The sequence below is a fragment of the Zingiber officinale genome, chromosome 9B, assembly GCF_018446385.1.
Source record: "Zingiber officinale cultivar Zhangliang chromosome 9B, Zo_v1.1, whole genome shotgun sequence".
In the NCBI taxonomy this organism is placed as follows: domain Eukaryota; kingdom Viridiplantae; phylum Streptophyta; class Magnoliopsida; order Zingiberales; family Zingiberaceae; genus Zingiber; species Zingiber officinale.
The window spans coordinates 106,040,863-106,112,951 of NC_056003.1; the positions used below are offsets into that span (position 1 = coordinate 106,040,863).

General features: G+C 36.2%; 2 protein-coding genes across 3 annotated transcripts; one reads left to right on the forward strand and one right to left on the reverse strand.

Moving 5' to 3' along the window:
• Positions 1–26,065: 26,065 nt before the first annotated feature.
• On the forward strand, positions 26,066–29,541 carry LOC122025559 (glucan endo-1,3-beta-glucosidase 14-like). The gene is made up of 3 exons (XM_042584384.1): positions 26,066–26,249; positions 27,821–28,845; positions 29,013–29,541. Exons 1-3 carry the CDS (start codon positions 26,198–26,200, stop codon positions 29,067–29,069), a joined length of 1,134 nt encoding a protein of 377 aa, XP_042440318.1. The 5' UTR covers positions 26,066–26,197; the 3' UTR covers positions 29,070–29,541.
• A 2,666-nt stretch (positions 29,542–32,207) lies between these two features.
• LOC122025558 (uncharacterized protein At5g03900, chloroplastic-like) lies at positions 32,208–55,169 on the reverse strand. 2 transcript variants are annotated; one of them, XM_042584382.1, is made up of 13 exons: positions 54,655–55,167; positions 43,984–44,091; positions 43,773–43,879; positions 43,549–43,632; positions 40,725–40,794; positions 40,571–40,636; positions 40,110–40,199; positions 39,690–39,755; positions 35,213–35,355; positions 34,311–34,397; positions 34,165–34,228; positions 32,692–32,835; positions 32,208–32,577 (listed from the first exon to the last, which is right to left on the reverse strand). In XM_042584382.1, the coding sequence occupies exons 1-13, from the start codon at positions 55,084–55,086 to the stop codon at positions 32,434–32,436; spliced, it is 1,605 nt and encodes a 534-aa protein (XP_042440316.1). In that variant the 5' UTR covers positions 55,087–55,167; the 3' UTR covers positions 32,208–32,433. The 2 variants fall into 2 exon arrangements, with proteins under 2 accessions (XP_042440316.1, XP_042440317.1); XM_042584383.1 differs by lacking the exon at positions 32,208–32,577 and adding an exon at positions 34,002–34,076 and having other exon boundaries at positions 32,706–32,835; positions 54,655–55,169.
• Positions 55,170–72,089: the final 16,920 nt, after the last annotated feature.

Sequence of the window (72,089 nt, forward strand, 5' to 3'; positions counted from 1 at the left end):
TAGTGAAATCCGGCAATGTAGAAAGAAAGGGATAAGAATCACCGACTGCTAGGGCACGAGTTGAAGGAAATCCAGAGAAAAGGAGGGAAGAAGGATCAGGAATGTCGCTTACCCTCGAAGCCCTAAGGCATCTTCCACGCCAGCGATTGATCCAATGGCATCGGCTATCGGCTAGAGGAGACACGACGCTGTGTCTGCGACCCGGAGAGGAAGAGCGCCGGCCGGATCTGAGATCAATAGGTGTCGATGCCGACGGAGAAGGATCGTCGGAGCAGGAGCCTTGCTCCCGTCACCGTTGCCCGTCCGCGAGAGAGAACAGAGAAGGCAAAGAGGGGAGATCGGGGATGAGAGGAGGAAGGCTCGGGTTTGGGGGGAAACGGTGCTTTGGGAAGGGATAAGTATAAGTAAAGGAAAAGAATTTATAATTAAAAACTTTTCCTCACTTAAACGGGTATCCCAAACAGGCTTTATCCGCACCCGCCGATTGATCTCCTCAAAACCCTCCGTTCGAGCTCCGAAAAATTCCCAGAAAATTTCTAAAAATTCCGGAAAAATTCTATAAGGATATTTTCCAAATAACCCTATTAATTAAATTTTCCGAGATCTCACACCGCACATCATGTTATCTACAATATAAATAAATTGAATAACTACACTTAGCATATAAATGTAGACATTTGACCAATGTGATTCTTTATTTCAAAATAAAATATTTACAAAAGGCTAAGCTTTTAGTATACACTCTAACAGACCTCAACTGTCGATTAGCTTGAGGGGTCCGATCAGCCAAGAAGCTTGTCAGAGTAGATCATTCTTCAGGATGGAGTAATATAAAAAGAACATCAGATGGCGCACAACTGACCAAGCGAGTACTAGGTCGACCGGAGCTCATGTCTAGTCAGGTTAGAGACAATCGGTCGAACCAAACTACCACGAGGAAGAGCAGCTGAGATCGACTAGGCGGGGAGTCCCAGCCGAGCGGCTACCTCGCTCGGTTAAACAGTGGGGCCCTTTTCATATCTCATAATATCCCTCTGGGAGGTAATGTCGCTGACAACAGGGCATGGTCAACGAGTAAATCATACGACGAAAGCTTCTACGGTCATGTCAAGGATTTGCATGCCTTATTAAGGTATGGTGTTAGAGACACTTTTCTGACATATCCTTTCATAAAACAGTTGGAAAAACATGCTCGCGCCTTGAGGAGCATGCATGTCTCCTACTGTACCGCTATATAAAGGGGGGTCCATGTACCTACGGAGGTATGCGCTATTCATTATTCATGCTTGTGCTTTCACTGTTGCTCCGTCATCTCTACTATTTTGGTGACTGACTTGAGCATTGGAGGTCCAACTTCGGAGACCCTTTCCCTGGCCCGGCACTAACATTCTATGTGTTGCAGATCAGAACAGAGTCTTCAAAAGGTCAACAGAGGAGCCACATCCCTAGCTAGCCTTCTTTATGATTTTTGGACAGGATCATATCCATTACAAACAAAAAGTAAACATAACAAAATGCAACACATCAAATACATCTTAAACAAGTAAAAAAAAATCAACCATCTATATCGATCTCATCACCAACACCGCCTTCATCAGTAAATAAGACTGACTCCTATTTAGGTTCTTCAAGAGATAAATTGGCAATTTCAAGGATAGCAGCACCCTCCATGTCCATGGAATCAAATCCATCTGCTCTAACATCCCACATCTTACTTTCTACATCATTATAATGTGAACTCCTCCTATATAAAAGAGGGAGATTATAGTGAATATATGCCAAATCTTCTGCTCTTTGTGGTGCTATCTTGTTCCTCTTCAATGAGTGTATGAAATATAGGTTTTCCAATTTCTCTTACAACAAGAAGAAGATGGATGTCCAAGTAGATTTAAAGCAAAACTTTGAAGATTTGATGCAGAAGCACCATGGATAACCCGCCACTTAGTTGAAAACATCAAACCTTGATCACGCATTGAATCATTATTCGAAAAATCATCAATGGCAACTGAAAAAGAGGTAAACTCCTTAATAACACTTCTTCGTTCGGATGAATTGGACTAATATCTTTCAATGCACTTTTTTCCTGTCCCTTAAAACTTCGATGCCTATATGAGGAGGAAGACGATTGGGAGATTCTTGGAGCCACTCATGGCTATAATACCTATATAAAAATATTGATAGTTTAACATCATTCATGAACTAATATTTCTAATTTGCTAAAACTTAGAAAGTTAAAAAATTTTAGAGCTTTACCTTGGATTCAAAGAATGTGCCAAACAATGTAGAGGTGTATTGGTTTTATTCCATCACTCCATCAGAATATTATGAACAACCTCATAAAACTTTGAATTTCCACTATGAGGCCCCTTTGAGATAGCAACTCTCATTTTCTCTATCATTTCATCCCACGACTCATAGACTAAATGAAGACAAGGTTGATTAGTGTTTGCTTTCCTTAGCATCTCATAAATTAGACTTGTGAAAGCAAGTATATAATCAATCTTTTTCCAAAATTGATCATCCAATATCTTGTACTTCACTACTCTGGCCTTCACAATATCATCCTCCTTGTACAAATTTCATCTTTCACTAATCACCAAGTTTTCAAGATATTTCTTGATTTGTCTGAACCTTTTAAGCATAATAATCGTGAAAGCAAATCGAGTATCCATAAGTGATAGCTGTTGGTGTTAAGAAGGTGAAAGGGTGCATCTTCCCCTTCACCTTCCAACCCTTTATATTCCTCCATTAATAGAGGTAGAGGAAGATGAAGAGTCATCTTCCTCTATATAATAGGCGTCCAAGGCAATTGGTGAAGGTGGAAAAAAATGAGATGAACACAAGAGAGAAAGGAAGAGGGGACTTGCTATGTGCGAGTTTTTTGGGCAAAGTCAAAGAGAATGGGTTCGTCCCATATGAAAGGTCTCTGTGCAAGGTTCGTCCATATGCACAAAATTGAAAGAGGCATGAAGAACATTCAAGATTGGTTTGTCCAATCTCGCAAGAGGGATTTGGTTTGTGAACCATGAAGAATTTTCCGAATCTGTGATCATTCTTCCATCAGCAAGTCTTACCGGCGCCGATTGTAGATCTGCGGGAGATCGCTGTAAGTGTTTATAGTTTCGTGTTTGCTGTTTTTCATGCTTAGAACTGTCATCCATGGTATTAGAGTGATGCTTAAGCATGAATCACTTCTCTTCGTTGAAATGAAAATCTCTTTGTCACCGTCGCTAGGCAAGATCGCGACTGGGTTACGATCTGTTGTAGTTGTCGAGCCCTGAGAAGTTGCTGGCTATCGGCTTCCGTGGCCGGAGAGTGCCGGCGACTACGTCGGGAGGCTGACAATCGAAGGTAACGACAATCGCGTTCGTCGCGGCAGAAGAGGAGAGTGTCGCGATCGTGACAGAGAAGAGAAGAAGCTATGCAATCGATTAAACTAACGAAGCACAGTGAATCTGTGTAATCGATTCAAATAGTTTTTTTTAATCAATTGAGATAATCGATTAAACGAAGATGAACAATATTAATTACTGTTCATCCGTCAACACTATTTGAAAATGATTATTTTAATCGATTAAGATTTCATGCATGAACAATATATTATGTTAATCATGCGTGAACCGATTGCTCACTATTTAATCAATTGAAATTGATTAATCAAAGTTCGATTAATTGAAAATTGAACTATACCAACTTGATCCCAAATCTAGTTCAAATCATTGGTTGGTTTAACCAGACCAGTTTAATTCAATAATACAAAACTCAAATCATTCGTTGGTTTAACCAGTTTAGTTTATTATTGAATTAATTGGGATGATTTTGATTACATAAGTTGGTTTAACCAAAATGATTAGATTTGTTCTAATGGGTCAGACTTAATCCAATAAGCATTAGATTGATCAAATGGATATGAGTTTAATCAATAAGTTTGAAATTGACTTAAATGGGCTTAGATTAATAGAATATAGGTAAGAAATCCCAATCCAGTTAGATTAGTTCTAATGAGGACATTGGACAGAGCTCAGGATCTGGATTCCCAATCAGCCGATCAAATGGATTAGTCAATTTAGACTCCTGTAAATCAAGAAGATTTGTTTTTCTTGATTAATAATGTTGGTTCCATTCCTATATAGATTAAATAAAGCCGGTTTTGTACTGGTTAGTTAGTTTTGCACTAATTTATTTAATTTCAATTTAAAGTTGGCACGGATGATTACCAATCCTGGAAACTCGAATAAGAAGAGTTTCCAATCCTAGATAATTACAGGATCTGGGCGTTGATTCATTCACTGCCGAAGAATCCTAAGGTGGTAACACACTAGATATGGAGGCTCTTCGAAGGGAGAACCTTATATGCACAATGGTGTATGGAGCTACTTCACCATGAGTTCCTAGAGGAAGATCCTGAAGAATTTGAGAAGGATCTAGAGGAGGATCCTGAAGAATCTAAAGAGGATTCTGAAGAAATTTCAATGATAGATGAAATTGAAAATCTTGAAATTGTTCTATCTGAGATTGCCTCAAATGAGTCGAGATTGAAGGGGATTATGTTGGCCACTGCACTAGTGTCTGTCCTAGTAAGAGTGGTGTCTGCCTATCTCATTTGTAAGAGTTCTGTTATTGTTACTATCATTATGTATGAACAGTATTAGTCCATTTAGTTCATGTCTGTTTGTTATATGTTAACATATGCGACATCTTTATATAGATGATATGCTCATTCATATGTTGATTACTTCATGATACATGAAAAATGATTAGTTCATTTTATTAAATGATTAATTCATTTAATTAAAGAAATCATGATAGAGCGATGATTAGTTCATTTGTTGGGATGTATGTAATAGTATTGATCAATGTTGATTTGATTGGACCATACAAATGATGAGTGGAGACGTAGTTATCACTTGATTTTGTAAACCAATTCAAATTAATATTGAGTCAATCATAAATTGCATGTATGTGAATTGCACTGAATACTAAATAATATGTTTATTTATGTAAGATCATGACAAATAAGAACATCATAACTTATATCAGGATAACTACAAAATCTGGCAACTCAAGATATAATATGTTCTTGAGGAAAAAGAAGTTCTTGATGTTGGATCGAGAAGCGCTAGAGGGGCGGTGAATAGCGCTCGTGGCTATTTCGTTCGATTTCGTAATCGCAAAGAGTTCGAGTTAAAGCAACAGAATAGAAAGAAATAACAACAAACACAGAAAGACAACAAGGGTTTACTTGGTTCGGAGCCTAGGGCGACTCCTACTCCAAGGCCTGCGATCGTTGATCGCTTTCGGTGGACAACAACTATAATGGTGCAAAACGGTTACAAGTGTGTATTACAATAAGTGCAAACAAAAAGTTATACCGATAACACAAATTAGGAATCTCAAAGCTCAGGGTCGTCGGTGACTTGTAACAACACTTCAGAGCGTCTCTTGAGCAGCGAACAATGGTTGGATCACTTCTATCTTGTTGTCTTAAGGCTGTTGTTCGAGTCCCCTTATATAGCCCGCTTGAGGCACCTAAAACCCCATTCAAGGCACCTCCAAGTTGCCGAGTCAGCCGCGTGGATCAGCGCTAAAATCTTCTCATCTTATCTTGCTTGAGGCGCCTCCATGGTCACCCCAAGGCACCTCCAAGCCCAAGGCACCTCCAAGCCCTGGTCCGAGGCGCCTCCAGCTCCTCTTCGCAGCCAACTTCTGCTTTGCACCCGAGGCGCCTCCAAGCTCCATGGAGGTGTCTCGGACACTGTTCATTCGAGGTGTGACTTGCTCTTTTGTTCCTGCAAAATGTGTTAGTCCCAAACACATACCCTGCAAAACAAAGTTAGCACATAATAGTCATAAATAAAATTTTGACAGTCTCCGGACTGTCCGGGTCTGACTTCAGATTTCCTACTGGAAACCCTAGGTCGACCCGACGCCTACTGTTCCCTCTACCGGGGAACGCGTCCTCACCTACTCCACTCAGGAGAGTTACCTTTTGCCAGTTCGATCCTCCAGACCCACTAAACCTTTGCTCAGCGTCCGATGCTTCCGGTCTTCATGCTGGACGTCCGGTCCTCGACCCATCCAGACTTCTATCTGGTTCGCGACATTAGGATTTTAACGTAGGGTTACCACCCCTAGGTTTTTTGCCCGAAGCTCCAACCCGCCAAGGCTTTCCGCATAGGGTTACCACCCCCTATGGCCCAGTGTTACTGCCCCCTAGGGTTTTCCCTTTGCCTAACCGCAGCTAGGACTTTTGACTTTCCTGCAATGCTCATTCAAGATATCAGATAACAAAATACTTTAACTTTGAACCCTTTAACATAATCAAAACATAGGTTCGATCATTGATGCTTCCTTATTTTAAAAGATTTTAGAATTCTTTGAAAAATTATTTAAAAATCTGTTAAAAATCTTTGAAAAATTATTTTAAAAAACTTTTAAAAATCTTTGAGAAATTATTTTAAAATCTTTTAAAAATCTTTGAAAAATTATTTAAAAATCTTTGAAAATTTATTTTAAAATCTTTGAAATTTTTTTTAAAAATCTTTGAAAATATTTTTTAAAAATCTTTGAAAAATTATTTAAATCTTTTTAAAATCTTTGAAAAATTATTTTAAAATCTTTTAAAAATCTTTGAAAAATTATTTTAAAAAAACTTTTAAAAATCTTTGAAAAATTATTTAAAAAATCTTTGAAAAATTATTTGAAAAATTCTTTAAAAATCATTTTCAAAAATATTTGAAAAATTCTTTAAAAAATCCTTTTCAAAATTATTTAGAAAATACTTTAAAAATTATTTCAAAATCATTTGAAAAATTATTTAAAACTACTTTAAAAATTATTTCAAATTCTTCTAAAAAACTTTCAAAAGAATTTAGCATAGTATTTCTCAAAACAATTATTTAAAGAAGCTAAGTTTTTGTTGACAGTACTAAGGTTTTTCAAAACACTTTCAAAATTAACTAAGTGTTTTTCAAACATTTTTTTCAAATTTAGCTACTCTTCAGGGGAGCTAAAAATTACATGAAAAATAGAATCCTTCTCCCTAAGTAATTTCTTTTTTATTTATGTCAAAGGGGGAGAGAGATCAAAGTTAAGTAAGGAGGGAATATAAGGAATTTTTCTTTTCTTATCTCATTTATTCCTTTGCTTTAAATTCCTAATATTACTGCTATATTTTCTTAACTTTGAACTATATTGCTATAATCAAAATATAGGTTCGATTATTGATGCTTCCTGCACCAACACTTGAGACTATAAAACAGGTTATGAAAGACCTATAGATCTCACTACACAGAACAGATGAGATCTCAATGCCTATAGGGCATGGAAAAGGAAGGACTCCATTGCTAAGGGAATATTGATTAGTTCAATGATGGATGACCTGGTATTTGAGTATGAGTCATTACCATCGGCTCATGCTGTCTGGATAGACCTTAGAGAAAAGTACAGTGGAGGAAAATTGAGCAAGCTTTGAAAGCTAACGATTAAGTTTGACAGCTACATTAAGCATCCGAATCTTTCAATGGTTCAACACCTCAGGGAGATGTCGAACATAATTCAGGAGCTTAAAACTGCTGGTCATGAGTTGACCGATGAACAACAAGTTCAAGTAGTTATTCGTTTCCTTCCAGATTCTTGAGAGTCCATGAAGCAAATCCTAACTCACAATGAGAGTATTAAGAGTTTCATTGACATCTCACGCTATGTAGAATTGGAGGTGGAGAGAGTTGAATCCGCAAGGATTTTTGGACTAGCCTATATGGCTATTGGTTCTGTTGGATCATTAGGATTCAAGAAAAAGAAATGGTTCAAGAAGGGGAAGGGAAAGAAGAAAGAAGTTACTGCTGTGGGACAAGACCCAATCAAGAAGAAAGGAAAGAAGACCAGATTGAAGCAATGCAAGTGTGTCTTCTTTTCTTGAGCATTGTGTTGCTAGTCCAGTGTTGTTAGCTGATTCTTATCCTTTGTGGATTATAGATTCAAAAGCAATCAACCATGTAGCTCGGGAGTGAGTTACATTTGTGGAGTACCATCGGGTACCAACTAGCAACAAATGGATATATGTAGGAAATAATACAAGAATTGAAGTCAAAGGAATTGACACTTGCAAGCTCAACCTACGTGGTGGGCGTACCCTGTTTCTATATGATGTCTTGTATACTCCTGACATTCGACGGAATCTGGTTTCCATCATTTGTCTTCTTGATTTAGGTTATTGTGTAAATTTTTATAGCCGTTGTGTGGAACTTCGAATTAACTTTGTGTTAATTGGGCATGGTTATGTAACAAATAGTTTTATGGTTCTTGATGTATAACCGAATAATAATGGTTATTTTTCAAACATTGCTCTTACTAGTAATGCTGATATTAATGATGAAATTTGGCTTGCTAGACTAGGACATATAAGACAAGAATGAATGAATAGATTAGCTAAGGAGGGCTTTTTAGGCACTCGTGCTAAGATAAACTTGTCTATATGTGAGCATTGTCTTGCTGGAAAGGCAACTAGGAAATCATTTGGTAAGGCTATTTGGGTTGAATCATCATTGTAATTAATTCATTCAGATATTTGTGGTCCAATGAATATGAAGGCTAGAAATAGAAGTTCTTATTTCATTACATTTATTGATGACTTCACACGTTTTAGTCATGAGTATTTGATTTCTCACAAATCTGAAGCATTAGATTGCTTTATTCGTTACTTGAACAAAGTTGAGAATCAATTGAAAAGTAAGGTTAGAACCTTGCGCACTAACCATGGAGGTGAATATTTGTCTGATCAGTTTAAGACAATATATAATGAGAAAGGGATTATTAGACAGCTAACTATCCCTGGAACTCCATAGCAAAATGGGGTTGCTGAAAGAAGAAATAAGACTCTTCTTGAAATGGTTAGGTCTATAATGGCGCATGCTAATTTGCCAATCTCCTATTGGGGAGATGCATTATTAGTTGCGACCTATATACTTAACAAAGTGCCTTCAAAGTCAGTTCCATCTACCCCACATGAACGTTGGATAGGCAGAAAGCCGGATTTGTGTAATCTGAGACCTTGGGGGTCAGCTGCCTACATTCATGATAAGACTCATGAACATGGAAAATTATGACCCAAAGGTAAGAAGTGTATCTTTATAAGGTATTCTGAGACTTCCAAAGGTTATGTTTTTTTATTGGTGAGTGACAAGATGGAATTATCTCTGAAATAGAGTCAAGAGATGCTACTTTTCTTGAAACTGAGTTCCAACACGAGGTGAAGTTGATAAGATAATTCCTTTATATAAGATAGAGGAAGAAGATAATGTTCCTTTATCAACAGATCAGGAGATGCTTGAATCTAGTCAACCGAGTGGGAGTAATTTGCCATTAAATGAGTCAGTTTCTCAATAGTCTAACATTCGAATAAGTAGTCGTCGGATTATTCCTCGAAGAAGGTTTGATATTGAGAATGAGGCATTGATGATTCTCCTAGTTGATGATGAGGAACCTCGAATAGTTGAGGAAGCTTTGAGAAGCTCAGTAAGAGAAAAATGGAAAATTAAATGGATGAGGAAATGAAGTCAATGAGAAAGAATCAAGTTTGGAATTTAGTCGATCTTCCTCTGGGCCGAAGGGCTATTGGGAATAAGTGAATTCTCAAAATAAAGAGGAAAGAAGATGGATCGATTAATCGATACAAAGCTCAATCAGTTGCAAAAGGATATACCCAAATGGAGGGTATTGACTTTGAAGAGACATTCTCCCCAATTGTGAAGTTTATGTCAATACGTGTCATCCTAGCTATAGTAGCACAATTTGACATGAAATTACATCAGATGGATGTAAAAATAACTTTCCTTATTGGTAATCTTGACGAAGAATTCTATATGGTACAACCAGAAGGTTATGTTGCTGAAGGCCAAGAGAAAAGAGTATGTAGACTTGAGAAGTCTATATATGGGCTAAAGCAAGCATCAAGACAATGGAACATAAGATTTAATGAAGTCATTTTATCTTATAGTTTCGAAATGATCAATGAGCATCATTGTGTTTACCTAAGAAAGGAAAAAAAGAAAGTTTGTCATTTTACTATTATATGTTGATGATATGCTAATAGCTGGAAGCGACATATAGTATGTGATAGAAGTCAAATCCTAGATTTCATCATAATTTGACATAATAGACATTGGAGAATAAGAGTACATCTTAGGAGTGAAGATCATTAGAGATTGTTCAAAAATGCTTTTGGGTTTGTCTCAAGAAGTCTATATCACTAAGATGCTATAACACTTCAATATGTCAAGTTACAATATCGAACACACACCTATAGCAAGAGGTACTATTTTGAGCAAAAGTATATATCCCAAGACTCCTGAGGAAATAGCCGAAATGAAGAAAAAATCATATGTCAGTGTTATTGGTAGTTTAATGTACTCTATGTTGTGTACTCATCCTGATATAAGTTATGGTGTTGACTTAGTTAGTCGTTTCCAGTTAAACCTAGGATCGAGACACTGGAAAGTGATGAAGAGGATAATTAAATACCTCAAAAGGATAACAGATTATGTATCTATTTTTCAAGAATATAAGATGAGTCTGAGTGACTACACAAATACAGATTGGGCAGGAGACCTTGATGACAGAAAATCCACATCAGGCTATACCTTCTTGCTAAATGGTGGCGCCATCTCATGGAATAGCAAGAAGTAGGCTTATGTAGCCTTGTCAACATTGAAAGCTGTGTGGTTTGCGCACCAGTTGTGCAACAATCTGTCTAGTTGAAAAAGGTTCCTAAAGTATTTGAAAATTACTAAGGACAATGGGAGTCCTGTTACAGTGTACTGTAATGGTCAAGTTGAGGATCCCAAATATCACAGTAAAGGCAAACATATAGAATTAAATATAATTTTGTAAGGGATATTGTGGACAAGAAAATGATAATTCTTGAGTATATCCCTACACGTACTATGCTTGCAGATCCTTATACTAAGCTATTGACTAAAGAGTCATTTCAAAGAATGGGAAGTCTTTGTGACTTCATAAAATGTAACACGTTGCAAAATGTCATGATCTATTCAGTGTATAAGTTGTTACATTTTGGATTAAAGTCTCGATGAGCATGTTGGCAGGTTGAGATTGGTCCACTCACATGGACAATCATCTCTATTTGTTGAGTATAAATAGAGAAAAGACCGTTACTTATGAGACAGCTTATGTAGTTGTGAATAGAGACATACCTATAAGTTAAGGTCGCCTTAATAATTGTGTCAAGATGAGATCATTTATGTAATGATCGAAGTAAATGAACCCACCATTTACTAAACCTGTTAAAAGCCAAATTGGAATTCATATGTTGAATTTAGGATTAAACATTAGGTATGTCTAGATCGAAATCTGTACGATGTTAAAATTTGATAACAACATGCGCTCTTTTTAGTAAAGAGAATAACATTGTAGCATGTATGCTATGGCGACAAGAAGGGTAGTAGGAGAATGGATGTCTGTTTCTCTACTATGTGAGACCTTTGAGATTATAAGTTAATCTCAGATTTTGCCCTTAGTGACTATTTAGCTGTTTACTTGAAGTTTTAATCAGTGTCTGCTACTTTAGCATGTATCCTATGACTATGGATGATTCGGTCTATGGAACAGAACTAGGAAAGCGACTGATTGAAATGAATAAATTCTAGCTAAAAATGAAGATTAAATAGACTTACATCTTTTGATGTTATTCACTGGTCGATCCATTTCTGTTATGTATAGAAATGAATGTGAATATTGAATATGAAACATGCTCTTGACATAATGGTCATTGTAAGGGATTAGAGATGTTCATATTGATGTAAATAAAGATTATTTAATCTGGGTAAAAAGCAAGACATGGAAATCTCTAAGATAATGACTATGTGTCACTGGGAGATTGGATGTTTTCTGGATAACGGATATATTCCGCCAGGAGAGAGGCTATGTGCCACTACGAGAATGTCTCTAATTCATTTGAAAGAACGGCTAAGTAAAGTGTAACAACTTTATTAGCAGTGATCGCTCAGAGAGCAGCTATGTAAGGTGTAACAATCTCCTTAGCAATAAATGCTCAGTGTGCTTGCTGTCGCACGAACCATTTTCCCTAAAGTATGAATTGAATGTTCTTATTTAGTCTTTATAACTAATTAGTATTTTTCTCTAGCCTTCATATAGTTTATGTGACTTATTTGGTCTTTATGACCAATTAATGTTTGACTTTAGCCCTGTGACATGATCATCTTGTAGTCTATGTGGCTGACATGATTTATGTGACCAGATAACCTTTATGAATTGACTTAGACGAGTGGGAGATGTTGGTGTTAAGAAGGTGAAAGGGTGCATCTTCCCCTTCACCTTCCAACCCTTTATAGTCCTCCATTAATGGAGGTAGAGGAAGATGAAGAGTCATCTTCCTCTATATAATAGGCGTCCAAGGCAATTGGTGAAGGTGGAAAAAAATGAGATGAACACAAGAGAGAAAGGAAGAAGGGGCTTTCTATGTGCGGGGTTTTTGGGCAAAGTCAAAGAGAATGGGTTCGCCCCATATGAAAGGTCTCTGTGCAAGGTTCATTCATATGCACAAGATTGAAAGAGGCTTGAAGAACATTCAAGATTGGTTTGTCCAATCTCGCAAGAGGGATTTAGTTTGTGAACCATGAAGAGCTTTCCGAATCTGTGATCGTTCTTCCATCAGCAAGTCTTACCAGCGCCAATTGCAGATCTGCAGGAGATCGCTGTAAGTGTTTACAGTTTTCGTGTTTGCTATTTTCCATGCTTAGAACTGTCATCAATAGCATCTTCAAGTTTGAGTTATCGTTGAGCATCAATAATCTCATATTGTGATTCATGATAAAATTCTTGATCAATGATGCATTATTTGCTACTTTTGCTATCCACTTGTACTCATCAAAGGCTTCTTTGTTTTATAGAGAGTCAGTCGGTGCACAAATATTCTTCAAAGCAAGATTCAATGTGTGCACAATACAAGGAGTCCAAAATATGTGTGGGTACTTTGTCTCAACGAGTAACCCAACAACTTTGCAAATAGGAGTATTATCGGTGACCACTTGGACAACATTATGATGCCCCACTTCATTTATAGTATTAATGAGCAACTTAGAGATGAAAGCTTTATCCTTGTACTCACCTTCATAATTTATCGCCTTCAAAAACATAGGACCACTTTCACACACGACCATGATATTAATTAACGGTCTTCTTTGCCATCTGACCACCCATCACTACAAATACTAACTTTCTTTTATTCCAAGCAACTTTTGTTGGCTCCAAAAGCTTTCTAATATGAGTTTTTTCTTTTTAAAGAAGTAAAATTCTCAATAAATTGTATCCAGGTGGAAGATAACCCATAATTGTTCGTTGAGTAGCCAAACTAAAAGCACGAACATAATGAGGATTCCTAGTAATATTGAAAGATAATCACCTCGTGTAAAACAACCTCGCAATTTCAGAGTGGATCTCATCTCTGGCATTCAAGTTAAAAGCTTTTTCAAGACGGCCAAGTGGTCATTCCTCTTCTTTTTTGGATCATCATTTTTCAAAATACCACTAAAACAAAATGAGGATTTTGAAGCCATATTTGATGATCCAGATGACGAAGGCAACAGAACTTCTTTATGTTTACATTCTTCTTTCTCAATTCTGCATCATCAATAAACTGTTACATACGCTTCATTTGATCCATTGTAACAGTCATACAATCAGCAATCTAGCACCTTTTTATTTTAACAGGTGTGCTTTCATTCTTGAATATGATCTTTTGCACACTTTACTACATATATTGCATGAACAAGCGACATTTCCCCCTCCAACTACCTTTTCTACCTTAGTTACAAATTTTCACAAAGGAGAATAATCATCAACATCCTCTTATGCACTCTCATTTTGAAAACTTTCCATAGCAAATAGGCTGAAAATAACAATTAAGAAGCAGTGAAGGGGGGCCTATTGTTAAACTTACCAGAAACTTATCAAAAGCAAAAACAAATTTGTGATCTCAAAAGAAAAACAAAAAAGTAAACTTACTGGAAAGAGGGAAGTGACCGGAGGAGGGTGATGGTGGGTTGCTAAGTAGTGGCAGGCTAGCGGTGACAGAGATAGGCAGAGAGCCTAGGTGAGAGGTGACAAGCCCAGGCGACAGCGGCAAGCAGCGTTTAGTCATGTCGCGATGAAGAAAGTTTGCTTAAGGTTTAGGGAGCAGGGAGTAATTTAGGGATTTTTTCATTTTAATAAGTAGTCCTCAGAATTTTATTTTTTTTAATTTTACCCTCAAAATTTTTAATTTTTTTACAATTAAGCCCAAATGTGTCTGGAAATATATTCCATTTGTGTCCTAGCCATATATGACGATCAAACTTTTAAAAAATCAATGACACATTTTTTGCAGTGTCCGACATGCATATTTGTGTGTCGTGTCCATGTCCGTGTCCAACACTTACAGAAAAAATATTTTTTGGAGTATCCATGCTACACTGCATATCCCCTTTTCCAAGCACTTAAAACATTTAATATCTCTATTTCTCAAAGATTGGATGAGTTATTTACCTTTAACCAAAGTAGAATTGGTATCTTTATTCTTAGAAAACTCATTCTTACTCTTAGATGTAACTTTATCCTCTCTTTTGCTCCATCTAGATTTCTAAGTGAATAAACTAGAACTGTGGACATGCTTGTTTAAACTCTTCTTTTTGAGTTGCCTTACAACTTTCTTGGACATATACACCATATCTTCAAGCTCCACATAATATTGCGATTCCGCTACATTTTAAATTTCTGGATTCAAACCATATAAAAATTGTGTCATGGTTGCTTCTCGGTCTTCCTCCACATTTGGCTCGAATTATGACAATCTCTATATCTCTTTGGTATTCCTCCACAGTTTTAGACCCTTAAGTTAGACATTGTAGTCGTTGGTACAAATCTTGATAGTAATGTGATGGAATGAATCTCTTTCTTATAATAGATTCATCTCCTCCTAAGTGTCAGTGGGTCTCTCTCGATTTCTTCTCCTTCTTAGAACAATTTAATCCCACCAAATAATAGTATAATCAATAGACTCCACAACAACTAGTTTTTCCTCCTTCTCTTCAGAGTAGTTGTAACAATCAAACACTAATTACACTTTCTTTTCCTACTCTAAATATGCTTCTGAATCATTTTTTCTCGAAATTAAAGAAATCTTCATCTTGATGTTTCCTAAGTTTCTATCAACATAACATTCATTCTTCCTCTTTGACTACCAATTCTAGCATGACCAGATCTACCATTAGGAGCTCTTTTATTAATGTCCTCAGAAACAACATCTTCATCATCATTGTCGTCACAATTATTTGCCTTGGCTTTTGTGTAGGAACTCCATCGATTCGACTTCTTTGAAATCTAGTAATTGCAGTATCTTGTCTCTTCGGCCTATCTAAGATCTAACTAAATCCGATTTTGATGCACTCCAAGTGTTGTTTTAAGGCATGTTATTTAAGTGATTCTCTAGGTCTTGCTTCCTCTCTACTTCACCATTAAAGTAATTTGTTGTCATTCAATTACTCAACTCACTAAGGTTAGTTCTTTAAAGAATTTAGAATTGAGATAATTCTGCTATCGTACAGCGGAAGGGCATCCAGGTTGTCATCCAGACACCCGCGATTCGAGCCCCCAGCTATGGCGAATTTGCAGAATTTTTTCCTCCAAATGTGGCACACAACTAAAGGATGCTGGGCTCCTGGGCTGCCCGCTGCAAGCGCTTCCCGATTTACCCTGGTGGTCGGTGGGAAACTTCCGTGGGGCCAGGTTAGTCATCCCAGGCTCAACGTTACCCAGCCTGGTTAATCATTTTTTTAAAGAATTTAGAATTGAGATAATTCCCGGTAAACATTTATTGACTAATTTAATATTTTCAAGGGAAAGAATAATGATTAGGATAAAAGATAGGAATTGAAAGAAAAATACAACTTAGGAGAATTGATAAACTTGAATTAAGTGTTGAAAAAAAATTATCAAAATTAAATCAAAACAAAATATAAAAGAATACAGAATTGATAGATAAAGATACTTGAAAGTGTTGAAAGAAAATTTGTCAGAATTTAATTTAAGTAGGTGCCAGAATTGGATCTAGACTAAACTTAAAGGAAATAAAGAATTGAAAGTTAGATACGTGAAATAAATGCTAAATGAAATTTGTCATAATTTAATTTTAGCAAAATGTAAAGGAAAAGCATAATTGAAAGATAAAGACTTGAAATAAGTATTAAAAGAAATTTTACTAGAATTTAATCTAGGCATAATGTACAAAAATATAAAATTGAAAGATAACAAACTGTGGAAGGAAATGCAAGTCTATTTCTACTCTCTATTGTTTCTTCTCTTTCCTTTTTCCCTTTTTTTTCTTTTAAATTTTGACCTCTCCTTTTATTTTTTTCAATTTTTTGTTTTTGCCAAAAAAAACAAAAAAAAACTTTTTTTAATAGCAACAATGCAAATAAGACTTGCTAAGTTGGAATGATCAAAATAGATGAAACTATAGCAAAGATTCAAGCACAAGAAGAAAAAGATAACTAAATTAATTTAGGAAGATCAAAGCTTTAATATCAACTGATGTGAATCCAAAGATAAAGATGTCTCATAAAATCCACAGCAAATTGAAGTATGAGCGAAGGAAAGTCTAAATCGATAAGATAAAAAGAATCTCGACTCAATATTTAAGAAAGCATGAATTTAAGAAATTTGGAGGAAAAATTTCTGCAAATACGTCTAGCTGGAGTTCGAACTGCGGGTAACTAGGTGACAACCTGGATATCCTACCGCAACACCATGGCCTCGAGGACAAATTCTAATTCAATGAAGAATCAATAAGTGGGAGTCTCACCATGCTTTAGATTGAAACAAGTAAAATATACATGTGTAGCTGTCACCTCTTTTATTTATAGTTATAGGGTGATCTAAAAACCTTAAAAAGCCAAAAGGAAGCTCATTTGGTAAAGACATATATAAACTACTTAACTATTTTGAGCTTACGACACCATTACAACCCAAATAAAGATAAAAATTGAGTCTATCTATGAAACATATCCTTATTGCATAAATATGAGACTTAAGTGGCAAATTAAGCTCATCTAAGATTTGAATTAGGTTAACTAAACCGTATTAGTTACTCTTGATCAAAAATTCTTCAATAGTAACTTTAGCTTTTGCATATTTAATTAGGACATTAAGTGTTTCTTGCATCTTTTAAATCTTATCCCTTATCACTTATAATTAAGCCTCCATTGATATATTAACAACATCTAAAGTAGAATTCTCCTTTTCTTCTATAGCCTTAACTTGATATCGATCGATCTTTAACTCCATCACATATCTTTGCTCTTTTCTTATGGCCTATGATGATATCTTAATTGAAAATTAGTCCAATGAATTGAACATTTTGGTTATAAGAACAATCTTGTAAGGTAATACTTTTTTTCATGGAAACACCTTTTACAATAAGAGCTAGAATGTGACGTGAGATTTCAGCATAACAACGTATGATTTCGTTCGGCCGTGCAGCGATAAGAAGGCTTGGGCAACTAAACTGTGGAAGCCTTAATTGATGCCGAAGCACCAGTTTATCCTTTTACACCTTGAAAACCAACGCATTAGGACTAAAGACAGCCTCACATATGGGGACTGCAAGACTTGCCCCCTATGCCAATGTCAAGATGAGACTTTAGACCACCTCTTCTTTGGATGCGTCGTAAGCAAAGAACTAGCGGGCAAGCTAAGGTGATCAGCCGCCAGTGTTTGAGATCACTCATGATATGGGAATCTCGTAGACAGGGGCCTAGCCAGATGGATGAGAGGGTGTGACCGTCTCCTCTCATACTTTATTAAAATATTATTATTATAAATTTGAAAGTCTTCATCGTCATTTTGATAGATTGATTCATCATCTCTCGAACACATTTTTATTAGAAAATATCGCGACTATCACGACTTGGAATATTAAGTGTTGAATCTTAAAAATAAAATATATAATAATAAATAAATGAATTAAATCGTAGGACACGAAGTGAGAGTGTTAAATTAAAATTGAATTAAGTTTGAACTAACTCCAATAGGTAAGTGTAGAGATAAGGATTACGTTGGTTAAAGAAGAATTAATTTGGAGTTGATTTGGTTAAGTTATAGCCGAACTAAATTTAAAATTTAAATGAGTTCAATCGATTTAAAACAAATAGGATATTTTTAAAGTAACTTTTTATTTCATTTTTTTTTCTCACCCTTATGTTACCCCCTTCGTTCATCCTTCTCTTTTATTTTCCTTTTCCTCTTCTTCCCCATTTGCTTCTTCTCAAACCGTAGTAAACTTACCATTTTTTTCCTCTCCTCTTCTCGAACACAAGAGTTCTCTTTTCTTCTCCTTTCTCTTCTCTGGTAAGCAACAAGAGCAGCTCTCATCCCTCGTATCATCTTCCTCTTCTCACATTTTTTAGGATTTTATTGACACAGCAAGAATAGTCATATTTTATTTTACCTTGCTTTCTTTGTGTCAGTGCCAAACTCATCGAAATTAGTCAAGGTTGTTAATAAATAAGGTACAGTTCTCCTTTTTTACTTCTTCCTCCCCATCTTCTCTTCTCTTCTTTATTTTTCTCAAAAGTAATAATACTTCAAGAGGAATAAATTATTCCTTTCTTCTTTTAATATTTTACTAAAGTATAAATTTTATTTTATTTGGTTGTTAATTAGGATTGTTATTTAGATCGCAATGAAAGTTTCATATATAGAAATGCTAAATATTATAAGCAAGATCATAAATGATTTTTTGACTTTGAGTCATAGATAAGCACTTTAGAGATAGACAGATCGTTGTTTTAACAATAATCAAGGGCTATGGAAGGAGTTTTTGAATTTAAGTTCGTTTCAACTCCTTAAATTTGAAATTTAAGCTTTTGAATGGTGAAAATCGATATACACTGATATTTAAAATTTTTAAAAATTACTTCCCCTAGTTAAAAATTCTAGTTATGCCACTGTTTGTGATGGAGGCCTTGTATCAGCACTACTAAGGCAACAGTTTGCACACCAAAGCTCTTTTATTGGGACTGCCCAATATGGTGTATCTACTATGCGGGGTCGGCTCAAGGCATAGGTCATTAAGGCTTATGCCTAGGACCCCTATTATATTGGGGTCCACCAAATTTTACTCGTGTTAGTCAAGATTAATATTTAAAATTATGACTAAATAAATTTTAGTCAAAATTTATTTCATCGATAATTTTAATTTTTTCTAACCAAATTATATCTGATCAATAATTTTTAATTTTTTAGATTTAACAAATAATTTTTAATTTTTTATAGATTAAAGTTAAATTTGATCATCTATTTTACTCGTCTTATATTTAATTGATAATTTTAATTTTTTTAATGTTAAAGTTAGATTTAGTTGGTAATTTTTTTTATTTTTTATTAAAATTTGACTCATAATACTAAATTTTTTATTGATAAAAATTTAGTTTAATAATCAAAATTAAATTTGGTTAATAAATCAAAAATACTTATTGGTTATACAATTGATATTGTTTTATAAAAATACTTTTAAAAGTCAAAAGTATATTTAATATTGTACTATTATTTCTCTCTAATTTTATTTTTCTTTCTTTCTTCTTTTTTTATTATCAATTTATTTTTATTTTTATTATTATTATTATTATTATTATTGTGTCCTTATTCTTGGACGAGTCATTATGCACACTTTTTTTTAATAATTTGTCATTGATATTTACTAGCTAAATTTCTTTGTACTAAATAACTTGAATTGATTATTTATCAAATTTAAAATTGATAAAAAAAAATAGCTTAATTCACAAAGGTCCTATCAATAAGGAATTCTAGGGAAGGATCTATTATACCTAATACCTATATCTACTAGTTGTACATATTATATCTATGTCACATAATAATAATTTTTACCATTAAGTCAAGACTTTCCTTCATCAAAATTAAAATTAATTGATAATTTTTTAAAAAATAATAATTAAAATGTATATTAATAGTATTACAATAATTTATTATTCATTGTCAAATTAGTTAATATAAAATATTTTTTAAATTTTACTAATAAAAAGTGAGGTTTGATAGAAGATAAAGTTCTTGTTGCTTGATTTAGTTGGTCACTCTTTTTAATTGCATAAATAATCAACGGTAATGTATAGACATGTTCTTTTAAATTTTACTAATAAAATTAAATGTTTCTAATAATACTTCTAATATTTGTTTTTTAATATTTATTTTCTAAAAAAATAATTAAGATCTTAATTTTTTTTTTGCCTCAAGAATAATTAAGACGGCCTACTACTATAGCAAATGCACAATCGATATTAATACGAGGGATATGGTCTGAATGCTGAGAGAATGCTTACGAAAATTCAAACTCATATATTCCGATCTGAGGGTGGTAACCATGTTGAACGACTTAATATAATTTACCTTTATATAAAAAAAAACTCAGTTTGCGCACGATCTAATAATAGAAATACATTCTTTAATTAGACTTTAATATCCTGTTTATTTAGAAGGACGGATTCAAAAAATAAGTAAAATTTTTCACAGGAAAAATTTCCTTCCGTTTATTTCACGTAAAAGGATTGATTTTATATTCTTGTTGTTGTTTACTTTATCTAAAATAATGAACGGATATATTTATAAATTCATCAATTGATTCATTTAGGAATAAAATTTAATCCACCCCAAATTTTGAGGACGGAACGCCTCATTCCGTCCTTCCTCGTCGTTGCACTGAGTGACAACTAGATCACCATCCAGATCACCGCACACGGGTTGTCTTCCCTCAACCACTGACCAGATCATCGCACACGGGGCAATCGGCTGCCTGCTTTGGCCACAAAAAAGATGCTGAAAGCTTTTCTCCCGATCGTCCTCCTCCTCCCGCCGCTCTCCTAGCCGATGCAAGGTTGTCACCCAGTCCTTCTGCCGCCCCGAAGTCGATCATGGCTCCTTATGGAGCCACTACCACGACTCGTCCTTCTCCTTGGGCCTGTGACCCGACGATGAGCACTCTTCCTCTGCAACTCCGGCGGTTCACAAGGAGTTGGATTTGTTCCTCAAGTTGGTCCCACCTAAGTTGAGGAGAGATTGTTGGATTCCCAAAGTTGTTTTGGTGTGATCAATTAAGTTAGGTTAGATCCTGTTTTGGTTTAATCTCTGTGTCTAAGTGTGCAAGAACTTAGGAGCACATAAAGTCGAGCAGAAGACGCGGCTAGCGAGAAGGACAGCATGGGAGAGAGCCGACGGCTCGGTGCGTCTGAGGGACGAGGTGCCGCAGAAGAGTACACCGGTGGACGAGAAGAACGTACGCGGCATTCGAGGGACAAGAAACAGGAGCGGAAGCCTGCTCGAGGAGAAGATCGGAAATTGGGTTTGAATGAGTCTTAATTATTTCGGTTGGCTGCAATCACCCAAGCGAACAGAGCAGCAGAAGATTCAAAGGAAAGCTAGAGTAATTTATACGCTACAGGTAGAGGGCACCCTCCATAGAGGGTGCCCTCCATAGAGGGTGCCCTCCATAGAGGGCGCCCTCCATAGCATTGAGGGCGCCCTCCATGCCTATTGAGGGCGCCCTCGACCTAGCCAAAGTGGTCGTTCGCAGCGAATAAAGTTTTATCTGTACTGCCTCGTTGGAGGCGCCCTTCAAACCCTTGGGAGGCGCCCTCAAACTATAGATAGAATTTCCATGAGTTATAAAAAGGCCCCTGGAGCTAAGAAATAATCAATCAACTCAAGCATTCAATTCCTAGCAATAGTCTGAGCGTTCAAAGATTGTAAGAGGTTTCTCCGCCTACACGAAAGAGTTTTTCTAGTACTGTCATTGTCTTGGATTAACAACCACCCCGGTTGCAACCAAGTAAAATTCCGTGTCTCTTCTTTCAGTTTTTGTATTGTTTATTTTTATTATACTGTTGCTTCTAACCCGAGTCCAAAGAACGAGAAAGGTCTTGATTTATTTTTTCAGACTGTTCAACCCATTTTCTAGCCGACCTACCCGGACCTACAAGTAGTATCAGAGCGAAGGACGCTTCAGGAGGACTAACCGCTGAACGAAGCACACAAGATGGTCAGATCAAGCATTCACCCACCAAAGTTTGAAGGGGACTTCGCCAACTAGAAAAAGAAGATAGAAGTATTTTTCAAGACTGATTTTGATTTATTTTTGATAATGGAGGTTGGTTTTTGAGCACCCGAAGGTAAAGATAAATTCCACTGGACAAAGAAGGAATAAGCCGACTTCGTGGCAAACGACAAAACATAATTTCATCTGATAAGCGTCCTACCGCCACAAGAAGTCAATCAGATCGGAGCTTATGAGTCCACCAAAGAGCTCTGGAAAAAATTTCTGGAACTTCACGAAGGGACTTCAGAGGCAAAACTTACGAAACGAGACTTACTTCGCAACCAGATCAACAACCTCCGATTAGAAGGAGACGAGACTGTAGCACATCTTCACTCAAGGATCAAGGAATTAATCAACGGTCTTTCGAATCTTGGAGAAAAGGTAAGCAACTGAGATTCGCTAAGGTACGCACTTAATGCTTTCCCTAGAAATAAAGAATGGGCATCATTAGTGGATGCCTATTATATCTCTAAGGACCTTTAATTTGTTACTTTAGATGAATTATTCTCTACTTTTGAAGTTCATGAAACAAGATGTGCAGATTCAAAGAAGAAGCCAAAATACAATATTGCTCTTAAAGCAAGAATGGACGAACAAGAGTCAGAATCCTCCTTCGATGATGATGAAACAACGCTGATGGTACGTAAATTTAAAAAATTATTTAAATCTAAACAATTTGACCGAGGTAGAAGAAGAAGGAAAATAAAATGCTATCACTACGATGAAGAAGGGCATGTAAAAGATAACTGCCCTAAATTGAAGAAGAATGACAAAGGCAAAGACAAGAAGCCCGTCCAAACAAACAAACACAAGACCCTAAAGACAACGTGGGACGAAACGTCGTCCGAATCAGAGGTCGAAGCTTTCTCTGGACTTGCGTTGATGGCAAGTTACCAAGAAGACGAACACGAAGCAAGCTCGTCCGAAATGAGCATCGAGAGCATCAATGAAGGGGGAGCGTCAATAGAAGAAAGCAGCAGTTCAGGGGGAGCTATGGACAACGAGATCAACAAGGTAAGTAAGGTACGGTCTCTCCCACCTGACAAATTGTTTAAATTTGTGAAGTTATTAACTAAAGAATGTTGCAAGTTAGAAAAAGAAAACATAGATCTGAAAATACAATTGTTCAAAGCATGTCCACTAGATTTATATGATAATATGCAAATAGAAAATGATAAATTAAAAACAGAGCTAGAAAATTTGAAAAATCATGCATGTTCATACACTGAAAATATTAGGAAATATAGAAATCTAAACTACTTCTTAGATTTCATAAAAGTCAAATTAGGAACATTCCAAAAAGTTATGTTCCCCATAAATTTTTAATTAACCCAGTAGGAAGGAACCTATATTGGGTTCCTAAAGAATATTTGAATTAAAATTTCCATTAGGCTTTCAGATAGTAGATTAAATGTTTAAATTCATTAAGCGACTTTGTCTAGAAGTGGATGATGATCCAATAACTAAGAAGGCCTAGTGCCTCACTATAGTTTGAAAGTCAATTTCTGAATTGAATATTTAATTGGCAAACTGATAAGCATAAAATAGTTAATTAAATAAAATATTTTCAATTTTTGTCAATGATTCAACATTGATTAAAATATTTTTTACTTAACTTGTTTACTTCACTTAGAATTTTTTTTTAAAGTTTTTCCTGTTAAAACTATTTTTTTACCCTTAGATTTTATTGAGTACCCCAATTTTTGTGTGATCAAAGGGAGAGAAGGTAATATTAAATCTAGGGGGAGATAGTTCAAAATTTTAAATTTTGAAAATCTTTGCACCTTATTGCATAATTGCAACTTTATTTACTTAATATTGCAATTATATTTCTTTACCTTATGATTGTTTTACCATAACTTAACTTGGGTTGCTCATATCAAAAAAGGGGGAGATTGTTGGATCCCCAAGGTTGTTTTTGGTGTGATCAACTAAGTTAGGTTAATTTCTATTTTGATTTAATCTCTGTATCTAAGTGTGTAGAAATTTAGGAGCACAGGAAGTCAAGCAGAAGATGCGGCTAGCGAGGAGGACGACACGGGAGAGAGCCGACAGACTCGGCACGTCTGAGGGACAAGGTACCGCGGAAGAGTACACCGGTGGACGAGAAGAACATACGCAGCGTTTGAGGGACAGGAAGCCAGAGTAGATATCTGTTTGAGGAGAATGCCGGAAATTGAGTTCAAGTGAGCTCTATTTCGGTTGGCCGCAATCACCCAAGCGAACGGAGCAGCGAAAGATCCAAAAGAAAGCTGGAGCCATTTATACGCTGCAAGTAGAGGGTGCCCTCCCTGATTGAGGGCACCCTATGATAAAGAGGACGCCCTCCATAGCATTGAGAACGCCCTCCATGCCTATTGAGGGTGCCCTCGACCTGGCCAAAGTGGTTGTTCGCAACGGATAAAGTTTTATCCGTACCGCCTCGCTGGAGGTACCCTCCATACCCTTGGGAGGCGCCCTTAAGCTATAGATAGAATTTCTATGAGTTATAAAAAGACCCCTGGAGCTAGGAAATAATCAATCAACTTAAGCATTTAATTCTTAGCAATAGTCTAAGTATTCAAAGATTGTAAGAGGCTTCTCCGCCTACACGAAGGAGTTTTTCTAGTTCTGTCATTGTCTAGGATTAACAATCATCTCGGTTGTAACCAAGTAAAATTCTGAGTCTCTTCTTTCAGTTTTTGTATTGCTTATTTTTATTATACTATTGCTTCTAATCCGAGTCCAAAGAATGAGAAAGGTCTTGATTTATTTTTTCAGGCTATTCAATTCCCCTTCTAACCAGTCTACCCGAACCTACAGAGATGTAGTGCGGCGCCAGGAGATTTGGAAGCTCATTGAGGTGGTTATAGATTTGGGCAAGAAGCCCATCGTGCAGTTCCCGTCAAGGGATTGGATCATGTCCGAACATCTCATTATCGTTGACGTCAAAGACCTTCGCCAAGCAATTTCTAATTTAATTTTTGCTTTTCCTTCTTTCCTCCTTCTTTCCTTGCCAAGAGATTCTTTTCTCTTCCTGCCCATTCTTAATCTTTTCTTTTCTCTCACCGTAGGGATTTTTTTTCCCTGATTGATTTCTATCCTTCCTTAATCAATCCCTTGAGTAAACATAACATAAGGATATATTTAATTGGAAGTTATTTTTGATAATCTTAATTAATTATCATTCTAAGGTTATTAAGGAAATTCCTATTTAATTTAGGTAATCAGTAATAATCTATATTCAGAAAAGGGTCATGATTGAGAAAATCAGATTTTTTTGGATTTCGAAGTTCATAAAATTTTTTAACCAAAAACATCAGTAAAATTTTTTATAATGAAAATTTCATTTGAATTATAAAAAAAATATGTGATATATATATATATATATATATATATATATATAGGAAAGTTAAAAATATACTAAAAAAACGTTAAAATAATGTAAAGTAAAAAAAACAACGTAAAGTTAAAAAAGCCAAAAAAAAAAAATACACTAGAAAAACGTAAACTTCAAACAAATAAACATAAAGTTCAAAAAATAAAAACGTAAAGTAAAAAAAAAAATCCTCCTTAAACGTTTCCCTTGCTTTCGGACTCAATCCGCACCCACCAACACGTGTCCGTAGGGCCCCGACTCACGCCGTTTTCGTTAGCCTCGCACAGGGACGGAACCGCTGGGTGTCTTCGCGGAGCCGTGTCACCGAATGCACGGGCGCCACCGGCACCTTCGGCCGCCATGTCACATTAGTATGAATTGTCTAACTTACCCCCCTCTGGGTTTCTCCGATGAGGGCGTTTTGGGGAGTTCGTGAGACACGTGTCGCTTCCCAGTGCGGGAGGAGCAGTTCGCGCGAGAGGCCCATTTAAGGCGGGCGGGCGGAGCGGAGCGCAGTCCCTCGTACCATCGACTGCAGGCGCGAGATAGAGAGCGGGGATTCGAGGAACCAATCTCGATCCATTTTTCCGTTCTCTTTCGATTCATCGAGCGAGCAGGTCCGGATCATTAGGGATTTATCATCGGATCGAGTTGGAAGAATAATGGCGAAGCAGAGGAGCGGCTGCTCCTTCCTCTACCAACTCCTCTTTGCAGGTGCATTCTTCTTCTTCTTCTTGTTCTTCTTCTTCTTCCATATCCTCATATCTATCTCTTAATCGGGTCAACTGTTGAACCCAGATCATTTCATGATTTTTATTTTTTTTAAAACTTCTTGAATCCAGGGGGTTTATTTTTCTGGAAAAATCTCGAATCTAGGTTATTGCTGGTATTGCTGAAGCAGAGAATTACGATCGCAGCGTATTTTTGTGATTCTGTCCAAAAATGAGCGGAAAAATAGGTTTTGGGGATTTTGAGACTCTTCTTCCGAGTGCATGGAAGGGGTTTCTTTCTAGTTGAGCGAAGAGATTAGATTAATAGGTGAGCAGACAAAAACCACATGGTCTTGGGTGTGCCGACTAACGTAGGCGTGTGTAGACCAGGTTGGCAAGAGTACTTTTAATGAATACCAAATTCTTTTGTGGCCCCTTTGTAAGATCCAAGTATGAGATTTAGTTGGTTGGTTTTAGTGTTAGTTTGATTTTGATTTTGATTATAGTATATCTGCAGCTTTTTGTTTAATGATCCCATGCTTACTGTGGTAGTTGAACATGTATCAACTTTCCAATTGAGGTTAGCATTTTAAATTTGTGGAAGGAGCAGGACGTGTGCTTATATTTAAATTCTACTTCTGTACTCTTGGGCACCGCCCCATTCACATGGCCATGTGGCGGATTCCATGTCACCAATGAACAAGATGAATGATGCTTTCAAAATTTAACTGAAATACTAAATGATTATTGAGAATGGTTTGCTGGAAGAGAGATTAAACAAACCCTATCCGACTTGCACATTGCATGCATAGTAAGTGATTACATTGTAGACAATCTTTGTTTGGAGCTAGAGCATCGTTTTCCAGTTGGTCGTTAAGGGAGAATCTCTTTTCAAGGGTGTAAAGTTATGGCTCTTCACATGGTGGCAAATATCCCTTTTTCTCTTCATTGGAGGCCGAAAGCAAGAAATTCTGGTATCACATTGTTGATTGGCAGAGGAGAGATATTGCAATAGTCCCATGGTTGACCATGCACACCATAGAAGCTCTTTGTCGTTGGAGTAAACGACATCCCATTGACGAAGCTTAAAAAAACTTTTTTTATTATTATTATTTTGGTAAATATTTCTGAATGTAGTCATATCTGTTTCTTTAGTATTTTTTGCCCTTAGCTCTTGTAAACAGAGCTTTTTCATCATACTGGTGAATGCATAACACAGCTAGATGGAAGCATAATGTTTGCCTTTTCCTAATAGCTCAAGTTTTCAAATGTTAGTAGCCCTGTCAAGGTTCGGAATGCAACTGAATATTCATCATTTTTTGTCGAGTTTTCTTATGATTTGTAATTCCGTCTTGATTTCTTTATATCCCATTGTTAGACTGGGGGGCATGAGCCATTCCTTTCAGCTGGAAGTTTTCCTTATTCTCAATACAGCAATTGGCATCGTTTCAGAATCTCCTTTCTTGGTTGTCCCTTTCATTATTTTTTCCCCCATGAAAAGAAATCAGAAAGATTGATAATTTGCTTTGTTCTCTCTTTATGAACTGTGATATGGAATGACATTCATCTTTACAGGTCAAGTTATCCAAATTCTTGGCATCACAGTAGGTATCAATTACGGGCAGATTGCCAACAATCTTCCCTCTCCAAATCGAGTTGCAAGCCTACTGCATTCCCTCAGTGTCAACAGAGTAAAGCTTTATGATGCTGATCAGAATGTTCTTAGCGCATTCATCAATACTGACATCGAGTTTGTAATAGGAATTGGCAACGAGAATGTATCAACAATGACTGATCCCGCAAAAGCACTTGGATGGCTCCAACAGCATGTCCTGCCTTACCTTCCCTATACTAAGATCACCTGTATAACTGTCGGAAATGAAATCTTCAAAGGCAATGACACTGTTCTCATGGCAAATCTTCTGCCAGCCATGCAATCAGTCTATCAAGGCCTGGTTTCCCTTGGATTGGATAAACAAGTGAATGTTACAAGTTCTCATTCCCTCGATATGTTAGGGAACTCCTACCCTCCTTCAGCAGGCTCATTCCGGCAAGACCTAGCAGTGTATATCCAGCCGATCCTTAACTTCCATTCAATGACGAAATCACCCTTCCTCATCAATGCTTATCCTTATTTTGCATACAAAGCAAACCCTGGAACTGTCTCCCTAGACTATGCCCTCTTCGAGCCCAATGAGGGAGTTACTGATCCAGTCACAAATCTGAACTACGACAACATGCTATATGCGCAGATTGATGCGGTTTATTCTGCTGTCAGAGCATTAGGACACTCTGATATAGAAGTCAGGATTTCCGAGACTGGGTGGCCATCTAGAGGGGACTCTGATGAGGTAGGTGCAACACCAGAAAATGCTGCAAAGTACAACGGTAATCTGCTGCAGAGGACAGCGATGAAACAAGGAACTCCGATGAATCCTACTGTTCCTGTAGATATATATGTCTTTGCATTGTTTAATGAAGACTTAAAGCCCGGACCAACTTCAGAAAGAAATTACGGACTATTTTATCCTGATGGAACTCCTGTTTATAACATTGGTTTGAATGGATATCTTCCACCCATGTTGTCTTCAAGCTTCAAGGTAAATAATCTTTCCTTTTTGCTTAAATATTGAAATGTACTAAACTTTCATATAAAAGTCATCAAGCCAATTATTTTCATTCTTCATAAGAATGATAAGATTATGATAATAGTAGCTAAACAGTTGATATATTGTTACTTCATCTGTATCCATATCTCGCCTTGCAGATGATGCCTGCTTTGAGCATTTTTGGAATTGCCACTGCAATTTCGATCCTAACCTGACAGTATTCTCTACCGACATCAACCGAAGTGGATCGACAGGTATGTAGCTGAGTTGGTACCGATGTGACGTAACAGGATAGAACCACCAATGCACTTCTCGCTGTTCGTCGGTGGATTTTGTTTCGACTCAACTCATTTAACCAAGTATCTTCCATGGCATTGTTCAGCACGATTGCGATTAAACTTGCAGTCACTGGGAGATTGGGATGCACCTTGTTAGCATTTGAGATAAGTGGGAGTTCTCATGGTGCCTAAATGGCATGTGGAGAACGTTGCCCTGTGTGCTCCATAGCACCAAAAGATATTCTAATAATCCCAGAAAGCCTGTTGCCTTCATTAATTTCCCCCTTTTTATCAATTTATTCTTCTCCTGATATAATTCAGAATAAGAATGGGTTTTCTAATGATCCTGGAACAATCAGATAGTGCATTGTGAATTTTAATTTAACCCAAATATGCAATATATCTAGCATCTGGCTGCAGCACTCCTTGTTCGTGTTTTTTTTTTTTTATACCAATCCGATTAATTTTAAGATAGATAGTCTAGCTCCATATTTCACATATCAAATAAATTCAGAAAACACGGTTGGCTCGTAATGTGGCGCTTCACGATCATCATAGTTGTACCCTGCGTCAGAATTAAACTTTGGTGGTTTAGGAAATGCATACTATTGGGGCCAGATATTCAAAGCAACGAATTCAACCTGCTGCCTACTGGGCGGACAAATCATTTTTTTTTCCGGTTTTTATCGAACCAAGTAAAGGTTTCGAAATTACTAAATCCCATAACATAGTTTATAAATGATCAAATACATACCCATTTCTATTTTTACCTTTTTATTTGATAATACTTTTACAATATATAAAAAAGTAAACGAACATATAAAAATTGGTTTCATATCATTCTAAGATCTCTAAATTTATCCAATTTCGACTAAAATCATTGATAAACCTAGAGACATCAGAATGATATTAATCAGTTCCTATGTTCATCTATTTTTAAGTGTAAAAATTCTATCAAATATTAGTTTGATCAAATATATTAAGAGCAACTATTTTTTAAATACAGTTTCCGAAAACTAAACTGTGTTCAAAAAATCACCGCTCTCAATATATTGACTCAAATTGATATTTAAGAGCATGAATATAATCATAAAAACTAGACGAACTTATAGGACCTAATTTTACTTCATTAACTTGGTTGATGGGCCTAGAGTAGAATGACGTGAAATTTGGTTATATGAGTTCATCTAGTTCTTATAATTATATTCATGTCCTTAAATATCAATTTAACTCAATATATTGAGAACAGTGATTCTTTTAACACAAATGTATCAAAAAAATTTAATTCGTATTCAAAAAATCACTGCTCTTAATATATTAGATAAAGTTAATGCTTGAGGACTTTTTTATCATCAGGAGAACAAGACAAACATATAAAAACTGATTTCATATAATTCTGAGATCTCTAGGTTCATTAGGGATGACAATGAGGCGGGGCGGGTACGAGTTTGTCATCCTCATCCCCACCCTCATCCCCACCTTTTCGGGTTCGGGGAATCCCTGAACTCGAATCATCGGGGATCAAATCCCCATCCCCGGCCTCATCCCCGCTTTCATCTACAAATTAATTTAATATTATTATTATTTTATATTAATATTAATATTAATATCAGTATTAATAATAATTTTATTATTAATATTTTAAAATTTTTAAATATTAATATTATTATCAATATTATTATTAATATTTTTAAAAATAATATAATAATAATAATAATAATAATAATAATAATAATAATAATATTATTATTATTATTATTATTATTTTCGGGACAGGTTCGGGGATAGGGACAATATCCCCATACCCGCCCCATTCCCGAAAAAAATCCCTGAACTCATCTCCATCCCCGAATAAATCAGGGATCCCTGTCCCTATTTCAGGTTTTCCTTGCGGAGCCTTGAACCCACAGGAAAAATTACCATCCCTAAGGTCCATTAGCCGATTTTGACCGAAACGTATAATCAAGGGAATAAAACGAACGTATAAAAATTGATTTCACATCATTTCTAGGTCTATCTTCAATTTTCAACCGAAATCGACTGATGGACCTAAAGATTTCAGAATGACATGAAATTAATTTCTATACATTCCTTTATTTCTCTTGATTGTAAAAATACCTTCAAATATTAATTTGACCTAATATATTGAGAGTAATGATTTTTTAAACATGAATATGTTCAAAAAATTAATTCGTATTCAAAAAAATATTATTTTTAATAGATTGAGTAAATTGATATTTGAAGATAGTGATATAATAATAAAAATTAGACGAACTCGTAAGACCTAGTTTTATATCATTTCAAGTACGGTAGGTCCATCAATCAATTTTAGCTTATTGAATTTATTGAATTTAAAGTGTTTCGATCAACATATGTTAATAGACCTAAAGAACTCAGAATGAACGTGAAATCAAATTTTATGAGTTCGTCTAGTTCTTATGATTATATTCATGATCTTAGATATCAATTTGACCCAATATATTAAAAGCGATAATTTTTTAAACAAACTTAATTTTTTGAACTCATTCATGTTTAAAAAATTATTACTCTTAATATATTTGATCAAATTAACTAATAAATCTAATGACGTCATAATGATGTAAAACTAATTTTTATATATTCGTCTAGTTCTTCTGATTATAAAAATACTATCAAATATTAATTTAATTTAATATATTAAAAGTAATAGTTTTTTAAATATAAATAAATCAAAATCAACTAAAAAAAACCAATTCAATAGGAACAGTAATACGGGCCAAAATAAAAATGGATATGTGATTTGATGATTTTGCAGTTTGATGGAATGCTCTATTTTTTTAGGTAGTGGGTGAAAGATTTAGGTAGGTTTAGAAGACATTTAGGATACGTTTTGGACAAAAATAAAGTGTAAAACACCAACTAAAAAACATAACTCAAAAGTACAATTTAAAAAGTTTGCTTTATTTCTTTCCTCGTCTTTATTCTCCTGTAAAAGGAATTATTATGCGAAAGGAATCACAGACTAAGAGCTAATACGCAACTGTTAGTCCTTCGCCCTGCAACTTCAAATACTGAAATATAGGCTCACACATAATCTGAAGAAGTTGAAATGCAGCAACGCCCATTCACACAAAAAAGATCGGATACAATGAGTTTGACAGAGAGAATTAGGTGCATGGCAAAGGTAATGGGATGATGATCATACATTGATCTTACCAACTGAAATAATAATATAATTCTCTTCCAACAGTGCTTCCTATATAGACAGAGAACAACGAATCTGCTCAATGTACAATGTCAGGTAGAGAAATCTAGGTTTTGCTCAGTCAGATCTTTCAAGCTCTCTAAATCTCTCGTCCCAATCTCTACCCTCGTAATCTTGGTCAACGAAATCTTTCTCAGTGGTATAGACTATCCTATCCGGACTAATTGTGGTTTGCTGTGACATATCTCGAGCATTTAACAACTACAAATTCAAGAGAAGCTATATAAAACATCTGATTCATTAGAAAGTGGGAAGGGTTGAGATAGATAGTTCAAACACAGCAATGATAACGAAGAATCTGTTGCTTATAATTACCTTCCTTCTTAGAGATGGATCTGGCCTGTCAAGTATTTGAGCCCGCTGTTTCCTGGCTCGGTTTCTCTTCTCAATACCTTGGTTAGTCCTTAGCAGCAGGAACCATCTGATCAAAGGTATAGTGAAAAAAGATGCAGCATATATCTACACAAAGTTATCCATGATTAGAAAATGTTGTGGGGGAAAGTTTTATAAACAAGCTAAGGAGAGTACAAGTGCAATGAAATTATATAAAGAGCAATTACCCTAGAAGAGACAATAGTAATTAATAATTCACAAATTGCACTTCGTGTTGCCCTTTTTTTCCAAACAAGTCTCTCCCCGCTGAATGAACAGAAATACCCCCATTTTGGAGTCTTGTCTGCCTCCTTCCCAATCTGCTGCTTAAAACATGTTCTATTGTTGTTCAATCGCTGATGTCTCTCAATTTAGGTCACCTACATGTGGCTAGCAGTGGGACTAAGCCCAGACATCTTGAAGCCTTTCCCGATGATTCCTTACAATGAAACAAAGGCCAAACAAGGTGTCGTGAACATAAGCAAATCCAATGCAATAGATCCGTGCTACTGCCACTTCATCCACAACAAATTCACGCTTTCTGCCTACAGCACCACTGGCAGTTCCACACAATCTAGAGGATGGTCAGTCCAACAAAGTTAAGCTTGCTAGGTAAGAGACTTAGGGATATTTTCATCCATTCAGAGGGGAGGGGCATCATTTTTGAAAAATTAGCATGGGTGTCTTATTGGAAAATTAATGATTACTAGGGGCACTGCTAGGGTAATGGCTCTTATATATATATATATATATATATATATATATATATATATATATATATATACTGCTAGGGTAATGTCTCTTTTATATATATATATAATGCTTTTGTGGGTGCTCGCAATGCATTCCTTTAACGCAATAGGACATATTTGACTCTGATTTTGTTTGATGATAAAAAAAATGTTTAGATATTTGCTATTTAAGTCTTGTGTTTAAAATGGACATCATCTGTATATCAAAAATGGAAATGTGAAACACTTAATTGAGCTTTAACTATTTAACTAATAATGCCTGTATATTGAAAATTTTCACAAATATCTTCATTAATTTTCTATTATCCCGGCAACAAACTGATTGATCCAGTAAGTTATTCAGTGTTCTTATGCTTATGATCTAATTGATATTATATAGCTTGTCTATTACTTGTTCATCTCAAGATAGTGATATCTGCTGAACTCCTCTAGCAGTTTGAAATACCTTGTGCAAGTATTACCTAAAGTTCAATATACCTGTTGGTTTACTGATTTATATACCTGAAGCTAACTGAAAAAAACATCCAATCTGACGTTGATAACTGGTAACTACCAACAATATTTCTCTGACAGTATCTTTCACCAATGCAAAGAGAAGTTCACGGAATGAATGAAGATGTTGGAACCAAGTTAAATGTATGTAGGATAGCAAATAAAGACAAACCTGTAGTAAAGGAAATATCTGGGAAACAAAAGAAACCAGTCCCTGAGGTGCAATCGAAACATCCCTTCATATAAAAAAAGCAACTCTCAAATAAACTCATAAGATTATGAATATTATCACTCTAAGATGAAGGATAAGTTTGGTACTTTAGCATGCTACCAAGGACAATAACTCCAAAAAGGTTAAGGGCTCCCAAACCTATAACCATTGCTTTCTCAGAAGCCCCTATTTCACTGCAAAAAAGACAACATCTCTTGCTGAATCACAATCAGATCTATTTCCCAATGCTTAGTTCTGCCTTAACAAAGAACATGGAGGATACTGATGGTTTTTACATACTGATTTAATAGGATAGAAAAGTTTGATTGTAAGAAAACAAATAAAGAAGAACTGAGAAAAAAATCATGAAGCATGCGCTGGTCATGCCAACGTGTTGAATAGCTAAATATCCATAACAAAAACCAATAGAAAGGAATGCTAGTGTCCCAATATTAGAGAGAAAATGCATCTGCTAGAGCATCTTTTTCCCATGTCTCAATAATAACAATTTAGAATGAAATGTCTGTTGTATTGAAATTATAATTTATCAAGGTAAGAGAGAGAAAAACAATAGTACCATTATGTCAGCTAACACCAGGGTAATTTGACTCCAGAAAACCTGCTAAGGCCTAAGGTTAAAAGTACTTTGTTGCTTATCCAGATTCCAACAGAATGACTTCCTCAACTTTAATCTATGTCAGGTTCAAATTTCTTAGAAAAATGTGGGACTGAATAATATGATGTAAATAAATTGTTTCAAAGACATATAATTATCATAAATAAGCTTAACAAGATACTATGAGAGCAATAAGATACTTATAGATAACTTCAAGTGACCCAAATACAGAGAATAAAATATAATACAGGCAACCTGCTGTCAAACCCTTCTGTGCAGGACTAAATGATTTAATAAATCTAAAGTCATCATAGGATAAAGATGGTTACTGATGGAATATTTGATGCCTCAAATAACACAAAACCTAATGGAATTTCATATGAGAAGACAAACCTGAATTTCCATTTCTTTTCCTCAAAATATTTTTCAACACCATTAATCCACTCAGCCCACTTTTTGCCAACATATTCCTTTTTACCAACCTTTAGAGATGAAGCAGTTCGTTGCAATGATGGAAATCGATAAAGAATATTTCCCTGGTGGAATTGTAGACTGATAAGAGAAGAGGAACATTCAAAATAGATAACTTTGTATTATTTTTTCATTCAAACAAAATAAAAGAATGTTTTTCTAACAAAATAGGTATGGTGTATATTCAATTCCAAGTTGCCTTGTCAGCAAAACCAAGATCCTAAAAAAGAATTGCAATATTGTCCATTTTTTCCATAAATTTTAAAAACAGAGTTTTTATTCTTCCAGGAGCACTTGACAAATGTTCAAATATCCTCAATTCTTTTGTTTCAGGGGAGGTTCTCTCTTCCAATTTAGGTAGCAGAGAAACTCTTTCCAAATATCTCACCTTCCTACAATCAGGGAAATCTTTTGCATTAGGAAATTTATCTCCATTTTTTTCTCCCTCCAATTCAAATAGAACAGGTATATATTTTGTTCTGACATGCATATATCATTGTTGTTGTTGTTATCATTATTGTTATTATGCTAATAGTTATTATTGTTATTTATTATTAATTTTAATTATTATTGTTATTATAATTATAATTATTATTGTTGTTTTTGTTGTAATAGAATCATCTTTAACACTATGACACAGTAATTAAAATGAGATTGGGGTATAGGACCTCGGAGATATTAGGTGCAAATATATTTTGTGAGGGCTAATTAAAAGAGTAACATATAAGTACAGTCATCAGGTTTACTGTATTTTCTGAACTTTGCAACTATGCATAACACAATACGCATAATAGTGACATTAACAGAATATACTGTAACATTGATTAATCAGAGCAATTGATAAATAACCTGTTTTGCATAATGAAACTTATTCCAACAATATAATGCCAATGCATACTGTAAAAATGTTTCTTTTTTCCATTCTCCAGAAATTCAAAAAATTCAAGGAACTATTACAAATTAAATATGGAAGATTTGGCTGATGCTTTCTTGCAAATAAGATTTCATCTCATGCCCACTAAAAGCATAGTAAGTAGGTAAGCTAAGCATGTAACTGTAGTTATGCGAAGACAGAAATGAGCCAACCCTGTAAAAGCTCCAGTTGTAACAAAGGGTATAAGCTTGTCTTCTAACCCATAAACTTGATCAAGAAGCATTTTGATATGGTTGGGCCATTACAGAGTTGCATAGGCAAATGCAGACTAACATTGTTTAGCTTGGCATAAGACACAAGCACAAGGTCTTCTAGCATGGCCCTGCTAACTCTAACATCACTATCACCCTTCCGAATGGTACATTTCGTTTGAACACAGTGTTCTATTCTTTATGAATTCTCATGCGATAATTATTCTTATGTTTGGTTGCAAAAAGAACTTATAACACCAATTCTCATAAAAGTGTTATTCTCTCATGATACTTCATGGCTGTCATCTCTTTGGAAGAGTTAAGTAGGAACATGGTACCCTAAAAAAGTGTTTTTTCGTTAAACCAAAGTGCTTAAATGCCATTTGAATTTGATTCGTGTTCAATTTGGGGTTAGTTACTTCCATGATTTAAAATGTTATATTGTGTCAAACAGACTGTCCTTTTAAAATGTATCATTCTGATAAATTAAGAAAACTCAATACTACATGGCACAACTAATATATCCTATGTCATCGTGTCAAATATGCCAATGGGTATTGTGTCATTCTAACATTTGACACCCTTGACACTATATCGATATATCAATCATGTTAATAAATATTGTATCATAGTAACATTTGACACCCTTGATATGCTACAAAATTTATCAAGATAAATTAAAATAATGTTTATTTGTTTGTTTTTTTGTAGTTTGTGTTCACACATTGTAGTACAATGTCAAACCAATACCATTTCGAATAGCACACAAAGTCCAAAGTTACGAATATACTTGTATTCTCTTCCTGTTTACGATAATCATTCCTTCTTTCTCCTCCAAATCTCCATACCATACATCAAAACACTGTCCAGTATCATTCCGATCAAAGTCCAAAACTTCAGCATGACTCAAAATTTTAACCTTGGTTAAGCCAACAAATAGTTGAACCACTTGTAAATTGAACAATGTGTATTGGGATAAACCCAAGCATGATTTGGACTTAGATTGAGGATTTATGATTGCGCCAATGTTAACCAACCAAATCAATTCTGGACTAAGTGAGCAGGTAAGGTAACTTGGTTGGTTAAAAGTCCCTCTCTCCTTCCTTATCCACATGATGTATCCCCCTCCCTATGAACAATGGTGTCCCACTCTCCTCTTCTAATCTGGAAACGCCGCATGCAATTTTCCTGTCCTTGTCTCATGTACTCAGCCACACCTGTTCACAGCCTGTCACCCTTGAGTGACACTACAGTTGCATACAACTTCTTGTTTGCCTATTGGTTGCTTTAACATAGTGTGTTGCCTGTGCATCTTTTACCAAAACACATCTCCTGATGCCTTGCTTGTTCCCTGTTGCTCATACCACATTCCACCTACTAACATCACTTGTTGTCTACTTGCCTATAAGTTGCATGTTTGTAAACTGCTTGCTGCCCTAGGACACCACCTATGCATTCTTCCTGCCTCCTACTCTTATGTGCTGCTTGGTGCCTAGCGCATTGTCCATCACCTGCTTGTTCATTGTCAGTCGCCTACCTCACACCTTGTCTATTGATTGTGCAAATTGCCTGATGCCTATGTTCGCTGGTTGTCCTCGTGCACCACCAGCGTGCACTATCTGCTCATATGTTGCTGTTACCGCCATGATTTACTTTAACAAAACAATGTTATTTTGGATAGCTAATCTCTATATGAAAAGTCCTGATTTACTTCATTATTCTATTTGTTTGGCTTGTTCGGGTGCCATTTTGCTCTTCCACCCTTGTTCATCCTAATGTTGACCTTCATGATTTGCATACATATGGAATTCTATGAATAATATTAAGTAACAAGTTTTAAATTATATGATGTTAGACCCTTTTATGTGTATCCATTTATATGGGTTATCGCTCCCACGGACTAGAGCAGTTGGTAACAATATGGGTGGTTGCTCTAATAAGTCTTGGGGTCAATTCCCAAGAGGTACAAAATGCCCCATTGGATACCTGACCTCAGACCTCCACCATGTAAAAAATAACTGTGCTAAGGCAAAATGCTCCCCGTGATTTATCTACCTGTATCTAGCCGGGGAGCCGGTGATACTAGACTGTCTGGGGTGAGCGTTATCACCTTTTGCACCAATTTATATGAGTTATTAAACACTGCTTATATGTTATTTTATATGATTGGATTTATATATTGTGTGGTACTATAGATTAATTTATTTTTTTATTTTTTTTGATAATCTAGATATCCATCTCTTGTGATCCAACTAATCCTAGAGGTGAATGGCCCGGCCCCATGAACCGACCACTAGGTAAATTCGGGAAGCTCAGATGGAACCTAGAGGGAGCCCCAATTTCGCTAGTGGTTCAAACTCCGCATACATTCGGAAATGCCTAGCATGAGATTCGAACACTCTCTGCATTGGAATTCGAACACTCTCTGCATTGGGATGAGCCCCACCTCTTACCACCGCATCATGCCCCGAGGGGCATTAATTTAGTTATTTTGATCTATAATGTGATGTAGTCATTTTGTTATATTAGTGTTGGTACATTGACATCTATGTTAATGTTAGAGTTCATTGTCTTTGGTTGAAACATGGAGGGTAGTACATGAACTAGTATATCTTGAATGATTTACTTGTGAATGATGAGTTATGAAGGATAATGATCCATTGTGCATGAAGCCTTTAGTGGATGTTGATTATTGTGAATAAGACCTTTACAAAGACCCTATAGTGAATACACAGTTTTGGTCTATTAGATTATATTTGAACTATCTTAGCAGCCAGTGTTATATCCTTGAACACATTGGCCATGTAGGAGAGAGTGATGTGCCAAACACATCTCACACAGGTAACCTTTGGCAGTCATACACATGTTGGAGCATAAGCATGTACCATCATCATCGCACAATGGGAGTGTTGGAGGTAACACCAAAATAATGGTCCAACCATGCTTGGCTTTAATCAGCTCGCAAATATTATGCTGATAGTAGTGTAGATTACCTTAATAGACACAAAACTCTTAAAGTTAATTGTTGCATTGTTCGTTCAATGTAGTGTGTTGTTCATGGCGTCAGGGGAACATTGATCAAAATCAATCTGCTGGTGGCATTTAGCAGAATCAAGATGAGACAAAAGCAAAATGAAGTAGCATAATTTTGACCAGAATAAATTCTAGAATAATACTCTCCTAGTTCTAGAATAGGATGAACCAATTTAATATATAGTATCATCTTAACTACATGACTAAAATATAAAGCAGCATACGGTACAGATTCCCAGACCTGGTCATCCACTTCTGGATACCCCTGAAATCTTATTAGCACAGGTAGAACAAACGACTCATCATCCTGTGATTCACAAATTGAATCCATCAAGTACAGAAAGGAATACAGGAATACAGAGGTTGAATGCATCCACTAAAAATGTGGTTGTTTGCAAATACTATGCACAGATCTGTCAGATGGCTACATAAGATAAATAATGAAAACTGATAAAAGAATGAATGGAAATAGATCCATAAAACAGATATTTCTACAATCCTTCGTATGGTGGGTATCTAGATTCCAGAATTATTGCAATGCCTTCTAAGTATAACAATGGGATCATGTGTAGTATCAAATGATGGATGACCAAACTTGGGTTTCTGAGGTTCTATTCTCATTGGCAGACAATGAAAGAGCTGCATGAAGTTAACCGCATACCTGCGTCTCATCAATCAGAGGTACATCTAGATATGGAGCAAGTTCTTCTGCTGCAACGACACCACCATTTGAGGAGATATATTGTCCTATCTGGCAAATGACAGATACCAACTCATGTATAGTTTACCTCTTGATCAATGGATCAGCAAAACATAGAAGCAAGAATATCAGATAGCAGAGACACAGTTGTCACCAGAAACAAATTGGTTCTAGTAGTCTATTTCTCAAGTAAATATCTCATAAGTACATATTATTATGTACAAGTGCTTTTTGAACAGGGCACTTTACAGCTTGATTTGTTGATGGTTTATCATAACCTCTTGATGTGAAAAGTGAGCACTGCCTTATTATATTGAAACCATTGGCATAAAAGTGTAGAGAATCAATTTTAATACGAAGCATAATATCAAGTGTTCAACTTAAACAAAAAATAGTAATATAGAAATTTTCAACAAATTTACCAGCTTCCATCTCTCTTCTTCAAGACCCTGATTGGGATCCCCATCACCAAATACAAATGAGAAAACCTACAAGATTGAGAGCATTATTCACAACACCTGGAAGCAACTCGACCATAATAAAGACATAAACATACGATCAACCCTTTCTTATTACAGATTCAACAAAATTCATTCCACCCTCTTGTCTCATCTGCCGCCTTCTGTAGTAATTCATGTCCCAGTACCTGCATAGGTGATTCATGGTTACAAAAGAGACTCCATCACAGATTAGCTATAAGCATCAATAAAGAAAATGTATTAATTAGCCTTCTTTTCTTTTGAACTTGTTTATCAACACAATTGTTCAATTGATTGACAAACAGAGTCAAACTTTTTAGATTTTATCAGAAATGAACCATCTCACCTATGGCACTTCTTCGCACATCTTGTTATTTGTTAAATTTTCTTGTTTTCTTCTGAAGTCCAGACTAGCTAATTGGCAAATGATAACAAACCCAGTTTCAGTTAATGAGTAATAATTAGGACTTGATCAAATACATCTTCATCACCTCCACCATGATGAATGATATAACCCCCAGTTTATGTTAATAAGAACAATGACTTATTCTAGGCCATCCTTACAAAAATCACAATGATTAGAAGTAATTGTGTTTAACTCCTGTTTTCATTTGCACCTCCTGTATCTAACCCTTCAACCCTTTGTTCCTCTGTAAGTATATGAGTACCAAAATCATAGCAGTGTTCTAATATTTATGATAGAAGTTGCAACCAATGAATGATAATTTACCCATTGAGCAACATAGATATAATAAGTTTTGATGTGAAACCGCAGAAGTAGAATCTGTAGATCCAAAATCAAATATTGGATGCATTAAAGGTGAAGCAAAAAATAATTTGATTTTATAATTCAAATAAAGGGACTAGGTTAATAAGCCACAATATAATATCTTGCAAAAGAATGATCGAGGGTAAACAGAAATTTGTAAAAGATAATTTGGTTGTCCAAAAGATCAGCCATGAAAGTTATTTATTTAACAAGATAACTAATACAAAGAATTCAAGAAAAGAATAAGTTGCAAATGATTTTTAATAACATAGAAATTGTTACCGTTGAAAGAAAAATTAGGGCTTCCTCCTCAAGGAGAGGTGTATATATATATATATATATAACCCCCTTCTTAAGTTGATTTGAATATAGAATAGAAATATTACAAATATTCATGGATACAATCTATGATACTCATGTGGACGAGAGACTCGAGAAGCACACATAATAAAGCACGTGGAGATAATTCCCAAAATGAACCATGAAGTCCACAAAATGATGCATGCAGAGACGACAGAATAAGTCCATCCTGAAATGATCATGGAATGATACACGCAAAGAGAAGGGATTTGTCTTGAAATGTCTGTTGAACGACACGCATGAAGAAAGGAGACATGAGATTCATGGAATGACGCATATAAATGATGTGCAGACTGATCTCACCTGGAGGTTCAATTGGAGACAATATGCACAAAATAGCATAGAGGTTCAATCGAAGACGATTTTGCGTGAAATGATCTAGTGTTAAGACTTACCCGACGCCAATGATGCAAGAAATAACACAAGCGTAGGGGCTTGTAGCTATCTTTTCTAAAAATAAATAGTATGATTAATAAAATATTTATAATTGAAGAATTATATTAGTGATAATCTTTAAGTCCTCTTTTTATATTAGTATTGAATGAACTTACCATGACACATATCGGCATATAATGTTGTGCTGATTATAAGTTAAAGAATAATTTGTAAATTAAAGTATGGAAATAAATTTTAGAAACTAAAGGTTTTAAGCTAAGATGAATTAAAGCTACAAATATGAAATACAACTTTAGAGACAACAAAAGAAAATGCAAAAAAAAAAAAATAGAATAGTGGGCAGTCAAAACTTCTTTTTTATTTGGATAGAAATTCTTTATATAAATAAAAGCTTCAAATATCAGGAATCAATTATTCCAAAACAAGAAAAGTTCATGAACACATTATTCATAGAACAAATGCTGGATCACATTTGGAGGGGGCTCTCAATTATTGTGCAATTATCTTGTTCCCTTTAGGCTAAAAAGAAAATATGATCCAACCATCAATCTTAAATCGAAGTATTGGACAGTAAAGGAAAAAACACAAAATAATTTAGAAAAGATGAATTTTAAAATGGATACTAGGAGTAAGAAAATATTTTTAAAACTAGGAGATATATGTGCCTTCTCTAAATGGAAAAATGGGAGACAATAATGATATACCAGTTGAATCAATTGAAGATTGTGAGAGTAAAGGGAGACTTAAACTTTTCTTGAAAACATTAAGAGAATCAAAATTACCGAGTTATTATTAATGATGCGATAATACATGAGCTCAATCACAAGGTAAGGCAGTCAATCCCAAAAAATTGAGACACAAGTTGTAAAGTTGTTGTAAATTCAGTACACAACCACATCTTCAGATTTTACCATTTCAATTTATTATTTAGCTGAATTTTGGAAAATGTAACCAGATAGACTATAGAAGCCCATTAATTGTTAAAAGTGCTAAACTAATATTGGAGAAAATTGGTGATCATAAAAACTAATTTTTAGACTCATAATTATGTGTAACTTTCCATATCCTTGTGCCTTCATCTCTTCTTCCTCCTATTAAATACTAATCCATTAAGGCATAAACCATAGAAATATCTAACCCTTTATTTTTACAACATGGGGTGACCCCAAGCAGAGGGAGGGCATAATTGATTAGTTTTAAGATGGAGGTCACTGTGAAACCACAACCTAGAAGTCTACTTGACTTGATTTGTAGCCAGAGCATAAATGAAATCTAATTCCATTTTCCCCATATACAATCTCTTCACCAAGTCGGAGATTCAGATGCAAGTTGCTACAGCAGTCAGAGTCAAATAAGAGCTGAAAAATCAGCATGAAATTGGAGCTCGAGAACTTACCAGAATAAATCAGATGGGCGAAAGAGAAATGTAACACCAGAGTCATACGACCTTCCTCGTCTGCCGCGACCATTTTCACCTTCACTGGAATGAACAAGAGAATGTAAAATTTTCTCAACATACTGAAAAACTCAACAAAGAACTAGTCTAAATGATAAAATTAGTAATAGGAAATCTGAAAGTTGAAGATAAAGATGATTAGATTAATGATAAAAGAATTGGACCTCCGACTAGAAGAAGAAGCAAGGGCAATAATTGTTGTGTACACAAGCACTATTGAGGTAATAAGTGCAGTGCCAAATGATACTCTAACTAAATAAGCTGCAGCTGTCTGCAAACAACATCAAAATAGTCGGGTGTACTCAGCACAAACAATTTATAAGACACTGGAGATAATGAATATATTAAGACATTTGAGCAGTGGAATCACAGTACCTTTATTTTGTTAAGAAAAGGTTCAACTTTCATCTTAAAAGACTTTGTCAAAAGCTTAGAACGGTAATCCTTTGGAAACGTGTATAGCACATCACCTTCATCTGAAACCTACATAGAGGAACTTTCATCAAGATTAGAATCATAGTTTAGCGGAACGGATGTAAGAGGTGATATAACATTGTGAAATAATAATAATAGTAAACACCAAAGTACCCAGATAAAGGATATAGCATGGTACACGAGAGTTCCACTACATGTAAAATAAGTGTTTCTCCTATATAAGACAGGCTGAGAATTTGGACAGATAAGAGGGTCAAGGACTTTAATCACCATGTAATCAAAGAATAATTTGATGATGTCAACAATGGTTATCAAGGTCAGTACCTTCATCGCAGAAATTTCTAGGTCCCAATACACCCAATGCAAGATAGCTGCCAAGAAATGCAAACCGGAAAACACAATAATATGTGCCCTTGCCACACCTTCATAACTCCAAATACCTAGATTTGTTATAGTTCCCCCTGAAATACTCCAGCCACCCCACGAATTGGTTATTCCTAAACGATTCATGAAGGGTATAATGAACTTACCTTGTCTCCACATTGGATTGAGAGTGGGGTTAGAGTGTTCTATATCTCTGTAAATCTAGGAACTTTTGCTTGTATTGTATTATTTGGTCTACATACCGAATCTGATAACATTCGAGACTATGTAGGATCATACATGAAAGATACTTTTTTTGGCTCTCTCTGCAATCCTATTTCTCTAATCCCTAGGGGTCTTCCTCCACTAGCAGATTTTTTTCGGAAAACTCCATCTATTCTGGTGTGGACAGCAGACAAACCTATATTTCTTGGTTTCAATAGGACTCCTTATGAGCATTATTTCCATCTATTATTATCTAAAAGTAATCAAATTATTAATGATAGAACGAAATCAAGAAATAACCCCTTACATGCGAAATCCTCCTTTAACATCAAACAATTCCATTGAATTGAGTATGACTCAATGTTCTAGGCCACCAGCTGCACCGAAAAGGTGGAAGGCGGCCCTAGGCGGCTAGGCGTGTCGTTGTACGCTGTACGTTTTAGGCTTTAAAATCTAAAAGCCTGATATAAAAAAAAGGGGTTTGTCCTACCAATTAAAGCCCTAAATCATCTTTAATCGGTCTGCCTCTTTGTCTTCTCACCGCTATGGAAGGTCTACATTCGCCTCTTCGTCTCTTCAATCATTCTAGCAACTAGTAAGTTTATTTATTTTAGTTTTCCAACATCCCGAACGTCTCTAGTGGCACCGGACACCTCGCGGGAGGTGTCCACAGCCGCTAAAAGCGTTGCAAGACGCGTCTGCAATTGCTGGAAGGGTCACAAGACGTGTCACAGCGACACCGGACTCCCCCTACAACGCATCCGTAGTCGCCCATGGCATCACGACGTGAACCCCATGCGGGGTACTATGTATAAAGTTTTTTATTTAATTAATTCAAACAACTCTCAACTAGGATAGTTCCAATAAACTTTCATAAAGCCTAATTAAATTATCCCAATAAAATATATAAAAAATATATTTAAAATTTTAAAAATTCTAATAAATATTAATAATTTATATAAATCAGATTTAAATATATAAAAAATATATTTAAATTTTAAAAAATTCTTTAAAAATTCTATTAAATTTTATTAATTAGATGAAGATATATAAAAAATATTACTTGTTAATACTATTTTGTACCATATAATTATATCTTAATATTTTATATCTTATTATTTTATATATAATTATATCTTAATTATTTTATATTTTTCAAACTTGTTAATGATTCCAAAATTCCTAAATTTATTCTTAAATCACCTTTTAGGTTATCACAATGGCAAACAATCCATTTTCGACAGCATCTGTCACTCAACCCAAATCCGAGATTCTTAGGAGAGTCAAATGAATCCGGATGGGAGTTTGGGATGTTAATTGATCCTAAGAACCTTGACAAAATTAAATGCAAGTTGTGTGAAAAAATGATGTCGGGAAGTGTATAGGATCAAGCATGGTTTAAAGTGACGTGCCGAAATGGTCGAAACGGATGAAACGTCTCATTCCGCTCGACGACCGGCACCGGCACGACTCGGCACCAGACCCACGATAGGTGCGACGTGTTGCACGACCCCGTGGTCACAGCGGAGGGATTGCTCGACTCTGCAACAGTAGCGGAGGGGTCGCATAACCCTTCCATTGCCGCCGCGAAGACATCATGCGACCCTACAGTCACTGCAGAGGGATTGCACAGCTAACGTAGTCACGCCGAAGGAGTCACACAATCCCCGCGGCCATGGCTGGCCACGCAGCCCCGCGACAATGCCGAGTCGTGTGGGCTCGCGAGTGGTGTTAGATTTTAGATTTTTTTTAATTAAACTTAGGTTAATTATTTTAATCAACTCCGAGCTATGATAGAGATAATCTAAAGAGACTTTATTAAACCCTAATAAAATTATTTAATTAATTTCATATTTTATTTATTTTAATTTAAAAAATATAATAAAATTTTTATTTATTTATTTATCTATTTTCATATCTTTTCTTTTTTTAAAAGATTATTTTTTATCTTGTTTATTTTTTAAATATTTTAGTTTTTAATTAATATATTTTATATTAAAAAAATACCGAAACTATATCGGCACGGCACGATACGATACCGAAACTGTATCATTCCGGTCCAGGACTGAAACCTCGGCACGGGTCGAAATTTTAAACCTTAGGATCAAGGAGCACATAGGAAATATATCTAGAAATGTATTTGGTTGTCAAAAAGCATCTCAAGCAAACATACTATTTTAGAAGGGAGAAACAGAAAGAAAAACAAAAGAATGAAAGAAGAGAGTTGTAGAGCACCTCTAGATGAAGGTAATAAAATTGAAGGGATAGATGGACTTGAAAAACCTCTTCCACTTGGCCTCATGGATAGATATGCATCGATAATTGCTTCAGAAAATGTAGGTTCAAGTGGGAGTAAAGTGCTTCGCCAAAAAAAATATAAATGAGGCTCTTTTCAAAAGAGAACTCAACAAGTTCAACAATACGTTGGGAAATGGATTTATGAAAATAGAATCTCATTCATTGTTGTTGATAATGATAACTTCAAGCAACAAATGGAGGCAGGTCAATTTTAGTGTTCTAAAAGACGTCGCCTAGGATCGCCTAAAAGGCGCTAGGCTACCCACCGCCCAGCCTTTTGCAAAGGCAACGCTGATTGGCGTTGTCGCTTAATCGACTGCCTAGGCGGCTAGGTGCCGCTTAGGCGCGGGGCGTCTATTTTTTTCTCAAACAAAAGTCTTTCAAATTGATTGGTCAATCGATTGAACACTTCCAATCAATTGGCCAATCAATTAGCATAAGTTTTGCAAGAAACAGAAGCTTGCCGAATCGATTGGCCGATCGATTGAACATTTTCAATCAATTGGGATGAGTTTTGCGAGAAACAAAAGCTTTTCGAATCGATTGCCGATCGATTGAACACTTCCAATTGATTGAGATGAGTTTCGCGAGAAACTGAAGTTTTACGAATCGATTGGCCAATCAATTGAACACTTCCAATCGATTGGGATAAGTTTCGCAAGAAACAAAAGCTTCTCAATCGATTCATAAGTTGCTACCAATCGATTGGCGGCAACGAAAGGGTTTATATTTTGATTTTTGAATCGTTTAAAAGGACTTTTTCCTCTTCGAATAGCAGCTGCCTCTTCATCTTCTCCCTCCCCTTCTCCATCAAAGAGCGACATCTTTGCTGCCATTTTCTTCTCCAATAGCCACAGTATCAAAGCCATGTTTCTTCATCATCCCCGTTTCTTCATCAGCCCTAGCTCCAACACACCCTGCCCTAAACCCTAAACCCTAGCATCTACCTTTATCCCAGCCAATAACCACTAGCACCCTACCCTGTTTCTTGATAATAGCCGCTGGAGCTCGTCGTAGCTAGCCAATGACGAAGGGAAAGCAACCCTAACTGCTGGCCAGAGCGCAACACCTTGTTCCCTCATTTCCGGCTGACAGCCTCCTTTTCTTCCCAATAGTTTTTTCTTCTATCAGGTTAGTAACAACATCCCTTAGTTTAAGTTGGTTAATAAAATTCAGTTGGATGTTATTAAATCTTGTATGTTATTGTTTGGCTTGAATTGATCAATTGATAATTGATTTTTTGAATGCTTGATAACCATTGCTTGATTCAAATGATTTTTTTTTAAATTGATATTGATAATTTTTGACTTGTGTAATAAAATGTCAGGTACTATATCTTCTAAAGCATCTAATTCAATGTCGGAGATTGATACCCCTTTGAAGCGTAATTCAAATGATGTTGGATGGGAATTTGTAGACTTGGTGGATCCTAAAAATTCGGATAAGTTGAAATGTGAGTTGTGTGAAAAAATTACTAGTGGTGTGATATATAGGATCAAACATGTTGCCAATATCAAAGGAAATGTTGTCTCGTGTAAGAAGAATTCAAGTGAGGATAACGTGATGTGTAAGAATGTCATTGAAGAAGCAAGAACAAAAAAAGAAACAAAAGAATATGAATAAAATAGGGGTGAAAGACGAAGTTATTCTTGCAAAATATGAGGAAGAAGGGAGTGTAGGGACAAGAAGAAACCTGCTTACTCTTGGCCCTATTGACCAATTTGCATCTGTCATTGATCCTGAATCTTCATTGAGTGAAAGTAAGAAAACAAAACAACAACAAAATATTATTGATGCACTTTGGAAGCAAAGGACACATAGTGTGCACTAATATTTAGCTCAATGGGTGTATGAGTCTGATATTCCTTTTCATGCCATTGACAATGATAGCTTCAAGAGATTTGCGAAAGTGGTTGGTCAATTTGGCTCGGGTTATTGTCCTCCAACTCAATATCTATTAAGGGAGCCCTTATTAAAGGAAGAGGCAAATAGAATTAAAAGTCTATTAAAGAAGCAAGAAGAAGAATGGACTTTAAATGGTTGCTCAATTTTGACCTATACTTAAACAGACCGGAAAAGAAGAAGTATCATGAATTTGTGTCAATTATAAAGAAGGCACAACTTTCCTTTCTTCTAGGCAAGCATCGGATGAAGCACACATCGAGAATTATATATTTGAATATGTAGATAAGTGCATTGAAGAAGTTGGACCCCAAAATATAGTTCAAGTGGTAATGGACAATGCTTCGAATAATATGACGACAAAAGATTTGTTGAAGGAGAAGAGACCACATATACTTTGAACTTCATGTGCAACTCACACCGTGAATCTTATGCTTCAAGGAATTGGGAACCAACCTAAGTTCAAAGGAATGATTGAGAAGGCAAAGAACTTAACAATATTTATTTATGCACATCACATCACAAGACATTGTCAAGGATGGAGAAAGATAGTGAGGTCGGGAGTAACACGATTTGCAACCGCTTTTCTAACATTGCAAACCTTAATAGAGAAGAAAAGTGAACTATGAGCTACAATTGCTAGTGAAGAATGGAATGCATGCCAACATTCAAAGAGTGCAAAGGGGAAGGTGGCATATACACCTATGCCTCTTTTTGGAATGGGGTAAGTTTTTGCTTGAAGGTATTTGCCCCTTTAGTTAAGTTGCTTTGTCTTGTTGATGGGGATAAGAAGTCATCTATGGGTTCTGTGTATGGAGAATCATTTAGAGAGAGAGAGAGGAGATTAGTGACATTCAAAATTCAAGAGTTTCACTATCGCCCGATTATTGATATTATTGATGAGAAAAGTCATAATCGGCTTGATAGTCCACTACATTTGGCGGTCCACTTGTTAAATCCTTATTACTCCTTTAATGATCGAAGCATAGGAAGTGAAGAAGTAGTAATGAATGGATGTTTCACTTGTGTTGAAGCATTCTTTCCTGATAATATTGATAGCCAAAGTGAGGTAGTAAATGTGGAGTTGTTAAAGTATATTAACAAAGCGGGGGGATTTGAAAGAGCATTGACTATAATTGGGTGCAAAACAAATAATGAGAAATATGATTCGAGTAAGAACTAAGTAATAATTGCTTATTTTATTTTGTAATTTTTATTGCTTGTTTCTTAGTAATAATTGCTTATTTTATTTTGTAATTTTTATTGCTTGTTTCTTGATTTTGCTTATTATTATTGTTTGATTTGTTTTATTTAGTTGGATGGTGGCATCTTTTTGGAAATGGTCTACCTAAATTGCAAAAGATGACTAAAAGGATCCTTTCTTTAACTACATGTCCTTCCGATTGTGAGAGAAATTGGAGTACTTATGAGGAGGTAAGTACTTAATTACTTATTGTGTACTAACTACTAATTAGTAAATACTCAATGTCTAAATATATATTCACTATTAATATTTTCCTTTAATGTAGATCCATACAAAGAAAAGAAATAGATCAGATACAGGAAGGTTGAACAATTTAGTCTATATTCAATTCAATGACAAGATCATAAACAAAAAGAGAAGACAAGAAGAAAAAGGAGTTGATGTTCTACTTGCTAGTGAAGCAACTATGACACAAGGATGGATTGTTGATGGTGGATATGAAGATGTTGAGACAAATATTGAAGATGTAAGAGAACTTCACGAAGAAGAATTTGTATCGGATGAAGAAGAGGAAGATGTCATGGATTTTGAGTTTAAATCCGATAGGAAGGAAGAGTTGAAGAAATATGGAGATGAACTAGAAGAAGAATTAAGGATATAGGATTATATGAGTTATTTTGTGCACTTTTGCTATTTTCATTGTATGTTGAAGTTGAATAAATTAATATTTTGAATTTTGATTAATATCTTGCTCCTTGTCAGTTTGTGTATTTGAAGTTGAAGGTGAAAAAAAAATCCACCTAGGAGTTGGGTAGCGGGTGATCGCCTGCCTATCGCCTAGGGCTAGAACATTGGTTAATTTGCACCAAGATTCAAGCCTCCAACTCAATATCAACTTAGGGAGCCATTGTTGAAAGTCGAAGTTAAAAAAGCAAAACAACTGCTGAAGAAACATGAAGAAGAATGGGAAAAGAATGAGTGCTCAATCATGATAGATGCATGGAGTGATAGAAAAAGAAGAAGCATCTTAAATTTGTGTGTTAATTGCAAGGAGAGTACTACATGTATAAAGTCTAAGGAGTTTTCAGACGAGGCACATACAGCTAAACTTATTTTTGAGTATGTTGACAAGTGTATTGAATAAGTAAGAGCTCATAATATTGTTCATATTGTAACAGACAATGCCACCAACAATATAGTTGCCGCTAAATTGATGAGAGAAAAACGACTTGGGATCTTTTGAAGTTCATGTGCAACTCACACTGTTAATCTCATTCTTGAAAGTATTGAAAAATTTCAACAATATAAAAAGGTTATTGAGCAATCCAAGTCTTTTACCATTTTCATTTATCTTCACCATAAGAATTTGTCATTGATAAGAAGTTTCACAAAGAAGAGAGACATAGTCCAGCTAGAAGTTACCAAGTTTGCAACAAATTTCCTCACATTGCAAAATTTGATTGAAAAAAAAAATCAAGTTTAGGCATCATATTTACAAGTGATATGTAGGAGAAATGTAAATGGTCAAAAACAAACAAAAGGAAATTAGTTTACTCTACCGTAATGAGTATGAGTTTTTGGAATAGTGTGACACTTTGTTTGAAAATATTTATTCCTTTAGGAAGAGTGCTTCGATTGGTAGATGGAGATAGAAAGTCATCCATAGGGTTTCTATATGGAGAGTTTCTTCAAGCTAAAAAAGATATCAAGGTGGCCCTGATCAGCGTGGAATCAAATTATCAGCCAATAATAGTGATTATTAAGTCAAAAATGAAGGATATACTTAATACATCATTGCATAGTTGAATCCCTATTTTTACTATAAAGACTTGATACATCAAATTGCTCTTTATGAGGAGGTCGCGACGGGAATTTTTTAATGCATGGAAATTTTGCATGTCAATGCATTAAATCTATAGATATAATTATTAACAAGGAATTTGCAAAATACATAGACAAGACTAGGTTGTTTGGAAAAATATTAGCAACCAAAGCATGTGAAAAAAATGATAATACATTTGATTCATGTGCATGGTGGAGTATATGCAGTGCTCACACATCCAACTTGTTAAGAGTGGTATTGAGGATACTTTATCAACTACAAGTTCATCTGGATGTGAAAGAAATTAAAGTACATCTGAAGGAATAAGCTTTAAACTTTTAGTCTTTAATTAAAGTAAAGTATTAATTTTTAAAGTTTATATTCATGTTACCAACTATAATATTTACTCTCTTTTTTTTGTTAAGATTCATACAAAGAAAAGAAATAGGTTGGATGTCAATAAACAATCTAGTATTTGTCCAATTTAATGCTAGATTGTTGAACAAACAAAAAAAAAAGAAAGGAATATTGATGTCCTTTTTGTAAAAGATGCTTCAAATGCACAAGATTGGATTGTGGATGGTGGGAAAGATTATGAACTTGAACTAGGTTCCGAGCTCACATGGCAAATGGTTGATGAAATAAGTGGACCAAATGAAAATCTATAACCCCGAAGAAGCTCTAGAGTGAGAGAACTTCACAAGGATGATTTTGCATATGAAGAAGAGAAGGATCACAATGATGATACTGAGTTTGTGTCCGATGAAGAACAAATTGTTGAAAATTATGGAGACAAAGAAGTAGAATAAATATGTGATATTTTATTGGTTGTGTAATTTTGAATTCATTTTAAATTTAATGTTATTGTGTTAGAGGAATAGCACGTGATCTATTATGTAATTTATATTGATACCGTGGAATTCGTCTAGCGATGCCTAGTCCCCGCTTAGGTAGCCTAGGCGTTGGTCTGACGCCCGACTAGCACCTAGAAAATTTTAGAACCTTGGTATGACTGTATGTGTGATAGCATCTACTATACTAGGAATATCATGGAGCTTAAAATGTCCGAAAGCACAGGAGAACATTTTTTTGCTTATGCTGATATTATCGCCGATATTTGATACTGGGTCATTCATAGCATTATTATACCTTCCCTATTTCATTGGTCGGAATCAAATGGTCAAAAAACCTAAAATATAGATTGGATTGGGAGAAAAGGTGGAACCATAATTGTTAAGGAAAAAAAAGGCTTTATATAATAGTGTTCAATCATAATAAGCGCTTACATAATATTTCATCAAATATCATATACTTAACAACATATATTATATAAATAATTCATATTAGAACAAATGAAGTTAGATTAGTAGTAGATAATATATTATCACTACTACAATATCATGGCATATTGTTATCATCATCAAGTTAATAGTATCATATTAGTGTTACTATTTGATAAAATTATATTTTAAAACTATTGGATAATAGTAGATCACTAGTATAAATATATAAGTACAGATCATTAATAGATATAAACCATATCTATTACTATGTAAGAAATAAATTAAAAAATGCATTATAAACTATCATAAAAATAGAAAATCAAAATGTATTAGAATTGTTATGGAAAAGGGTCCATGTGTAAATATGTATTGGGTACAAGACTCTCTTGTAATATACCATATTCGTTTTAATACATATATGAGGTATAGCAGGGCTCCTTAGATTCTTATGTGGAATAATTCCCCACGACATAGAATCGAAACTGCTTGTGCCTTCATGATCATCAGCCCATCCCAACATTCAGAATTTTCATTTCTCGTCTCAGTCATCAAATGTGTCATTTCAATGTCTATTTAAGCACCAACATTGTCTAGGTTACGTCCACATTGCTGGAGCTTCAAAGCAGTGGGCAATTCTTCTACACTATCCAATTGAGGTTTCTCTCCATGTGGGTCTCTCTCCCTCTAGATAAGATGGCCTTGTCTCCATCACATGCAGCAACCAAAATTGCCTACCTTTGGAAAAGAACCTTAATCAGTTCATCATTCACCCAGTCACTTTCCAAGTACCTTCAAATAATATCACTCAGCATAGATCAACCTTAACACACACAAATTTCAGTATATGAATAGGCTGACACTTTGCTTGTTTGGAATTGTAAAATTTCACAATATCTGGAAATCTAATTCCAAGTACCTTCAAATAATATCACTCAGCATAGATCAACCTTAACACACACAAATTTCAGTATATGAATAGGCTGACACTTTGCTTGTTTGGAATTGTAAAATTTCACAATATCTGGAAATCTAATTCCACTAAATTCTTTTGTTTGGAAAATAGAACAAACAAATTGGCTGAAATGTATTGAGAATCTATGTATTATAGGATTATATAATGCAATACTAAATGTGTCCAAAATTCCACCATTCCAAGTGTGAGTAACAGGATAATTGTTATTTTCGTACTTAAATCCAAACATAGGAATTAGTATCTTTCTAAGATGGGTTTAGAATACTTTCAACAGGAATTGATTGCCAACAGGCTGGCAATAAATTCGCAACACATTGTATGATTAAAATGCAATGCATGCGTAAATATCAGCAACGCCACTATGTAAAAGGATGTACTACTACTGGAGTGACTTTAAGTATACAATTGGGAACACGTAGAATATTCTCTAAGAAAGTCTCTTATAGGGGAAATTGGATCGTAAGAAACGAACAAAGCGAACCCAAATCGAATCGTGACAGCTTAGAATGATAGTTATCATGAGAAAGAGAAGTGCGCTCACCTCCAAGAATCCCCCAGTATCTGCGGCAAGTGCCTGCAGTGCTCTCTCAGCTTCATTTAGCTTAAGCCCGGCCTTGCTAACCACGTCACCAATCGTGACCCGCCCACCATAAGAATCCACTGCCTCCATGGCGAGGTTGCGCACGCCGGATGGGAGCTTGTCCGTCTCCACGATGCTGCCAGGACGGATTCCCGCCGGCACCTGGAAGCTGGCTCGGATGGATGGAGTCGGGATCCGGGAGGTTGGGCATCTGAGAGCGATGCGGAAATGAACCGACGAGTGGAAGGAAGAAGAAGAAGAAGAGAAGGCGGTGCGGCGGGTGGAGGCTCGGAGGAGGAGGAGAAAGGGTTTGGTCGGGTGGAGTTTGGAGCAGAGGCAGCGCGACGTGGAGGTGGTGGTGGAGGAGGAGATGGAGATGGAGATGGAAGCCATGGAATGGAAGAGGATTAGGTCAGATTTTGGCCTCAAAACCTCTTATCATTTCCATCTTCCCAACGTCGAACAGAATTAGTGGTGAAAAATGACGTTAAGAATCTATCGACTTTTTTATTAAAAAAAAAAGGTCAACTTTATTCATTTAATCTGAAAATAAATCGTTTATAGGATAAGAATTTATGAGAAAATGATATCAGGATTCCTAAAATCATCTAAAAACGACAAGCTAATCAGGAAAAATACAAGAACAATATTATTACTTTGTCATTATTTATTAAAAAAATGTACAATGAGTGCATATGAATTAAACGTACGGACCTTTATGAAGTTTGATTACAAAAAGTCTATAGATGTCTAGCACCATTGCACCATTGAAAGTACGATGATCAATTGATAAGATATGAAAAATATTAGAGAGAGTAAGTGTTTAAGATATGTATTTATATTTAAATAATTAATTGATAGTTTAATTAGATGATATGAAATTATGATAAATATATATAATTTATTGATAAAAATATTAATTAGTAATAATAAAATAAGATAAATTTTTTTTAAATATAGATGATAATATAATAGGGGATAAAGTCTAATGGTGTAAAAAGATATTGATATGGAGGTAAGTAAGGGTTCACATGACAAGACCCTTAACATGGTCCGTTGTCAACGCAAGAGTCATGTGGCATAATTTGGAACTTGGTTACCATAGACTCCACGTGGCATGTCAACTACTGAGCTGACTCGATCAACCAAGTCGTTAACCTCCTAACTTCTCGAGCAGTTTGACCTGTCGAGCCAACTCGACCAGTTGAGTTGTCAGCCTCCCGACTTCTGAGCTTAGTTAGTCGAGCTGAGCACTCTGACTCTCGACTTCCCGAGCTGGTCTAAGCTGCCGAGCGATTCCTGACCTCCCGAGCCGATCTAAGCTGTCGAGTAGTTCTTGACTTTCCGATCTATTGATCAATCATATGCCGATGCAGATTAAAAGCCATAATTCCCAATGGCTCATGATCTCTTCCCCACCTCTTCGAAGAAGATAGGGGTCGTGAACCCCACTCACTCATGATCTCTTTTCCACCTCTCCATGATCCCTATGGATACTTACTTCACCCTTATAAAGGATCAAGTATAAGCTCCGCAAGAGAGGGACTCTCTTGCCTTCGAACTCAACCTCTCTTATTACTTTGTCCTTTTTTATTGAAACACTATGATGATTTAAGCATCAGAGTGGTTTCACCGAGATAACTCCCAGCAAACCCTTTGATGTTTGTTATTCTCCGTAAATTCGGTTTTGCCATGAGAAGAAAGCAAGGATAAGGCCTCACGTCATAGCTCTTAGGTGCAAGGTGGATTTTTGTCGCCACGGTGAAATTTATGCACCACATCATTTGATCTTGAACCGGATCAAATATTCATAGCCGACCTGTTTAGTAGGATAAAAGTTAGTAGTAGTAATTGTTGTTCTATTTAGTACCATTGAAGCATCCTATTCTGTTTAATTATTTTAATCACTATAAAAAAAATCATGATTTGTGATGAATTTTAAAACGATGATTATATTTTTGTTGCCAATAGCTTATCATAGAATTTTTTCAACGAACAATTTCTATAATATTACAAAAAATACAACAAATAATCAATTCGTCATTGATGAGGGACGAAATCTATTTTCATCCTTGAATATGGATGGTTTTTTTTATCCCTGATCATGGACGAATGTATTCATCGTTGATCAAGGAGATCAGTGACGACAAAAATTTGCCACTAAATACATGTTTTTGCAAAACCTACTATGATTCTGTGAAAAAATAAAAATAATTTAAAACGACACTTAAGAAAAATGAGAACAATTTTAAAACAGGATATTTGATGTTCTATCGTGTTCATTCAATTCAAAAAGCACGATCTATTACGATACTTCGGGAGCTAGAAATCACAATCTATTATGATACTTCGAGAGTTGAAGGAGGATAATTAATTCCAATCACATTGATGATGATTTGCAACAGAAAATTTAAAGTAATGCTAATACTATAATTTACTTGGTATCCACCTCCTTGAGGTGACTAATCCAAGGATCAATACATTGCACACACTCCACAATGAAGAACACTCCTCGGAAACAATCTCGAAGTGGAGAAACCTCGTACAAGTTCACATACAATGATACAATGAAAACAAGATGAAAATACACAATACAAATGACAACCTTACTTGCTTGATCTTTTATTGCTTGAAATGCCTCTTGTAGGCTCAAAAATACAGCAACACTTCTCTCAGAGTTTTCCAAGAACTAGTCGTGAAGAGTGAAGAAGAAGATATTATGATTTGAATCTTTGAACGCCACTATATCCCACAGATTAAGGTTTCTAATCAATTGACCTTGCCACGTCAGATCAAAACAAATCTAGTGGTTCAAATTTTGCAACGACTCTTTTCTGCTTCTTCCAATTGATTACCTAATCAATTAACTGTATTCAATCAATCACCTAATCAATTATGAAGCTACTATGTGTTCACAAATTCCTCCCAATCGATTACCTAATCGATTAAACTCCTCATGAGAAAGATATTGTGCTTCACAAAAAAACTCCACTTCAATCGATTACCCAATAGATTGACTTTTGATTGAATCGCTTACCGAATCGATTCACCGTGCCTCTTCACAACAACACTCCCAATCGATCCACTATTTGGGCAAATTGATTGCCCAATCGATTGCTCCAACCCTAACTTGCTTAACTCAAGTCTAGGGTTCCCTTACCCCACCTCTAGTCAACCGTCACCTGTTGGAACTTTCTCATCAAGTGTCCAGTTAACTTTTGACCACTTGGACTTTGTCAACTTTCCGTTGGAATTCTGATCACCAAGTGTGATCCTCCTTGACCCACTTGGATTTTCTTCTGCCTAACCACAATTAGGACTTTTTTCTTGTCAATGTGCAGTCCTCCTTGACCCACTTGGACTTCCTTTTGCCTAACCCTCGAGTTAGGACTTTTCTTTACTAACGTGTGATCCTCCTTGACCCACTTGGCCTTCCCTTTGCCTAACTATAGTTAGGACTTTCCTTTGCTAATGTGCGATCCTCTTTGACCTACTTGGACTTTCCTTTATCTAACCATAGTTAGGACTTTCTTTTACCAATGTGCAGTCCTCCTTGACCCACTTGGACTTTCATTTACCTAACCATAGTTAGGACTTTACCTTACCTAACCTCCGAGTTAGGATTTTTCCATTGTCTGACCTCTAGTTAGGACTTTATCAGTCAAGTATCCGATTCTACACAACCTACTTGGCTTTTCTCTCATATATCGTCAAGTATCTGGTCAACCTTGACCTATTTGACTTTTTATAGATATTTTCTAAACATATTGTTCAAACATCAAAACTCAAGCTCAAATCCACTCGAGCTTAGTCAAATTGGTCAACATTGATCTAGGGATGATTGCATTAACAATCTCTCAACACAATCTTCTTTATTACAATCATCAATAGAGCATAAACTGATTCAGAATTAGTGTTCATCTACAAACTCTTAGCTAAGAACCAAAAAAAATGATTCGACTCATTCACTAAGCATTAACTTCAATGAGCTGAAACTGTGGTTAACATATTTATAGTTGTCCTTTTTCTTATCTTATGTTTGATTAGCCACAAAAGATATAGAGTCCTTCCCTTCCTCTTCAGTGTATAGACAATGCCCATGGTAGTGTAGGTCATGGTGTTAGGGATCACATTCTCGAGGAAGATCTTGAGGATGTTACGCATCTCCTCATAGATTAGGTTGCCCATCCCACTTCCAAACATCGCCATTGAATTTAGCGCTTGATCTACTGATTTCTGCCCAAATTCGATGCCATGTTACACAAATCAAACAAGAATTTGAAGCTGGAAAGTTGAGAAACGTTTGATTGAGAAAGAGAAATCGGGGATTTGGTGCATACCTTAAGGCTGCAAGATCTGTGAAACTTGATGTGCGCGAAACCTGGATCCACTCTCTAGGACACAAATTCGGTGGTCTACCGGTGGCTATATCGGCGGAGCTACGCGACCCCAAAGGGTTGTGCAAGATAGATCTAACAGCAAAGTCGCCTATCCTATAGGACACAAATCCAACCCTGATCTACGTGACCCCATATGGCTTACCTCATTTTGTCCCTGCTCAACACCGCACTCACAGCTTTGCCTTGCCTCATGGGGAAATGGAGATCAACCAACAATAGCGCAGGGTTAAGGATAGAGGAGGAAAAGGGGAAAACGGGGAGTTTAATGGATGATGAAGCTTATAATGGCAAATTTACGACAAATACATATTCAACCCAAATTAGGGATAAATTTGTAATTCATCACAATATTTAGGAATGAATTAAAAATTCATCTCTAATTATAGGGACTATTTTAGGACAAATTCAAAATTTGTCACTAAGAGAAAAAATTTATGATGAATTCATTATTTGTCCCTAAATTTAGGGACGAATTTCTAATTCATCCCAAAATTTATCCCTAATTTTAATATTTTTTGCTGTAAATTAATGTTTTTGCAATATAGGAATTTTATTTTTTGGGACAAAACTTTACGACGAATTCAATATTCTGTAAGTACTATGTGGTAGTTTTGATATAGTCAACCAAGTTAAGTTAAATCATGTTTATCTTTGATACATTGTGTTTAAGTGTACAGGAACATAGGAGCACAAAAGTTGAGAGGAAGATTCAACTAGTAAGAATGATGGCATAGAAAAGGAGTTGATGGGCTCGGTGCATTTGAGCGATGAGGTGCTACGGAAGAGTACATTGATGGACGAGAAGGACGTACGCGACGTTCAAGGGATGAGAAGCAGGGAAGGAAGTCTGCTAGAGGAGAAGGTCGAAGCTGACTAGAGCATCACCCACGCGAAGAAGATCAGCTAAAGAGTTGATCTGCCTCAGGGAAGGCGCCTTTGAATGCTTGGAAGGCGCCTTCGACACTGTTCATGGAAGGTGCCTTCCAAGTGATTGAAGATGCCTTCAGATGACCGTTAGCTGAAGATAAAGTTTTATATTCGATGATAAAACTTGTATCATTGAAGGCTCTTTAAACTTAATTAAAGGTGCGTTCAAGCTTCAGATAAAGTTTTTCAGGGGCTATAAAAAGACCTCTTTAGCTAATAAATAAACAACAACTTATGTATTCATTTCCTAATTTATTTCTGAGTTTTCAAAGAGTGTAAGAGGCTTCTCCTCTTTCAACAAAAGAGATTTTTATTGAGCTTTCAACTACCTCCAATTAACAACCATCTAGATTATAACCAAGTAAAAATGTTATAGCCTTCTTGCTTGTTTCCTTCTTTAGTTCTTCAATTTATTTCTGCTTTATTTTAATTACGCTATCTAATTAAGTTGAAATATTGAAAAAGGAGTTATTTTTATTTTACAAATAATTCACCCCCCCTCTTATCGGTTGCTTGGGACCAACAAATAGTATTAGAGCCCAATCGCTTCAGAAGGATTAACCATTGACCGAAGCAAACAAGACAATGGTCGGATTGAGCATCGATATGTCGAAATTTGAGGAAGAATTTACGAAATGGAAGAAACACATAGAGGTATTTTTCAAAATAAAATTTGAAATACTCTTAATAATTAAATATAGTTTTGTCTCACTTCCTTTTTCTCACTTAGTTACATTTTCACTGCGTATATTTGATTTTAAAATCATAAAGAAAAGTTTTAAAAATCACATGATTCCCCCCCCCCCCCCCCCTCACGTGCTCATCGATCCTATAGTAGCTTTTGTTAGTTCTATATAACTAAGTAGACCAAGTAGGGTACGCCTTACCCTACTTGATTTCCTAGACCAAGCTTCCCTGATGTACTATTATCTCACTCCACTCTGGTACTATGTTGGACATGAGTTAACTTATATTTTCAATTTAGTCGTAATTATCCAAAAGGGTAGGTTATGTTTTTGAGGTGCCAACTAATTTGATGTCTCCCCCTAAATCATAGAATCTTTATTTTAAATTTAAGTATTTGATTTAGTTTAGATTTGTTACTATTTTTATTGATTAGTTTCATAATTAAAAGATACATGATTATAACTTGGTTTGTAGAGTTTAAGTTTTAAATTTGACTTAGACTTATAACCCAAGTCTAGATTTTACATGATAAAATTATTAATAATTTTTGTTGGTGCAGGGTGCACCAGAATCGAACCTGAGTTTTGATGTTGTCAAAGGTTCAAGTTAAGTCTTGTTGTGATCTAACAAGTTGATTGAGTGTGCAAGCTGTTTACTCAATCTGGAAAAAGTCTTAGCAGATCGCGGAAACCAGGCGGAAAGACCAAGTGGGTCGAGAGGATTCGATTGGCAGGGAAGCTCGGTAGGTTTGGAGGACCGAAGATCGAGGGAAAGTCCTGGGTAGTTGATCCAACGCTAAGTGACAAAGTCTAAACAGGTCTGGAGTGTTGGGACACTCGGGCCGCAAAAACCACTTTTTGCATTGCGGAAACCCCGAAGTCTTGCCACGGATCCGTGCGAAGATATAAAATTTACATGTACATGTTTCCTATCCTAGATCTATACTAGATCGACAAGAAAGTGAGTATACCTTTGAAGCGAAGCCCTTCGCAAATCCCGCTCGTCCAAGGTCCGTCGGATCTCAAGTGTGTTCAAGTGTACACACCTCTAGAAGTATCCACACGAACAAGAGATGGAGAGGAAAGCTTAGAGTGTGCTAGCACCCCAAGGAGTCTCGGCCAAGGAGGAGAGGGAGAGAAGAGAAGAAGAGAGGAAGGAAGAAGATAGATTGAATGAGCACACAATACTATTCAAGCACCATTATGTGGCTGGCCACATTTAGAGGGTTTTAAACCTCCATGGGATACCAAGAGTCATGGCTCTTGGTCTCCCTCATGAGGTGGCATACCATGAAGTAACCTTGATGATGTGGCACATCATCATTGGTCGGCCCTATGCCAAGTCACAATGACATGACATTTAGTCAAGTCAAGTCAAACTTGACTCTTCATCTTCCCTCTCAAGTCAAGTTAAACTTAACTTAAATTCTCCTATGGTTGATCTAACCATTGATTCAAGCCAATCTGATTTAATGAATCTCTATTTATTAAACTAAATTGATTTAATGAGTCATAATCTAAATTAGACTCATTGGAAATATGAATCAAATTGAGTCCAACTCAATTAGTCTAATTTGGATTACTCTTAATCCAATTTAGTTCATCACATGAACTTAATCCTCTTGGTCCATCATATAAACCTAATCTCCATCTAATTGCCCTTTGTGTGTGACCCTATAGGTTCTTGTAACGTTGGCAATGTTCCTAAACCCATTTAAAAACATAAGTAATGAGCGGTATCTAGCAACACATCATTACTACCCAAGTAACAAGAATGTTGAGATCCAACATCACCTTTGTGACTACTAATTGTGACTCTCACAATATGTGACAATGTCCTTCTATCCTTGACATCTAGATTGATCAATTTGAGGCATAGACCGTGTCATCCTCTAATCAATCTATATCTTGAACTCCAAGTAGACTCACTCTAATCAAATAAGCTCAATATCTCATATTGACTCATTTGGGCATGACCATGCACTTAGTGATCTCACTCTATCAAGAATAATGATGTCACTCCCGTCATATAGGAGGGATAGATCCCATCTACATCACTCACATCCCTCGGCATAATTTGTTACATACTCAGTAATCGCCTTTATAGTCCACCCAGTTACGGGTGACGTTTGACGAAGCCAAAGTATGTAACTCCTTATGTATGGAACCATGGTGACTTCAGGTTCAAGGACTGATAGTCATACTAATAGTCACATGAGAAAGTATATGACACTCATATAACGATCCATGATACTTTCTCATGGCGGGTCATTCAGTATACATTCTCCAATGTATACACATGTGTCAACTTGATATCTCTATATCCATGACTTGTGAGATCAAGTCATCGAGTTGACCTACATGCTAGTCTCATCACATTAACATTGTCCCTGAATGTTAATACTTGACTAGGAATGATTAAGAGTAGTGTTCTCTATATCATCTCACTATTGATTCAACCAATCGATTGATATAGATAAGAACCTTCTACTCAAGGACGCTATTATACATAGTTATTTGGTACCAATATAAGTAAGTATAATAATCATAAAGAAATGCCTTTATAAGTATATAGGAATATGATACATCGAGTCCATACAACAATCATCATATGATTGGCTCTAGGGCTCTAACTAACAATCTCCCACTAGCACTAGTGTCAATCAGTGTAGGCTCTAAGACCCAATGTCCTAGTGTGACCATCATGCTTTCTCTGTGCCAAAGCCTTGGTCAATGGATCAGCTATATTAGCCTCTGTGGGTACTCTGCAAATCTTCACATCTCCTCTATCGATGATCTCTTGAATGAGATGGAAGCGCCGTAGTATGCGTTTGGTTCGCTGGTGTGAGCGAGGTTCCTTAGCCTGTGCAATTGCTCCATTGTTGTCACAAGCTCAGTAATGAACTTGCGGATCCAAACTGCATCCTTTGCTACTTCTGATGCAGCAATATACTCGGCCTCTGTTGTAGAATCGGCAACTGTGTCCTGCTTCGAACTCTTCCAGCTCACAGCACCACCATTCAAGCAAAACACGAACCCAGACTGCGATCTATAGTCATCCTGGTCAGTTTGGAAGCTATCATCGCTGTAACCCTTTACAACTAGCTCATCATCGCCTCCATATATCAAGAAATATTCTTTAGTCCTTCTCAAGTACTTAAGAATATTCTTAACCGCTATCCAGTGACACTCACCTGGATCTGACTGGTATCTGCTCGTCATACTCAAAGCATACGAGACATCAAGACGAGTACATAGCATGACGTACATGATAGATCCTATGGTTGAAACATAAGGGATCTTATCCATGCGGTCTCTCTCCTCTCTAGAAGAGGGACTTTGAGTCTTCGAAAGATTCATACCATGTGACATTGGCAGAAATCCTTTCTTGGAATTCTGCATGGCAAACCGTAGTAATACCTTGTCAATATATGTACTCTGACTTAAGCCAAGCAATCTCTTAGATCTATCTCTATAGATCTTTATGCCTAGAATACGGGCTGCTTCATCTAAGTCCTTTATTGAGAAATAATTCCCTAGCCAAGTCTTTACAGACTGTAGCAAAGGGATATCATTCCCAATGAGTAGTATGTCATCCACATACAATACAAGGAAGACAACTGTGCTCCCAACAACCTTCTTGTAGACACATGGTTCATCTTCATTCTTGATGAAATCAAACTGTTTGATTGCATCATCGAATCGAAGATTCCAACTCCGAGAAGCTTGCTTTAGTCCATAAATGGACTTATGCAGCTTGCATACTCTGCTAGTATGCTGTGGATCTACAAACCCTCAGGTTGTGTCATGTACACATCCTCGAGCAAGTTTCCATTTAGAAACGCGATTATGACATCCATCTACCAGATCTCATAATCGTGGTATGCTGCAATAGCAAGCATGATCCGAATGGACTTAAACATCGCTACTGGAGAAAAGGTTTCATCATAGTCAATACCATAAATTTACTTGAAACCTTTAGCTACCAGACGACCCTTATATATAAGTCCATCCATGTCAGTCTTTCTCTTAAAGACCCACTTACACCCAATGGGTTTGACCCCTTCAGGTGGATCAACCAAAGTCCATACTTGGTTGGTGTACATGGATTCCATCTCAGATCTCATGGCCTCTAGCCATTTCTCAGAATCTGGTCTCATCACAGCTTCCTGATAGGAGGTAGGCTTATTCTCAACGAGCACAACGTCACCCTGGTCAGACAAGAGAAATGAGTATCTCTCAAGCTGACGACGTACCCTATCAAACCTGCGAAGAGGTAGGTCTATTTGAACTGGTTGTTGTTCTTCAATTCCTTGTGGAACAATCTCATCATCCACAACTCTTTGTGGCTCCAGTTCAACTTCCATCAAGGCTTCAGTGCTATGGTCCAAATCTTGAACTTCTTGTTCAAGATTGAACGTACTCCCACTAGTTTTTCTAAAAATAAAGTCTCTTTCTAAAAATACCCCAGTCTTAGCCACAACTACTTTGTGTTGACTGGGAATGTAGAAGAATATCCCTTCGTTTCCTTGGGATATCCTATAAAATAGCACTTATCGAATTTGGGTCCTAGTTTGTCCGAGACTTGACGTTGAACGTAAGCCTCACAACCCCAAATCCTCATAAAAGACACCTGTGCATCTCTCCTAATCCAATTCCTATATGGTGTCTTTATCACAGCCTTGGATGAAACACGGTTAAGTATGAAGGTTGCTGTGTCTAGAGCATAGCCCCAAAGAGATATAGGAAGATCTGTGTGACTCATCATAGATCACACCATATCTAATATGGTACGATTTCTCCTTTCAGATACACCATTCCACTGTGGTGTTCCAGGAGGAGTGAGTTGGGATAGAATCTCACACTCAGCTAGATAGTCACGAAACTCATGGCTAAGGTATTCACCACCTCGATCTGATCGAAGTATCTTAATACTCTTGCCAAGTTAGTTTTGTACTTCATTTTTGAATGCTTTGAACTTTTCAAAGGATTCTGGCTTATGTGTCATCAAATACACATAACCATATCTACTGAAGTCATCAGTAAATGTAATGAAGTACCTATAACCACCTTTGGCAGTGACATTGAAAGGGCCACATACATCACTATGTATAAGTCCTAACAAGTCAGTCGCTCTTTCACTGTGTCCACTAAAGGGAGTCTTGGTCATCTTGCCCAGTAGGCATGACTCGCATGTCTCATATGATTCAAAATCAAATAAGCCCATCAAACCATCTTTATGGAGCTGGGATAAGCGTTTGTCATTTATATGACCTAAGCGACAGTGCCAGAGATAAGTTTGGTTCATTTCATTTGATTTGAACCTTTGGTACTTATGTTATAGATGGGGTTCTCTAAGTTTAGAATATAGAGTCCATTTATCAGAGGTGCACTACAATAGAATATATCGTTTAAATAGACGGAACAATATTTGTTCTTTATTATAAATGAAAAACCTTTCTTGTCCAAACAAGAAACTGAAATTATGTTCTTAGTAAGAGCAGACACATAACAACATTCATCTAATTCTAGTATAAGCCCAGAGGGCAGAGATAGATAGTAAGTCCCTACAGTAACAGCAGCAACTCGTGCTCCATTAGCTACTCGTAGGTCCACCTCGCCCTTTGTTAATACCCTGCTATTTCTCAGCGCCTGCACATTAGTACAAATGTGAGAAGCACATCCGGTATCCAATACCCTTGATACAGAAATAGATAGATTGACTTCTATAACATATATACCTGAAGTAGAAGTCTCACTTCTCTTCTTCTTAAGATCTTCCAGGTAAATTTTGCAGTTCCTCTTCCAGTGTCCGGTCTGACCATAGTGGAAGCATGTAGCATCCTTGGCAACCCCTCCTTTGGGTTTCAGTGCCTTGCCTTTGCCCTTGGCTTGGGACTTTCCTTTGCCTTTAGGCTTACCCTTGCCCTTATGCTTTTGTACCATCAAAATAGAGTTGGGCTTAACCATCTTAAGGTTGAGCTCAGCAGTTCGTAACATGCTTAGCAGTTTAGACAGTAGCTTGTCAATTTCATTCATATTGTAATTCATGACAAATTGACTGTAGCTCTCTGGCAAGGATTGCAAGATCAAGTCTGTGGCCAGCTCTTGTCCAAGTGGGAATCCCAACCTCTGTAAGTTCTCTATGTATCCGATCATCTTGAGTACATATGGACCTACGGGAGTCCCATCTTGCATCTTGCACTGAAACAGTGCCTTGGAGATCTCGAATCTCTCATGCCTCGCTTGTCCTTGATATAGTTGACGAAGATGTTCAACCATATCATAAGCACTCATCAACTCGTGTTGCTTCTGAAGCTCAGAGTTCATGGTTGCGAGCATGAGGCATGACACATCTAATACGTCATCTTGATGCTTCTTATAAGTATCTCGGTCAGTTCGCATGGCAGTGGCAGTGGCAGGAGGTGCCTCGGGAATGAGTTGCTCCAGGACGTACAGTTTTCGTTCTTGTGTGAGAACGATTATCAGATTCCTGTACCAGTCCAGGAAATTAGCTCCATTGAGCTTGTCCTTATCAAGGACAGAACGCAGAGAGAAGATGTTCGTGTTTGTCGACATGACAATCTACAACAGAAAAATGTAGAAAATAAATATTATATTCCACTAATAATTTAATTAGGCCTTTAATTAAATGATGCTCCTACTGAATTATAGAATTTTTGTAGAATCAAGTCATGGATGTAGTCAAACCACACTTACTAGATTCTAACCAATTAGATATAATTCTTGCGGGACAAGATCCACATCATACTACACCTTGAGTTAGCATTGGCTAAATCGCCCAAGACTTAGTATGATCGGTAGATAACTAATTATCAATTACATCTCATGCAACTCTTGTTAATATGATCAAAAATCTCATTTACATTAAAACTTAAGTTAGCTTTGGCTAAATCACCCAAGATTTAGTATAAATGTGATTTTTATCCTATCGTCCAACCGTTGGAAAATGCCTATAGTTATACCCGATCCAATTGAGTTAACTAGTTATACTCAATCTAATTGAGTTTGTACTCACCCAAGCCTTGATAGGCGGGACCAAGATTGTCCCTCCGCACCCTACCAAGATAATATTCATTGCTCTGCTTTGGCAGATTCAACAACAACAAATGATCGAGGTAGAGATGAGTATCAAGACTTGGTAGGCATATCGAGTTGACTTGATTAAGATCTAATCTAATCGTGGATTCGTATCTTATACGCATCAAGGCACTAATTATCCTACTCTAGCATGCATCACATACACACAAGCAATGAATAATTAAATTTTGATTAGGTCATGGCCCTACTACGATCTTCTCAAGCCAATGAGAAGATCGGATGGTCAACCTAGGGTCAACAACTTCTCCAAACTCCTCCCTTTGACCACCATGTGTTGCTCACACCCTCCTCGTAACTCCTTCTCGAGTGGACCGTCCACCGCTTCATTTTGTACATTACAAATATGAAACTCGAGTTACATTCAAGTCTAAAACTATTTACAACAGGAAATATAAAAGAGAGGTACGACGCGCAGGTCACATATAAGAAATACAACACACACAATCACACAAAAATGGCGCGCAGGCCATATTATGAATTACAACACATTTTGTCCAATCAAATTGGGGTTTTGGGCCATGACCATCACAAAATCATACATAATTCTAAATTATATATTAAATATAAATTTCTATAATTTTACTACTATTTTTACGATTTTATGAGTCGTAACTTCCCAGCGGTCCCGTTTAGTGATTTTCGGGCACGATCGCGGGACAATGCCCCTTGCGGGGTTAGGGGTAGTGTCCCTTCTCACGAAATGAGTCTCACGAGTATCCTATTACGATCTTACAGTGCCTTAAGCCGCTGTCCCAAAATAATTTGGGCGAGACCTTGTCGTTTCGGAAGGTTTTTCTCGGTAGTCGAAGCCTACAAGTGTCCAAGCACTCGTTGCTTCGCCTCTACGAGAAAAATACTCATAAAATACATAAAAATAGTAAACTTACAGAAACTTACAGATCTGATATTTTTCATAATAATACAAATGAAACATGTACACGCTTCGCACGTGGCTCTGATACCACTGTTAGGACACTCGGGCCGTAAAAACCGCTTTTTGCGTTGCGGAAACCCCGAAGTCTTGCCACGGATCCGTGCGAAGATATAAAATTTACATGTACATGTTTCCTATCCTAGATCTACACTAAATCTACAAGAAAGTGAGTATACCTTTGAAGTGAAGCCCTTCGCAAATCCCGCTCGTCCAAGGTCCGTCGGATCTCAAGTGTGTTCAAGTGTACACACATCTAGAAGTATCCACACGAACAAGAGATGGAGAGGAAACCTTAGAGTGTGCTAGCACCCCAAGGATGCTCGGCCAAGGAGGAGAGGGAGAGAAGAGAAGAAGAGAGGAAGGAAGAAGATAGATTGAATGAGCAGACAATGCTATTCAAGCACCATTATATGGCCAGCCACATTTAGAGGGTTTTAAACCTCCATGGGATACCAAGAGTCATGGCTCTTGGTCTCCCTCATGAGGTGGGATACCATGAAGTAACCTTGATGATGTGGCACATCATCATTGGCCGGCCCTATGCTAAGTCACAATGACATGACATTTGTTCAAGTCAAGGTCAAGTCAAACTTGACTCTTCATCTTCCCTCTCAAGTCAAGTCAAACTTAACTTGAATTCTCCCATGGTTGATCTAACCATTGATTCAAGCCAATTTGATTTAATGAATCTCTATTCATTAAACTAAATTGATTTAATGAGTCATAATCTAAATTAGACTCATTGGAAACATGAATCAAATTGATTCCAACTCAATTAGTCTAATTTGGATTACTCTTAATCCAATTTGGTTCATCACATGAACCTAATCCTCTTGGTCCATCATATGAACCTAATCTCCATCTAATTGCCCTTTGTGTGTGACCCTATAGGTTCTTGTAACGTTGACAATGTTCTTAAACCCATTTAGAAACATAAGTAATGAGCGGTATCTAGCAACACATCATTACTACCCAAGTTACAAGAATATTGAGATCCAACATCACCTTTGTGACTACTAATTGTGACTCTCACAATATGTGACAATGTCCTTCTATCCTTGACATCTAGATTGATCAATTTGAGGCATAGACTGTGTCATCCTCTAATCAATCTATATCTTGAACTCCAAGTAGACTCACTCTAATCAAATGAGCTCAATATCTCATATTGACTCATTTGGACATGGTCATGCACTTAGTGATCTCACTCTATCAAGAATAATGATGTCACTCCCGTCATATAGGAGGGATAGATCTCATCTACATCACTCACATCCTTCTGCATAATTTGTTACATACCCAGTAATCGCCTTTATAGTCCACCCAGTTACGGGTAACGTTTGACGAAGCCAAAGTATGTAACTCCTTATGTAGGGAACCATGGTGACTTTAGGTCCAAGGACTGATAGTCATACTAATAGTCACATGAGAAAGTATATGACACTTATATAACGATCCATGATACTTTCTCATGACGGGTCATTCAGTATACATTCTCCAATGCATACCCATGGTAACTTGATATCTCTATATCCATGACTTGTGAGATCAAGTCATCGAGTTGACCTGCATGCTAGTCTCATCACATTAACATTGTCCCTGAATGTTAATACTTGACTAGGAATGATTAAGAGTAGTGTTCTCTATATCATCTCATTATCGATTCAACCAATCGATTGATATAGATAAAAACCTTCTACTCAAGGACGTTATTATATTTAGTTATTTGGCACCAATACAAGTAAGTATAATAACCATAAAGAAATGCCTTTATAAGTATATAGGAATATGATACATCGAGTCCATACAATAATCATCATATGATTGGCTCTAGGGCTCTAACTAACATGGAGGACCAATGTTTGGTAGGTAGGTTGAGGTAAGCAATTGGAGGAGTGGCAGTGAGGTCATGTTCCAAGAAGGAACAAACCCTAGGTCGCTGATCCAACTGAAGAAATCGGGAAGATTTCCAAGTTGAGATCTAGACGGTGTTATTGTCTATTACTACTCATGCATCTTACTATTATTCAAATATTACTGTGCTAACTCTGTTTTGCAAGAGCTTTCATTCTAACTCTGTGTTGCAGGAATCGAAGTTTATCGGTCGACGAACACTAGGATCGATTGACCGAACTAAGTTGATTCAGACCAGAAATCAGTTGAAGCAGAGTTGGTAAACTAACTGATCAGTCTACCGAACCTTGATGATGTGGCATAGTATAGATCAACCAGAAGCAAAGATGGAAGCTAGCATGATCAGTCGACCGAATGATCATCGCATTAAAGTCGTATTAATGAAGAATCTCGACGAGCGGGGAAAGTGCATTGTTCGATCGACCGAACCATTAAATGTCATCAATGCCCGAAGATCGGATCTCAGCGAAGAAGGAAGGGAGTGGGTTCGGTCAACCGAACCCAAGGATCGATCGACTGAACGTTGATGATTCTTATAAAAAGGAGCTTGAGGTCTAAGACTCAGTAACGAATCAAGACAATCTATTCTTCTATTCATCCTATGAAAAACTTTTGTTCGTCTACGCTTAAATTTGACAAGCAAGCTGCTCCATCTAGAAGAACCGACCGAGCTTCATCTTCTATATATTGTCAGTATACCTTTTTAAAGCTTGTATTGTTTTAATTTCTAAAAGATAGTAGTTTGTTACTATCTTACATTCTCCATATTATACACATTACTTCTTTCCGAAGGTTTTTCGAAAAGAAGAGTTTTAGTGAATTGTCCAACGGTGCGATCAAGGATCGCGGGTTTTGGAGTATAGAGTCGACCTAGGTTCCGAACCAAGTAACTAACTTGTGTCATCTGTGTTGCTTTCATTGTGATTTCCGCTGCTTATTCTGATTTATTTTACAAGCAAAAGAAAAAATTTTAACGTGCGATATTCACCCCCCTCTATCGCATTATTCGATCCTTCAATTTTTTCTAGTTTATCAATTTTTTTTTCAGAAGATTATTTTGTTTTTCAAATTTTCTAAAACTTGAATATGAATTTTTAAACTTTGATAAATTATTAAATGATTTTGAATTATTCTTATTTAGATTTGAATTAACTTAATTAATTAAATTATTTAAATTATTTAAATTAATTGATTTGTTTGAGTGAGTATGCATATCTAAATTTTCAAAAAAAAATATAAGCTAGAGCAGTAATGATTATGCGAATTATTATCAATATCATGCTTTGTAAAAATTAGATTTTTATATAATGTAAACTTGCTAACCTTGATTGCTCCCTTTAGATCCTTGGGTTTTCTTTCTGGACATTAATTTTTATAGTGAAACATTTAATGTGCTCCTTCCTTTTCTGAACT

Excerpts from the sequence above, each read along its gene's own strand:
- LOC122025559 (XM_042584384.1), top strand. The coding sequence starts at position 26,198 with ATGGCGAAGCAGAGGAGCGGCTGCTCCTTCCTCTACCAACTCCTCTTT. Across the intron at positions 26,250-27,820 it reads CTACCAACTCCTCTTTGCAG|GTCAAGTTATCCAAATTCTT; the intron begins GTGCATTCTTCT and ends TCATCTTTACAG. Across the intron at positions 28,846-29,012 it reads TGTTGTCTTCAAGCTTCAAG|ATGATGCCTGCTTTGAGCAT; the intron begins GTAAATAATCTT and ends CTCGCCTTGCAG.
- LOC122025558 (XM_042584382.1), bottom strand. The coding sequence starts at position 55,086 with ATGGCTTCCATCTCCATCTCCATCTCCTCCTCCACCACCACCTCCACG. Across the intron at positions 43,880-43,983 it reads CTTTTCTTAACAAAATAAAG|ACAGCTGCAGCTTATTTAGT; the intron begins GTACTGTGATTC and ends TGTTGTTTGCAG. Across the intron at positions 40,795-43,548 it reads CGCCCATCTGATTTATTCTG|GTACTGGGACATGAATTACT; the intron begins GTAAGTTCTCGA and ends TCACCTATGCAG.